The sequence below is a fragment of the Paramormyrops kingsleyae genome, chromosome 19 (assembly GCF_048594095.1).
Source record: "Paramormyrops kingsleyae isolate MSU_618 chromosome 19, PKINGS_0.4, whole genome shotgun sequence".
Taxonomy (NCBI): Eukaryota; Metazoa; Chordata; class Actinopteri; order Osteoglossiformes; family Mormyridae; genus Paramormyrops; species Paramormyrops kingsleyae.
The window spans coordinates 24,953,600-25,025,688 of record NC_132815.1 but is presented as its reverse complement, the minus strand read 5'-3'; the positions used below and the strand labels follow the sequence as shown (position 1 = coordinate 25,025,688).

Sequence of the window (72,089 nt, the reverse complement as noted above, 5' to 3'; positions counted from 1 at the left end):
TTTATTTATTGTTAGTTACTGTAATGTTGCGCTGCTTTATTTGGTTAATCGTCCAGTCTGTGAAGAAGGCATTCAAGTAAGAATTGCATTGTAGTATTTCCTGGCATGTACAATTTATATTAGGTCAGCATTCACGGTTCGACTTCTGATGTTCAGATCGAGTTCTAGGTGAAACTGGTTTGTTCGACTTTCAAGAAATTCGAGTTCTAGTGAGTTCGAGAACCGAGGTACCACTGTATTTAGTCTCATACAAAGGATACAGAAATTGCATCTCATGTGCATGACATATCTTCATATCAGTACACAGAACATGAATAAAGGGAACTCAATGGCAGTGAACTTTTCAAAGAAATTAAAAGAATATGCACCTGTTTGTTTCTGTTTATTTTCCGAAACTCACTCCAGTATGAACCTTGCTCTTTTACACCTGCCTCTTGTGAGGTTACCTGTGACACTAACCACTCTTCTGGCAAAGGCTGAGAGACTGGCACAGCCAATAGATCCAATGCAAAAGGCTTAAAAACACAGGCAGTCCCCGGGTTAAGAATGTCGCTTGTGGTTGCTCAGTCCTCTCCCCCTCTGCAGCATCCCCAAGCTGATCCTCTTGGGTATGTGGCATGGCAGATTTCAGCCAATGCTCCTCTGCCTGCTTCAGCCAATGCTCCTCTGCCTGCTTCAGCCAAAGCTCCTCTGCCTGCTTCAGCCAATGATCCTCTGCCTGCTTCAGCCAAAGCTCCTCTGCCTGCTTCAGCCAAAGCTCCTCTGCCTGCTTCAGCCAATGATCCTCTGTCTGCTTCAGCCAAAGCTCCTCTGCCTGCTTCAGCCAAAGCTCCTCTGCCTGCTTCAGCCAATGCTCCTCTGCCTGCTTCAGCCAATGATCCTCTGCCTGCTTCAGCCAGTGCTCCTCTGCCTGCTTCAGCCAAAGCTCCTCTGCCTGCTTTAGCCAAAGCTCCTCTGCCTGCTTCAGCCAATGCTCCTCTGCCTGCTTCAGCCAGCCCCCCTTGTTTTTTTCATCTGCCACTTCAGTCTGATTGTGAAAGAAGACAACTGCTACAACTGGAGATAGTTTCTCATCAGTTGGATCTGAAAGGCATGTGAAGCTTTGGTTAATACTGCCCTTCATTTCTTTTGGAGCGAGATTAGATCTTGGTAGGTAGGCATCTGTTCAAACTCACTTAGGTGGATAAGTAGGTCAAATTGGGTTGGTAGCATGAACATGGTGTCAGACTGCGGGATCTCAGTGTTCGGTGACAGGCAGCAGTAAACCATGCCTGGACTTTAGCTTCTTCCACTCAGTAGCCAGCAAACTGTCCCATCCCATGTCATCTGTGATTTGGCAGAGAGAGTCTCACCTTGAGGAATCCTGCGACCATGTCGAGTGGGACAGTCATTTATAACAACAAGGCTGCACTGGTGTAACATCCTCCGCAAAGCACTGACCTTGCAGTATCAAGGACTCTTTTAACACTTGCCTCTTTCTGCACTGTATCGAGCACAAGTTAAAATGTACGTGCTAAGTACAGCATCCGGGGCGTGTCCATGTCAATATGATCGTACCTAAGGGGAACGCAGAAAAACTGGCATTAAATTTAGTTTCACTTTTCACCCTCAAAATTTTTATAATGTAACTATGTTTACTTCAATGAAAAATCAAGGATGCACAGCAACAGGACTGCATATAATCAGCTAATTGCCTGTCATGTAAAAGGACAAAAAAAATATATATATGGGTCCCTGCTGGGCATCATGTTTCTGAGACGCGAAGTCATTTTCCATCATGGAATCTTCTTCAGTGCAGGCCTCTGCTTTGAGTGCTGTGTGTTTAAACAATATAACCATTTCGCTGCCATTATCAGTTATTACTGCGCAGACCTTCTGTTTCGGTACATCTCACTCTTTCAAACATTTGTCCACACATGCCTTGACTGAGTGTACAGTGCGTGGGTGGGCTGCTTGAAGGGCCAGCCGCATGTCTTCATGCTTACCTTCTTCAGCACAAGACTGTGGTACTTATTGCGAGGAATGTAGCCGTCTGCCTTTCTTTTTCTCCTACCAGTACTCTCCAAATAGCAGCCAGGTTCTTTTGGAAGTTTTGCCTTTCATCTTCACAATACTGATCAATCAGATGATTTATTGGACTTCATTGGAAATGTCAACCGCCACTGTCTCCATCATTTGTACAAAGTCACATCTGTACTTCTTGTGCATAGTTCTACCCAGTAACCCTGTCTGCCCAATCCACCTTGCTGTGGTTTTCTCCTTGGTTTGTTGCTCTTTAGAATCACTTTTGCACTTTTTTTTTATTATTATTCACTGGACCCACCTAGTCAATGGTCGTGTCTGGATCAAAGGTGGGGGGGGGGGGGGGGGTGGAGATCCAGTTTTAGCTCTCCCTCCCTCCCTCTATCTCTCTCTCTCTGTCTCTCTCTCCCTCACACACACACACATACACACACTTTCAAGTTATCTCTACAGTAAATTCCTACTCCTCTCTGCCACGTTATTTCTTGCTAACGTCGACGTGTTGGTGTAGTAGCCTACATTCACCTCAACAGTGGTTGAATTTATTTATTTATTTTTTACATTTAAACTAAGAGTTTAAATCCTACTAAGAGTTAGGCTTTGGTAGTATTACGGTAATACAAAATTTGCTTTTGGGGTGGGGGGTGTTCCTCCACAATAAAATTTGCTGAATTTTATCAACGAGATGTCAACATTACAGAATAACATTGCTTTTTAAAAAGACATCAAAAATATCACATACCACAGTATATTGTTTGGACAATATGACAGCGTCAAAATGAAACACCACCCAAGGCCACTAGGAGCGCCGTCTGCTGTATTTCAGGTTCTACATAACTCACATAACCTGATAAAATAGCGTTACTTTGTAATAAAACAACTTAACGAATGGCAAGAATTTCAGGGAAGCCTGGCACTTCAGATTTGTGGTATTTTTACCTGTTATTGCCGCCCCACACGGTTTGCACTGATTCTTCTCGTCTTCAACCATGCATCCGTATGTCCTTTCCTACCAGAAGTCGATTTTGGCACAGGAATAATGGCACAACAGTCTTGGCTTGGTTTATGCACTTACAGTCGGTCAGATCAACATTATCCAGTGATGTGCTACATTCAGCACTAACTATGATACTAAAATACTTCTTATGATTGGATCAGTTTCAAATTTGTTTCTCCCTGGCATTTTTGTCTTGTTTTTATTCATTGACAAAAGTCATTTTTATTTCATTACCGTCTCGTTTTCGTCAATGAAACATCTTTGTTGGATAATTATTTTTCGTCAATGAAATGAACACTGTAAAACATCACTCTGCCGGGGGGGTTGTGGTAGGAACTCCCAACTGCTACCGATTGAGCCACCATGCAGCTCTCATTAAAAGCTCCTAGAATAAAAATAGATGAATCTGTGATATATTGATCAGTATACAGATCAGTTATCATAATGGCATTACTTTTCAGCAGAATTTTACTGTACTTTCCATATAATTACAGAACCATTGTGAGCACATTGTAATGTGTTGGCAATAGCCCAGTTAAATGAAAGTTAACAGTTGCTGCTGTGGCAGAGTGTCCGTCTTTGGCCGCATTACGATTTCTGCTCTTTTACAGACAGAGGCAGCAGTATTATGTGCAATAGCTAAAATCTGTAATTACCTGTAAGAATAACTAAGAACATTGGCAGTGGGCATTTCAATTACTTCAGCTACTCTCTAAATTATGTTAAAGCTCATTGCCGTTATGCTAGGTTAGTAAATCGTTAAATCTCTTTCAGTATTTCTAAGAACCTTAACCAGGCTGCTGAAAACCCATATTTGGCTGTCAGAAGCGCTTGAGCTATTTGGCAGATTAGACTTTTCTCTTAATAAGTTGGACCTTAAGGGTTAAAACGTACCTTATAATGACTCAAAGGAAGAAAACTACGTAAGTTCTGCGTTTTTGAGAGGTGAATCGGCAGCCCTGGGGAGAGGCCTGCAACTAAAATGCTTATGTTCATACCATGAAGGTTATGTAACTCTGGGGCCTTCATTTGTGGCTGAGGAGGGCTTCTATTCCACAATGTCCACTAGGGCGGCGCTGTGAAACGGGCAAAAAAAAGGAGGCTCCCTGGTCTCTGGTAACAGTGTATTCAGGCCTGCATCCCCCCCAGAGCATGTTTGGAGGTGGGGGCCGGATTTGTGGGTCCAGAGCGCTTAGATCGAGAGAAGCACTCCCTGTTTTTCAGACAGATAAATGCATATGACTCATGAGATGGTACCAGTGCTATCAGAGATAAGGACTTAAAGCAGATGTGGGTAATTTGGCTCAATTGACACTTATGAGCTGGAGATTTACTGGAAGCTCTGTTCATTTGTCCCTTCCATGAAGTGCTCAGTCACAGAAGAAGGTCCAGGAAGTGATGTCAGGGGTAATTTACCATTATTTTTATTAATGCTATTCTTGAAATAATTGTTCCCTAAAATCAAAAAATTTCTTTGACATCTAAATAAACTGAATATATGTGTGTGCGTGCGTGTGTGTATGTGTGTGTTATATCCATTCATCCATTTTCCATAACCGCTTGTCCCATTCAGGGTCGCAGGGAGTCCGGAGCCTATCCCCCAGGCTACACATACAATTATGATATTGTGGTTAACTTCATATATGAACTCAATGTTTCTTTGTAATCTGGAAAAATGATTCTGACAAAATATGTTACTGAATATAGTCGGTTAGAGGGTCACACCCTACACCCTATACGTAAGGAGTGTGATCTTCAAAAAGACTAGGAGGAAGGGGGATTGTAATAGCAGACTGCATTTTTACATTATTCTTCAAAGTGAACTTATTTTATAGGTAGTTATAGACAGCACAGTATTAGGTAATCCAGCATAGTACCAGCAATGGCCCTCTTTAGTCAGTTATAAACAGCACTGCATTAGGTAACCCAGCATAGTACCAGCTATAGTCCTCTTTGGTCAGTTATATACAGCACTGTATTAGGTAACCCAGCATAATTCCAACTATATAGTCCTCTTTGGTCAGTTACTGTATATACAGCACTGTATTAGGTAACCAAGCATAATTCCAACTATATAGTCCTCTTTGGTCAGTTATATACAGCACTGTATTAGGTAACCCAGCATAATTCCAACTATATAGTCCTCTTTGGTCAGTTATATACAGCACTGTATTAGGTAACCCAGCATAATTCCAACTATATAGTCCTCTTTGGTCAGTTATATACAGCACTGTATTAGGTAACCCAGCATAGTACCAGCTATAGTCCTCTTTGGTCAGTTATATACAGCACTGTATTAGGTAACCCAACACAGTACCAGCTATAGTCCTCTTTGGTCAGTTATATACAGCACTGTATTAGGTAACCCAACACAGTACCAGCTATAGTCCTCTTTGGTCAGTTATATACAGCACTGTATTAGGTAACCCAACACAGTGCCAGCTATAGTCCTCTTTGGTCAGTTATATACAGCACTGTATTAGGTAACCCAACACAGTGCCAGCTATAGTCCTCTTTGGTCAGTTATATACAGCACTGTATTAGGTAACCCAACACAGTACCAGCTATGGCCTTCTTTAGTCAGTTATAAGCAGCACTGTATTAGGTAACTCAGCATAATTCCAACTATATAGTTCTCTTTGGTCAGGTATATACAGCACTGTATTAGGTAACCCAGCATAATTCCAACTATATAGTCCTCTTTGGTCAGTTATATACAGCACTGTATTAGGTAACCCAGCATAGTTCCAACTATAGTCCTCTTTGGTCAGTTATATACAGCACTGCATTAGGTAACCCAGCATAGTTCCAACTATATAGTCCTCTTTGGTCAGTTATATACAGCACTGTATTAGGTAACCCAACACAGTACCAGCTATAGTCCTCTTTGGTCAGTTATATACAGCACTGTATTAGGTAACCCAACACAGTACCGGCTATGGTCCTCTTTAGTCAGTTATATACAGCACTGTATTAGGTAACCCAACACAGTACCAGCTATGGCCTTCTTTAGTCAGTTATAAGCAGCACTGTATTAGGTAACTCAGCATAATTCCAACTATATAGTTCTCTTTGGTCAGGTATATACAGCACTGTATTAGGTAACCCAGCATAATTCCAACTATATAGTCCTCTTTGGTCAGTTATATACAGCACTGTATTAGGTAACTCAGCATAGTACCAGCTATAGTCCTCTTTAGTCAGTTATACACTGCACTATATTAGGTAATCCTACATAGTACCTGATAAGGTCCTCTTTGGTCAGTACCTGACCTAGTACCTGATAAGGTCCTCTTTGGTCAGTACCTGACCTAGTACCTGATAAGGTCCTCTTTGGTCAGTCCCTGACATAGTACCTAATAAGGTCCTCTTTGGTCAGTACCTGACATAGTACCTGATAAGGTCCTCTTTGGTCAGTACCTGACATAGTACCTGATAAGGTCCTCTTTGGTCAGTACCTGACATAGTACCTGATAAGGTCCTCTTTGGTCAGTACCTGACCTAGTACCTGATAAGGTCCTCTTTGGTCAGTACCTGACATAGTACCTGATAAGGTCCTCTTTGGTCAGTACCTGACCTAGTACCTGATAAGGTCCTCTTTGGTCAGTACCTGACATAGTACCTAATAAGGTCCTCTTTGTTCTCTAGCTAAGGGAAAGTTTCAAGGGAAGCTGAGCTGTGCATTCAGAGGAACCTTTCTGCACACCGCTGTTGCACTGTAAGTTTTGTACTTGTGGCCTTCCTCATATCTTTAATAAGTCTGGCCAATTTCAACTAACCTCTCTCATTAGCAAGGTGTTTTATGCAACCAAACATCCGCTGACTGAATGTTTTTTGTTTATTGCATCATTTTCTCAAAACTCTTGACACTGTAGTGTGTGAAGATCCCAGGAGGGAGGCTGTTTCTGAGATGCAGGAATCACCACGTCTGGCACCAACATTCACACCACATTCAAAATGACTCAAATCACACATATTAACCCTTTTGCTACTTCACCACACAATCACTAAACCACTTCACCCTGTCTGTATGCTTTAAGTATTCAGTTGCAGTCACATGATGGGCTACTTAGAGCATCAGGCTGTTTGTGTTAGTGACCAGGTACCTAATAAAGTGACTGCCAAGTTTTTTTTATTTTTATTTTTTTATTCTAGTGCAAAATGTTCATTTTTGCATTTGTCAAATTCAGTATTTTCACTGTTTTGCACCTCTCTGATAGAATAACTAAAAAACAAAAATTATGACCGGCCATATATTAATAACCTAATGTCATGCAGTTCAGTAGATGGACAGGGAGGTTAAATTTACAGGCTCCCTGAGGGCAAATTATTTTTCTAGATCTGGTCTGGGTGGACACAGCAGGTTTAACAAAGACACAACAGTCGCGCTGTAGAAACAACATTCCACAAATACATACATTCGGCTGTGTTACAAGCCTGGGGCATTTGGGCTGCACTCCAAATGAATTGTTTAGCTCAGATGTTTTAACAACCATGCTCCCAGTTTGAGAATTCACAACAATCCCAGTGCAGGGCTGCATTCCCCAGAACCCTTTTAGTGTATCTTCAGAGAGAGAGAATTCAATTTGATGACCCTTGGACAGATCAGGTCTCTGGGCAAGCCCCTGATGTCTTATCCTAGTAAGATCCTTGTAATGACCCTGAAGACAGAGAAATGCAAGACAAATGATATACTATACCAAACAAACATAAGCAAAAACATTCAGCAAACATAAACAAAAAAAGCTATTAAACTGAAGCAAATATGGAGCCATTTCTGGGCCAGATCGCTGAATCTGGCCACATGGATCCTCAGAAAGGCTTTTTGGTGGCCCATGGTGGGAGTTTCTGGCCAGGGGTGTTCCAGGAAAGCACATCACTGAGAGGATGAGTGTCATTGCTTTTAATGGTTGTGACCTCACTTTTGCCAACTTTTGATCTCAAGTCTTCCTATGTCACCACCTCCAGTGTGTGTAAGGGCTCACTGATTCGGCCTTTTTAACAAGCTTACTCACATGGCAAACATCAGCACAACAGACATCTCCTCAGCCCAGCACGGCAAGGGAGATAGCACTGGAGCCCACAGAGCACTGAATCTCCGCCAAAACACACAAGGAAGATTCAAAGAAGCAGGGCCTCCTGCCATACATCTTTGGAGTTTCATATTAAATGACCCACCTCCAGCAGTTGTGAGGGGCATTAAATCCATCTGAGTAATATCTGCAGCAACTGCTTACAGTTGCATTTCTATTCATGAAATGACTTATTTCCCCTTTAACGAGGGCTTGTAGCAGCAGGGACTATGTGCCAGAGGCTGGTGCACAAATGACTCCTTCTCACTCGTTCTCCTGCCTCTGCTGGTGGCATTTGTAAGAGAACAAAAACATAATACATTTTATTTGTATAGTGCTTCTCACAGACCCAAAGGCCCTTACATCGGAGAATAAGGGATAAATAGTGAACATGGAGCACAACTAGGTAATAATATGCAACACAAAGTCAACACATAGAGGCTGTTTCTTAAAATGAAGTATTATTATTATTATTACTACTACTACTACTACTACTACTACTAATAATAATAATAATAATAATAATCATCATCATCATCAACACTGTATAGATCTTCATTAATTTCATTCATTCATTCACTGCCGCATATCCAGGGTCTAGGTCACCGGGACAGCAGTCTAAGCAGGGATGCCCAGACCTCCCTCTCACCAGCCACCTCCTCCAGCACCTCCAGGGGAACACCAAGGTGTTCCTTAGCCAGCAGAGAGATATATTCTCTCCAATATGTCTTGGGCCTGCCCCAGGGTCTCTTTCTTGTTGGACATGCCTGAAACACCTCCCCAGAGAGGCATCCAGGAGGCATCCTGAATAGATGACCGAACCACCTCAAATGGTTCCTTTCGATGCAGAGGAGCAGTGGCTCTCCTCTCAAATGATCATTTTCCTCACCATAAGGCCGAGGGCAAACACCCTGCAGAGGAAACTCATTTCTGCCAATCCGCAATCTCATTCTTTCGGTCACTACCCAAAGCACATAGGTGAGGGTAAGAAAGTTGATCAACCAGTAAATCAATAGCTTTGCCTTCCGGCTCAGCTCTCTCTTCACCACAATGGAATGGTACAGCGTCCACATTACTGCCGATGCTGCATCGATCCGCCTGTCGCTCTCTCGCTCCCTTCTTCACTCACTCATGATATTTAAACTCCTTTGCTTAAGGCAGTAACTAATCCCCCACCAGGAGAAGGCAATCCACCCTTTTCTCGTTGAGAACCATGACCTCAGATTTGGAGGTGCTGATCCTCATCCTGGTCACTTCACACTCAGCTGCAGTGCATGCTGCAGGTCACTGCACAACGAAGCCAACAGGACCAATCATCTACAAAAAGCAAAGATGCAGCTTTACAGGAACCTTATAGCCCATAACAATGGACTCTCTACCTCATACTTCCAAAGCACCCCCCACAGGACTCCCCATGCCTTTTCCAAGTCCACAAAACACTTGTAAACTGGTTTGGCAAACTCCCGTGAACCAGGATGAAATCCATATTGTTCCTCCTGGATCCAAGGTTGGACCAATGGACGGACCGGACCCTCTTTAGTAAACTGGCACAGACCTTCTCAGGAAGTTTGAGGAGTGTTATCCCCCAGAAGCTAGAACAGATCCTCCAGTCCGTTTTCATAAAGGAAAAACTACCCCAGTTTGCTAATCCAAAGGCTCTGTCCCCATCCTCCATGCAATGTTGAAGAGGCGTGTTAGCCAAGACAACCCAACAACATCAAGAGCTTTCAGGAACTCAGGGTGAATCTCATCCTCTGCCAGAGCTTTATCACCAAAGAGTTTTTGACTCCTTTAGTGACCTCAGCCCCCAAGATGGGTAAGACCTCCTCTGAGACATCCAGCTCTACTTCCTCCAAGGAAGGCATGTTAGTGGGATTCATGAAAATATTCCTTCCACCTCTTGACTGTATCCCCTTTTGAGGTCAGCAGTGCTCCATCCCCACCATCAACAACATGGGTAAAGACCTGCTTACCCCTCCTGGTAGTTTTCCAAAACCTTTCTGAAGCCTACAGAGAGTCATTTTTCATGGCCTTGCCCGATACTCTGAAGTGGTGTTCAGTGCATTAGCACAGTCAAAAGTCAGAGCACGTCCCCCGACTCAAAGTTGAAGGGAATCGACCCTCTCATTCACCGGGGTGAAATTTAACGTACTGGTGCTGAACCAGGGAGCAAAGAGTAGACTCAGACCTGCCTGGAGCCTCTCCATAGGCAACTCCAGAGTGTGGACAAATTTGTTGGCACCCTTCTACAAAAAACAAAAAAAAGCACAATTATCTCTGAAATAAGTTGAAAATGACAAAAGTTCAATGGCTTCCCTTATAGTTTACTCCATATTTAACACAAATCAGATTTTGCTTTTGATTGTTGATTCAGCTGAATATCTTATATAATTAAAGAATTGAAAATGGTTTGAAGGATGGCATCTCCACACTGCAATTTTCAGATCTTTCCATAGATGTTCAATAGCATTAAGATCTGGGCAGATGGAGGGCCATTTAAGAATAGTCCAGTGTTTTTTCTCAGCCATTCCTGAGTGCTTTTAGCTGTAGGTTTTGGGCCATTATCCTGTTAGAGGACCCATGACCAGCAACTGAGGCTGAGCCTTCTGAAACTTGGCAGTGTGTTTCGCTCCAGGATGCCTTGGTTTTCTTCAGACTTCATTGTGTCCTGCACAGATTCAAGGTTCCCTGTGCCAGATGCAGCAAAGCTGCCCCAAAACTATACCGAGCCCCCTCCATGTTTCACAGTAGGTATGATGTTCTTTTCTTTTAAAGCTTCATTTTTCCTTCTGTAAACATAGAGCTGATGTGACTGGCCAAAAACCTCTAGTTTTGTCTGATCAGTACAAAGGACATTCTCCCAAAAACGTCGGGGCTTGTCAACATGCATTTTTTTAAATGTTTTTCCATCAATAGTGAAGCCCTCCTGGGTCTTCTTCCATGGAGCCCATTATCTTTCAAAATGTGATGGATGGTGTGATCAGAAAGTGAGGTACCTTGACCTTGGACTTCAGCTTGAATGGTTTTGGATGGTTTCATTGGCTCTTTTTCTACCATCCACACTATCCTTCTGATCAACCTGGGGTTGCATTTCTTCTTGCATCCACATCCTGGGAGGTGGCTACAGTCCCATGAACCTTTTACTTTTTAACAATATTGGCAACTGTGGTCACGGGAACATGAAGCTGCTTGGAGATGCTCTTATAGCCTTTACCCTTCACATGGTTATCTATAATCTTCTTTCTGAGCTCCTCCTTTGCTTTCTCTGGTCCATGTTCAGTGTGATGCACACAATGATACCAAACAACACAGTAGCATGTTCTTTCCTTTAATAGGCTGAATAGCTGATGAAAAGCTTGAAGGCGCTTGTGATACCAATTAAGGTTAAACACTTAGTTTGAAACATTATTATTTGAGCTAAATCTGTTCAGCCTCAAGCAAAGGAGACTGAGGGGGGACATGATCCAGGTCTATAAGATTCTAACAGGTTTGGATGCTGTTCAACCGAATAGTTACTTCAGCATTAGTTCAAATACAAGAACTCGTGGCCATAGGTGGAAATTAGCGGGAGAACATTTCAAACTGGATTTAAGGAAGCACTTCTTTACACAGCGTGTAGTCAGAGTATGGAATAGTCTTCCTGATAACGTAGTGCAAGCTGAATCCTTGGGTTCCTTTAAATCAGAGCTAGATAAGATTTTAACAACTCTGAGCTATTAGTTAAGTTCTCCCCAAGCGAGCTCGATGGGCCGAATGGCCTCCTCTCGTTTGTATAGTTCTTATGTTCTTATGACTATAATGCAAGGATAAATAGTCTCTTTAGGGGCACCAACAAATCTGTCCATAATATTTTAGCATATATTTCTAAAATAAACAACAAATCATTACTTTTCACAATTTTACTGGTTTACTCTGTCACATACTAAGGGTATGCAGATGTACATTAGTTGGTTGCTTTTAAGTGAATCACTTTTCAGGAGAAATGAAGCATTGTTTCAATGAGCTGTAAGGGTACCAACAAATTTGGCCACGTCTGAATATGTAGTGAGTATCTCTCTTCTTCCTGCTCAAACTCAGGCTCCTTTCCCACCAGAGAGGTTACATTCCATGTTTCTAGAGCCAGACTTGGTAGCCGACGATCAGTCTGCCAAGGCCCGTGCCATCGACTGACTCCCACGGCTCCCCCTGCAGGTGGTGGGCTCACAGGAGGATGGACCCATGTAATTATTTCAGGCTATGCCTGGTTGGGCCTGCTGGGTAGAGGCCTGGCCACCAGGCATTTACCTACGAGCCCCCACAGGTGTGACTCAAGGCCAGGGCCCCAGTCTCCCCAGTCTAAGTGGCATCACACAGTCCAAATTCTTACTTTCCATATGGGGTCTTTGTGAATTGCACTTTGTCTGGCTGCTCACCTAGGACCAATTTGCCTTGGGAGACCCTACCATGGGCAATAGCCCCTGACAGCATAGCTCATAGGCACACAGACCTCTCCACTACAATAAGGTGGTGATTCATGGAAAGGCTATATAGTAATTTACAATGCAAATATACAATGAAATGCATATATGCATTACTACATGGCATGTAATCATGTAGTAATATCCATTCATCCATCCATTTTCTGCAACCTGTTATCCTATTCAGGGTCGTGGGGGATCAGAAGCCTATACCAGAGGTGCAGTGGGTACAAAGCAGGGAACAAGCCAGTCCATCACAGAGCAGACTAACACTGGTCTCAGAGGTGTGTGCCAACCACTGCACCACCATGCTGCCCCATGTAGTAACAATGTAGCAATAATAATAATAATAATGAGAAGTAATAGGAGTAATATAGTGAGATACAGAATTGTGGTAGTATATATATTATTGAATAGGTTATACATTACAAATAGAAATAATGGATGATGCAATGCAGCACAAACTGGGCAGGTGGAAAAAGATGAAGTGAGCAGACGGTGCTTAAAAAGCGTAGAGGGTGCAGATAGTTAGAGCGGGAGGGGTAGAGGCAGGGGGGTTTGGGGATGAGATTGTCTTTGCTTGTCTGCCAAGGTAAAATAATGCAGTAATTATCTATCAATAACACAAACAAGCAGACATTCACACTCGCACACCATAAAAATTGACCTAATTTTCATTATTTTCCTTTTACGTGATTGAAATGCTGTCAAACTGAATCGGGTCATTAGAGTGGGGGAGGGGGGCATTTTGAACCAGCATGCAAGCCTTCCTTAACCACAGTGTGGGTTTTCTTTGATGGGCCCATTATCACAAACGTGACACACTCATGTGGCACCGTGGTTAATCCTCACACTGGACATACGGCAGCTTTCGTTGCCATGCAGAAACATCGACATTGGTATTGTAACAATAACTTGCTTGTGAATTTACACCTAAAATTACTACGATTCTAACAACAATTAGCACTCGGTAGTGTTGCATGTCAGTTTCCTTCATTCCTCATTCCTCCGCCCCCAGAATTAACATCTGGTATTGAAAGCTGTACAAACATCTGTAATGTAGTGTCAGAATACATTTATAGTCATCTGTAACACAATGCTTCTTTCTGTATGTGATTGAAAACCAACCAAATAAACCCTTTTTTTTTAATTGCTTTTGATTTGAATTGTGAGCTAATTGCATATGTGGTGTGACCTGTAACCCCCACTGTGAAGGGCTCTATGCTAAGTAATGCTTGATAGAATGATAGCCTCGAACAATGATAGATAGCCTCGAACAATGGCTGCGCACAGTTCATAAGCTCACTTGGCTCCCACTATGCCCTCAGCCCATAAAGGTAGATTGAAAGTCCCAGACTTAATAGGGAAAAGTATACACAGTACAGTGACATTTAGTGCACTTTCCATCTTCATCCAGTCACGAGGCTACGATCCATCAGGAGCCCCTGCTAATGAGATTGCCGGGTTGGGTGAACTTCGCTCCTGTCCAGGAAGCATAAAACATAATCATGGAGACAATTTTGGAATAATGAAAATAAATATTGGTTTTCATAAGATGAAAAAGGCCCTCTTATCGTGGAATGATAATCCACTTAGGTGGCCATCAAGAGACGCAGTGCGTCCGGAAGACACGTCAGAAGGAAAGCAGGGCAGAGGAAACAACCATGTGCCGAGTACTACATAACACAAAGCTCACTCAATTAACATCGCTTCACCATGATCATATAGGCAGGCCCCAGCGCATTAGCCTCAAACCGAAGAAATTCATTCGCGGTAAATCAGCATCCCTTCATCGAGCTAAACTTTGTTGAATGTTATTCACCCGACATTGGAACTTGGAAGAGGAATTAACAGAGGAAAGCTGAATACTAACTAGCTTGTAGGCCTTGTAAACTGTCACCTAAGGAAGTGTTATGAAACAATGTGAAGTCGTCATCTTCATTGTGACTTTTGCTAAGTACTGACAAACCCATCCTCTCGATGCTCACTCTAACTATGTGTGAGCTTTTTTCCCATGATAGAATGTGCATCGATTAATGAATCATAAGTAAATACAGTGCTGTGAATTACACAAACATGGTATAGCAATTCCCTCCTCAGCTGACCCCGCCCACAATGGCACATGATACATGAGAAAGAACTCTCACCCCACCGATTTATATTCCAATATTTTTCATTAAGCTTTCCCATATACAGTAAAATCCTTATCTAAATGCTTATCGTATTGCTTATCTTCAGAGATGGAGATTTCAGGTCCAGAGAGTACAAATTCACACCATTTTGTTTCAACCAACCAGTTGAGTATAAAGAGTCACAGTCAGAGAGTACTAAACTGGTTGGCTGAAACAAAATCTTGGTTTGGATTTGTACTCTCTGGACCTGAAATCTCCACCTCTGCTTATCTTAATACACCACAGTGTCACATGTATGATGTGACTGTCGTTCTCCATCAGGATAGCTTATTAAACCTGTAATGCATCATCACATACGCTTGCCTGAAAGTGATATATTCTGTATTTTTGTTGTCGCACCAGGCGTGGAGGTGGCCCACACTGCTCAGGCCTTCATGTCACCTCCTGTTCACTCTCTTGCTTGAACCCTCCTTCTCTCAAAGTCACAGGCATGAAAAGGGAAGGTGTCCTTTACTATGGAAATAAATCATGATATCATCAGGGTAGAGGGTGAGTGTACAGAAAGATAGCAAATGGAAGGTTATTGGAGAACCGAAATGGACTGCAAAGTGGGGAGAGAGAAAAGGAGGGGGTTCTACAGAGATTTCCGGTAATTAAAAGAGTCCACTGCAACGACTGAGGGTGACAATGACAACCTAAGAAGGTGGAAAGGTTAATAAATGAAAACTAGTCAACTACTGTATATGCCATCATCAACAGAGAAAACATCTATAGCACAAGCAACATCAACACAATATCAGGGGTTCCACACATCTGCCTTTAAAAAACATAAGTTTGACACTGGTTGACCCGTTTGATCTGATTGAGTTTGGAATGCACTGTGCATAGATTTTCACCACCCTGACCATTTTGGGATCATTTCCAGAAGGGGACTTGCATTTTCTTTTCACCCCAAATGAATGTATTCCACCACGCAACATGAAATATGCAACACGTGCATTCAGGAAACCTTGAAGCACTGGGTGTAAATAATTTGTTCCCTCTGAGATTCCCAATGCGACTGCACTCACACGTTTTGCACAGATAGCGATCGTAGGAGAATTGCAGCGAAATACTGGAACAGCCGCTCTCTTTACACGGAGCCAGTCAATGGTTATGCGTTGAGCAATAAACTAAGTTAATCATTCTTATCACAGAACAACTATTTTGTGATGTTATGATCATCTTGAGAATAGTTATTCAGACATTGAGAAAGAAAAGTAAAATTCTGCGTAACACTTTACTTAAGGCCATGTTTTTATTACTTTAAGAATACATTCATAATGCATTATAATGGATTCATAAAGCATTATGAGCATGCCTGTAAATATTTCTAAAAGATGTAGCACATTATCTCCCTGTTTATTATGCATTAAGACTGTAATATGAAGCTCTCATCTATAATGCCCCATAGATACCTTTATAATACAGTACAAAGCATCCTTAATGCTTATAACATCATTATAATGCATTACGAAGGTATCTACAGTATATTACAGATGAGAGCTTCATAAAATATTCATAATGCATAATACGCATGGCTAAAATGTATTATGCCTTTTGATAAATATTTATAGCCATATTTATAATGCTTTATGAATGCATTTTTATTTGTTATGAATGTGTTTATAAATGATTAAAAACATGGCTTTAAGTAAAGTGCTACCAAATTCTGTATTATCATAGGGAATAAATAATAATAAAATGGTTATAAAAATGAACTCATTCATATCTCTGGGTTGGTGGTGAGAAACTCTTGTAGCCATTTATTGAAGGGGGCAGCATGATGGCTCAGTGTTGCCTTGTGCCCCAGGCTGCCTTGGACAGCTGCGGGCCACCCTGTCCAGGATAAGCGGCTATAAGATGGATGGATTTATTAGCCTTCGACTTCAAGTGGTTTATATTGGGGAATAAAAGATAGACAGCATATCAGCAAACAATGAGGGAGGGCAGGTCCCATGAAAGAGCCAGGGATGCGTGGGGGTGGGGCTGTTCCTGGAAGGCAGGGGCTTCACTGGAATGTGCAGGAAGGTCTTTCTGAAGCAGATGGTCTGTAAAAAGCTACACACACACACATAACAGCTGCTCTCTGCAGAGGGAAGACACTCTGCTGCTTGTTAAATTAAAGTACGAGCAACACAATCTCACTACCTGCGGTCTGGACCCGAAAGGCCGGCTCACACCACTTGACGGTTTGGCTCCAGGTGAGGATTTATGATCCAGGCACAGATCTGATGAGAAGCACAGTGCTCACTTACTGGACACGTGTAACTTCATGGACTAACTCCCTGTTGGAGTTGCCATGAATTGCCTGATGATCTTGCTTAGCCCAGATTCTAATGCTACAAGCTAACATACTCCTTTTTTAAGCACCCAAAGTAGCATGGCTTCCCCAAAGACACAACAACAGCATAATACTTCAGATCTTAACTCATTTGGAGCCTTTCTTCTTATTACAGATGCTCCCTAGGTTACGATGGCCCATGTCACGAAATCTGGTCTTTTTAATTGGTGAATGTTTTTCACTTTTAGTATATTACTCAATAAATTACATGAGATATTCATTATAAAATCGGCTTTGTATAAATGATTTCTCACAACTGTAGGTTAATGTAAATGTTACAAACGTTTTAAGGTAGGCTAGGCTGGATGTTTGTTAGGTTAGGTGTACTTTATTAAAATGCATTTTCATCCTATCATTTATTTGCCTTATGATAGGTTTATCGAGACATAATCCCATCGCAACCCGGCGAGAGGCTTTATCCTTATAAAAAACTACCTACCATTTCTACTATGAATCTTTTCTGATAGCACCTTAAAGTAAATGCACCAGCGTTTCTGTTTTTACCTGCTTTAGAAATATAACCGTATATATTCTGGCCTTTAAGTTTTTTGATACTGTGTCTGATAAGACAAAGATAAAGAGATACAGTAGTTACATAGTGAGAGACTGAAAAGAAAGCAGCTTTGAATTATAAAAATACATATATATATATATTTTCAAAAATAGCAAGGCACACATTGTCAGAATTGCGGAAAGCCTCCACTGCGCCCTTCTCCGCGGCCCACGCTGCGCTTTCACACCCTCCAGAGCTTGTGCTCGTTAACCTGACGACACCCAGGTGCGGCTACCTGCTGCCAGCAGACTGGCAAGCCAGCGTGGCCTCCTGCAGGCAAATGGCGGCTCCTATCCTGTTGTTTGCATCTATACTGTTTACAAGGGGGAAAAAAATCTTCAAAGCTGGTAGAAAATGGAATGTTTTAGAGACCAGGTGAGGATGGCTAAAGCACAGCTACCAAATATAACAAGGTGCACTCCGTTCCAAATGGCCACAAGGAGAATAACTCAAGAAGCAGTCATTTCCAGCCCGCTAAGGGTGCCATCGTGTTTTTCTTCCCATAAAGGCGACCAAGCCACAAAGAGACCATGAACAAGGAAGACCTAAACCTGAAATGTGACGTCCATCGAGAGGCATTTGTAGATCTTACATACATATTACACATATTATACACATACATCGGCAATGAAGAAATCTGTACAAGCATGAAAGATAATATTTAGACAGTGCAGGCATAATAACATTTACCCATATATGAAAAGGGAGTCACTTGACAGAATGGAGAAGATAGTGTCTCGGTAGTGACAATCATTTTCACAGTGATTTGCATTCACATGACAGAAGAGCTCTACAGCGACTCGGCTCCTGTTTTGATCACCGCCTCACCCATCATTTGCTGAATTGTGAGCAAAAATTCTTCTTGAATACTTATATGAAATGTATGTACCGTATGTCTGGACTGTGTCCCTGTCAACAAGCGAATGAGGACAAACCTTCAGGAGGGAATAAAAGGGGGGGGGGGCATGAAATATGAATCATGAATCACTTTTGCAGGGGACTGCATTTGGGAGATATGATCTACAAATGTGTCCTGTTTGTGGGTGAGTGCCTGTAAGGTTATTTCATTCATTCAGCTGAAACCGTCCGCAGGAACTTGGACGATACTTTTACATTTCCCCCATTACTGTAGGCGCATCCTGTTCAGGAACGAGTCACAGTGGAGACGTTCTCCTTATAGAACAGCATCCTTGTGCTGCTGATTGTGTATAACATCCCTCTAGGTATAGATCTCAAAGGGATATCCTGTCCTTTTAATCACTCAGTAACTGATTCACTCTCCTGAGTTCATTAGGAAAACTAATACAATATTAGCCCTTCAGTAGGAAGGTTTCTCGGAAGAATGCCTAACCTCTCCAAACATTTCCATCTTTTTGTTAGTGATAATCTCACCTACACAATTTCTATAATAGATTTTCTAGTTTGCTTTTTTGTAGCTGAATAATAATAATAATAATAATTATTATTATTATAATGTTTCATCATGCCTTTCTCACAATCAAGGATGCTTTACAATACAGACAATACAACACAGTAAAATACAAAAAGCAGTGGACACACAGCAACAACAGCAACAGTGAAAACAAGGAGAATGTTATGTCCTGATAGATACATTATAGCATTCCTGAGTTTTCAATTCGAGCTTGAAGATGTTAACAGACTGAACCTCTTGCAGACTGTGAGAAAGTGCATTCCAGAGTGTAGGTGCTGTCACACAGAACGTCCTGCCACCCGTAGAGCAGAATCTGAATTTAGGTATAGTAAGAAGGTTGGAGCCCGATGATCTTAATGTGCAAGCTGAAGTGTAAGGAAGAAGAAGGTTAGACAGATATTGAGGGGTAAATCCATAAAGAGCTGTCAGTAAAAGTTTATATTTCATTCTCTAAGGCTTGTTTCACAGTTCTTTTGGCTAAATTAGTAGCTTTAGTTATAATTAATATTCATGTATCCATCTTCCAACTGCTGATCTAGTTCTAGCATCACGGTGACCCTGGATCCTGTCCCAGGCAGCATAGGGTCACGGCAGGGAACAGCCCATACAGGAGGCTGAGCCTTCTTAGAGCACATCTTAGAGCCTATTTGCATAACTACACGCTTTTGGACTGCGGGAGGGAATCTGCGTACCAGGAGGAAATGCAGAGAGAACATGCAGACAGAGCGGATGCAGAAGCTGAAGCCCCATCTGTGGAAGTATCAGGCAGCGATGCCACCTGCTGAGCCCCCAATAATCATCATCGTCATCATACTTTATCACGATCGAAATTAACAATGAGAATCCTGCAAAGCAAGCTGGATCCTAACGGCATCTTATAGCACATTTGTGCGATTCCTCAGGTAGCAACAAAGGCCCTTAGCAATGACTTCATCCAGCATCCTGCCATCCGTTTGAGATGCTGGCAGTTACGCACCGTTTCCCTGGTAATGTTTAAGGTGCAAATAATTTACATTTATATTGCATTACATGTATTCATTTGGCAAATCCACTTAAAAACAAACCGCAGTGTAGAGGGCAGTAGCAGACAGTTCATTTAGAAGCCGACAGAATCATTAACGCGAGCGTGTTAAGTACGATACGTTTGTGTGATGTAGCTTTTTGGAACAGATTAGTACCACACAGCATAAACGAATCACAGCCTGCTGGTTTAAAGCAAAACACGCTATTAATAACCCTTTAATGCTACTCAGAGTCGCAGTTAAAGATATACCCAGTTAAACAATTCAGGAAGTACAAAGGTAATTAAGTAAAATTACATTTGATATACTGAAATGGTTCACAAATGTTCAGGCAACTTCCCATTGGTGGGAGGGGATCTTCTCATTCTTTTCCAAAAAGCTAGGAATGAGAGAAAGCTTGTTTAACAACACAGCAGCTGAGGGCAAAGGCTCTGGTTTCCAGCCTCTCCGACTTAGGATAGACAGACTTCCTGTTTTTGTGGATTGTAACGAGCTTAATGAGGTTTGAAGCCTCTGCTTTCTTTAGGAAACTGTTGTTTTGTAATCTTCAAGACCGTAATCTCGATAGTGAACTGAAAACATGCATTAGTGAGTAGCCTGGGCAGTAAGACTTGATTGTTGTAGGATGTTATTCATGGTAGCATAGTGGCTGAATGGTTAGGCCTGGTACCACTGTGGCTGTGGATTGATGTCTGCATGTGTTTGTGAAGGTTTACTTTACCTCCTGTAGTCCAAACACATGTAGATAAGCATATAAGTGTTACGGAGAGTGGATGAATGGATACTGATCAGTTGCTTAATGGTCCAGCCTACGGTTTATTTTTTATTATAGAAACTACCCAAACATTATTAAGCAAAAAAAATGTCTAATGACAAACCACGTATGATGCATTAACTGTGTTTTGCATGCCCGAAGGACAGAGGGAGACGTGTCGGAAGGCATGAAACATTCCCGACGGAATTCCGAGGCAAGGACGTGGAGGTGGCGTTTCCGACTTCCGAGGAATCGTGCCGGGCGGAGTCGCCTCTGATGCGGCATGCAGCCACGCAGCACTGGATTGAACCTGCTGGTGATTTATTTTAATTGTCACTCGGGGACTGACTGTTACAGTCTGCCAGAATGGGTCACTGCATTCAGAAATGAAGGAGGGTGTCAAGCATTCATTTTTGTACTCCATGGTCCCCCCCCCCCCGCTACCAATCCTGCTCTCAGCCAGTGAGTACTCTGGGCAGACAGGCATGTCAATGGCCTTACAGCCGCCTTGTTACTGGAGAAAAAAGGAGACGAGAACTCAAGAACCGGCCCTGTGTTTCAGTTTATATGAGATTTCTGATTTATTATCACTCATATTGACTTACTTTACTTGCGTGTGTGTGCAGGCGCTGGGCCATTTTTACTGCCCCCAGGGGACTGCCCCGGAGACCACTGTTCAGCCATTGGCTTGCTTCAGCCCCTTCAGTTGTCCACTTTGACCAATCCCCTGTCCACCCCTTTTTACGGGCAATTAACTTGGTCTGTGGTCTCTAGCTGGAGCTCTTAAGCAGGCAGTGAGCTACACATCTGTGGCCTTGTAGAGGCCCAGCAAAGCGACATTCCCGTGCTTCCCTGCAGGGGCACACTGGTATCTCTCCTCCACCCCCTCGTCTTAATAAAAATGCATTTGATGACTCTTCTATCAAAATGTAGCTAAATTTTATTGCCATTTTTGTCACTTTTGTTGATAGATGATGCTTAAGCCCAAAGTACCATTTCTTGAACCCTGGTCCTGATGCTATACTCCATATATCCCTCTTGGTCCAGCTGAGCTCTTAATTAATTAGGCGTGCCTGAGCAGCTGATTGAACGAATTGCCTAAATTTGAATTTTTTCAAAGATTTTAATTAAAATCTCGTTATATCAAAGGCATTAGCCGAAGACCCAGTTTAATTTTCCAGTTGTGTTAAACTGAATTGTTGTTAGGGATAATTTTAATGGTAGAAAAATGATCTTTTTCTTCGGTTCCTTAAATTAATAAAACAGCGTTCGTTATTTAAATAATGCGGTGATCACTTGCTTGTAGCCCTTGAACGATTCACAAAAGTGCCGGATAATCTAAATAATTTAGCAAATATATTCCGCTTTGTTAAAGTTTCATAAAGGTTCGTACAAAGGAAACATATTTAATGAGCAGAAATGTGTGTAGCACATTTTGATTGTGTATAAAATTTATAGCTATTCCTCCAGTAGCCAGGCCTCCATGAAGTTTTAATCACAGCGTATTCAACTAAAATCGTAACCAAGACTAATTGTGTGCTTTGAGACCCACGCTGGAAATCACCAATCAGAAGTGACCTACTTTGGTTACTGTTCACCACTAAGCCACTCTTTTTAAACCAAACATTAAGTAAGAATGAATATTAAAATGCATGGGATATCTGCATTGTCACTATACTCAGTGTTGTGGCTAATCGCATTTCTGATGAAACTACTATGGATTGGCCCGGTAACTTCACCAAATGCGTACAGTCTGGAGTTTTCTTTCTTGTTTTAATGTTTGTATCAAAAATAAACTTTTCATAGCTTGTATGTGTGGTTTGCCAACTGTCATGTATCTGGCATGATACGCTTTCAGACTCTGACGCAAGAAGTCTCACAGCATTTCTCTATTATTCCATTATAAACCTAAAATGCAACCCTACAGACTATTTTCAAGGTAATAAAAGTGTTACATATATGTAAATGCATGTGAATGTGTGTGTTGAATTGAAAATCTCATGCCAGCCAGCTGGGTTTGCAAACCATTTGCTGTCCAGATCTAATTACCTGGCGTAGTGTCTGACATCATCATATTTAAGCAGGGTGTGAAAGTGACACCATTTCATTCACAATAAACAAATAAATAAATGACAGAGAATTAACACAGTACAACATACTGTACATTTCATAGAATTTATACGCACAAAATGGCTTCTAGATTTCATTCTTACATGTTAACCTTTGTCTTGTTCTTTGAAACAGCTCTGTTACTCTGTAAATCTGGTCCACCTCTCCCAGATAGTCATGGAATGAAGACTGTACTCTGAAGCTGAAGAATGGCTTTAGTCAAGGGAGGTGTGGAGACCTCTGAGGGCTGTGGGTAACTGGGGAGGCACAGGCGAAGACTCGGGGGGGGGGGGGGGCAGAGGTTGGGAGTGACACTGAGGATGAGCTTTGGTGGTACGTTGGAGCTCTGTGATGTGTCACTTCTGAGCTGATGCTCACACTGTTCCTAGATCCCGGCTCTCTGCTCTGTGCATCTGCTAGTGATGATGATGATTATTATTATTTAACAGCTACAAATTTGTATTGTTAGTCATATTATATATATCTCTCTGCTTCCTTTGGATTTTTTTTCCTTTTTTGACCAATAATTTAAGATGAGAAGCTTTAGGAGTAGCCAAAATGACATGCTAATATGTATAATTACAGTACTGAATCTTCATGGACATTGGCCCTCTTCTGAAATAGCACATTGGAGCTGGAAAATGGAGAATGTGGTATCACGAGAGCTTCCATCAGCTCATCCATTACAGGAGATAATCAGGTCACATTAGAGATGTGCAATAAAAGCAGAGGGAGGAGCTCTGTAAAACAATGTGGAGTGGTCACCAGCTGCTCTCTCTGTTGAATGTATGGCTTGGGGTCCTAATAAAAAAAGCACCTAAATGATCCATTTTAGCACTGCTTGTTCCAAAAAAATGTGCCAGGACACATGACCTGACCATCTGCTTTCTATCAAATATGACAGAATTCCAATATTACAAGGGAAATTATGTATATTAACAAAGTATTCTTTACCAGATCAAATGAAATTCCCAGTACCAAACTGTCATTCTTTGTCTAAATATCCATCTGTATAAACATAGTTCATCTTAGACAGGTGGAGGTTTGCATCACTGAATATGAATAGAAAATACCACTAAATAAACTGCAGAATATCTCTGTAAGTGTGCTGGTCAGAAGTATAGACTCTACATCCAGTTATGCCCGCTGATGTCCTACCACATACTTTGAAAATCACTCTTTAGCTCGTAAAAATAAAGGTATCGTTAGAGCAAATACATTAAATGAGGAAACTGTGACATTATTTCCCGGAGGCAGAGAGGTAGTCTCCCCATTCACAGCTGGATCTCCAAATGAGTTATTTCAGACCCTGAAATATAGGGATGTGACAGAGCGTACATGTGTTGCACCACAGGTGTGATAATATCTATTTATTTTGGTCGCTCTGAAGTCAGCCGTGACCCTGGCTGACCCAGCCGAAATTGATTCTTTTGTTGAACTCCTTTGCCGGCAAATGGATGTAAGCAAGAGATCACAGAGACCAGACAAGGACCACAAAGACTTTGGGTCTGCTTCCATGGTGTCTCTTGAGGTCGCTGCAGAGGGGGACAGGGGGGCAGGGGGATAGGGGGATGGGGGGGGGCTAATTGACTAGAGCATCTCCAGCTTGCAATCACTGAAGGCATGGGGGGTGGGGAGTCAGGTTCAGTGGGGGCCGGGTGTGACTCCTAGGAGCAACTCACACACCGCTTTGTCAGGTGCTCAGCAGCATGGAGACAAATAGCGGCCATGATTCGTCCAGATAGGGCGGCCACAGAGGCGGGAGGGAGCGCCGGCACGGCTGCCGGAAGGCTGTAACTCAATAGCCCAATTATCTACCCTCAGTGCCAGCAAAATTCCCGCCTGCCATTGCAGACAGCCGATGACACGGCTACAGCATCTCTGATTGGCTCCCCAGCGGGGCTACAAGTTGTGACATATCCTTCCCATGGGCCTTAGGGGCAAGCCATAGTGACAGACTGGGCTTGACTGATGCACCTGCCCCTGATAATTATTCTCCAAATGTTCTCCTGATGAAAGTATCATTAAAATCACTATATGTTTTTTTTTTTTTGGGAGGGGGTTAGGTCCATAAACCCTTAATATTATTTACCATTTAATCTACTTTACCCATCCATCCATCCATCCATCCATGCATGTATTCTCTCAGCAGTTCGGTATGTTTTTATCCCATTATAATTTAAGTCCTCTTGTGGTGCATTTGCATCATGAATGGCAAAGTTGTGGTGTGCTGACTGAGAAGTGTTATACATTTTGCTCTCCTACTTTTCACGGCTGTTTTTCACTGTCATTTTGCTTCACCTTTCCAAACACCAAGTCCTGGCTGTACAAGAGGAGTTCCAGGTAAAGAGGAAATGTCTGACAGCATCATAAAAACAGGTGTAATAAGATGACAGTCTGAGCACAGGGGCAGTGAGCTGAAAAAGATGATGAAACGGGACTGAGAAAGTAAGCATGGGATGCACAGAGTGTCATTGGTAGATAACTACAGCTGAGAAAAAGTTTGTGAACCTGTCCGACTGGCATGAATGATCTTTACTTATACTTTTTCCATCCATGACCTTAATTGTTTACACTATTTATTTCATAGATAGAACAACGTTTAAAAGTGCGCATGCGCTTTCTTAAGTAAGTCTGTCTTTATTTTACTATGATTTACATCAGAGGTTGTCAACTGGCTTAGGCTCGGGTCCCACATTATTCCTTTGTGACACACGTCATGACCCAAAGACAATTAAAGCTTTCTAGAGGCACTGAAAATGCTCCTGCGACCCACCAGTACAGAAACAGTGATTTAGATGAATATTAAATTACATTATAAGAGCCAATTAATTAATCTTTTCTTTGGCTTTGGCTGTGTAAAGTTGGCATGTTCATAGTGAATAACATAATCGTGATCATATGGAAGGTTGGCATGTTCATAGTCTACAACCTCAACATGATCGTTTGGAATGTCGGCATGTTCGTAGTTTACATCCTCAATGTGATCATATGGAAGGTTGGCATGTTCGTAGTCTACCTCCTAAATGTGATCATGTAGAAGGTTGGCATGTCCGTAGTCTACCTCCTCAATGTGATCATATGGAAAGTTGGCATGTTCGTAGTCTCCTAAATGTGATCGTGTAGAATGTCGGCATGTTCGTAGTCTACCTCCTAAATGTGATCGTGTAGAATGTCGGCATGTCCGTAGTCTACCTCCTCAATGTGATCATATGGAAGGTTGGCATGTTCGTAGTCTCCTAAATGTGATCGTGTAGAATGTCGGCATGTTCGTAGTCTACCTCCTAAATGTGATCGTGTAGAATGTCGGCATGTTCGTAGTCTACCTCCTAAATGTGATCGTGTAGAATGTCGGCATGTTCGTAGTCTACCTCCTAAATGTGATCATGTACTGTAGAAGGTTGGCATGTTCGTAGTCTACATCCTCAATGTGATCGTATAGAAGGTTGGCATGTTAATTTCCTACAACCTCCTCATAACATGGAGGTTATTCAGGATGAAATGGGTAGAAGAATCAAAGCTACACAGCCAGCTGGTGGAGATCATTTTTGGGCTCCTCTCCTTTGTAGTTTGTAGTTAATAAAGCTGATTCTGAGTTGTAGGCTGTTTTTCCTAAATGACGTGGCTGGTGTTTGTAAATTGTTTTTTTTTTAAATTTGACTGGCAGTGTGGTATCAGTCTGGTGCCACGGTTAGGGGCATGGATGTTGGGATGCCACTGTGCCCTCAAGAAATGGACCTCATGTGACCATAAAATATATGCACTTTTACTCTGAATAACTTACTTTTACTCAGATCACAGTTCAAAGCATATATCAGACCATCCATGACATATTTTTTCCTGCCTCAAAGATTTCTAATGGAGCTTGGGGTTAGAATAGCTTTAGAAATGACCCAGCCATAAACAGAGCAATTATTACGACCCTCAACTATTGATTACATGTAGGTCATGGTCATTACAATTTTCCATCATTACACAAATGCATCCTAATAAATACGTGTAGTATAGACACACACATGCATGCATTTTTCAGGCTACCCACAGCGGACGGTTGGTATGAGGATCAACAATAACAATAAGGATCATTTCACGCGACCATTTTTAAAAACAAAACCATTTTCCTACCATTCATCTGGTGCAGGGTCATGGGGAACCTGGAGCCAATCCCTTGCAGGATGAAAGGCAAAGGTACATGAAGCCAGTCCCTCACAGGGCACATATTGTACATACACACACTATGGGCAATTTTAGATGCCATTTAGCCTAATGGTATGTCTTTTGAATGTGGAAGAAAACAAGAGCTTCTAGCACAAACCGCACGGCACAAGGAGACCATGAAAACGGAATGATTGAATGTTCCATTTATATGGAGCTTTTTCAGGAGACCCAAAGTGCTTTACAGAACCAAAGGGGAGCTACTTCAACCACCACCACTGTGTATCACCCACCTGAATGATGCGACAGCAGCCGTTCTGGGCCAATACGCTCACCACACAGCTAAGGTGGTGAAGGGGCAGGAGAGAATTCACCGGTTACATACAGGGGATGATTAGGAGGCCAGATTTAAAAGGACTGCGGTGGGAAATTTTAGACAGGACATCAGGGTACCACTCCTGCTCTTTCGAAAGATGCCAAGGAATCTTTTATGACCTCAGAGATTCAGGACATCAGATTTACGTCTCACGCAAAGGATGGCGCCATTTTTACAGCACAGTGTCCCCATCACTTCACTGGGATCCACAACAACCACAGGACAGGCTTCCCATTGGCCAAACCAACAACGCTTCCAGCTAGTAAGTATCCCATCCAACTACAGTCCAGACACATGTGTGTTTAGTTTCAGATGGATTAGTTAGCCTGATCTCCAGGTGGTAAAGGATGGATTCAGATGCTCACCCCTAAACGTGCAAGGCTACAGTATTACCCATTGAGCCACCTATCAATCGTAACATTAATGCGATTAATCCCACAGATAGCATTCCATGGCTTAGATCTTCCCTTTCTCCTGTCCATAGACCTGAGTTTCATATTTATCAGTCTCAGATGGCTTGAAAGGTGACTTATTGTTTATTTTTTCCCCCCTGGGCCCACCCACATTGTATGGTGTTGGTATGGGATAATGCAGCAACAGCGTACGGCTGAGATCGGCGCACTGTTCCTGTGGAGCAAACTGCAGCCAACTGTGTGTCAGCTGACAGCGGAGGGGAAGTCAGGTGAGGCTACTGTGATTCAATTAATTTTAATGATTAATAATTCATTTGACTGTGGGAGTCACATTCATTAGAATGACAGAATACTGCAGTTGCACACCACACCCTGGGAGAGCAAAATGTGCCTCATTCATTTACTCATGTTTTTTTGTCCCAGGCAAGTAATTACGAGAATTGTAAACTACTCTTCTGATGCAGCCAGTTACGTTACGTATGTGTTAAAGAGCACCCTGATCCCCCCCTCACCCCCCCCTCACCTCACTGCAACACCAGAGGTTAATTGAAAGTAAATACTGTGCTTTCAGCATTAAGTGTGATATGGTATCTAAACAGCACTGTGCAACAATCCAATTGCTGTTCAGCCACTTAGATAATTGGTATTGCCATTAGTGACATGCAAAGGAGGCCACCGATAGCCAATATGGGCATCGAAGAGGTTTCTGTAACCCAACACTTCGCCATCCAGCAATATAAGGCATGTTTGTCAGGACATGTTTACTTTGACACCTATGCAAAAAAATCAGCCTTCACATATTACTTAATGACATGTTTTGCTGTTAGGTTTGGATAATATAACCAGAAGGATCCATGAAACAAATACAGTGGATTACAAACTATATTCACTGTTTTATTAAGGCACAAAGGTAACAACGAGTAAAAGAAAGACTCTAACAAGCATTGTTACAGTTTACATTTCTCCAGTCAAAGGCTTGCTTATAAAAAGAAATGTTTGACTCAGTGTTACTCCTGCTTTCAGAAAGATGGATAGCATGACCTTTGACCCTTGACCTCGACGTACATCTGCAGGGCCGTATTTGTTTATCTTGCTTTCACAGGTGCAGTGTCCAGGTTTCGAAAGTAATTACCCTTCCCACTCCTGTTACTTCTCAGTGAGATGGAAAACTTCTCCAATGGTCCATGGCCCAATTCTCGTTGGATGATCTTATGATCTATTAGCATTTTTAAGGAGGGATATCTGATAAAGGTATGTGGCCTCATTATCTCAATATTCATTTTAATAAAAACTGAAAAGGGATTCACCTTCTTCTGTTATTTCTTTGTTTCTCCATTTCATTATGTATTTTCGTTATGTCCTATATAGCCTCAAGGTGAGCGCGATAATCACTAGTCATGGAGCAATCACTCAAATGAGACATTTTAACACAGTTTGAATTTGTCATCCAATTACTTTTAGGAACATAATTAGCAGGACAAAAACTGAAAGCATTAGGTAGTTAGAGAGTGTTTTCCAGGCAGGTTAACGTGCCTGTGTTTCTGTATCTATTTGCTCTGTGTGCTGCATTGAGAGATAAAGCAGGTTGAGGTTAATCCATAATAAAACCCCCTTAGCCCCATGTTACTGATATCATATGCTCATTAATCAGTAGAATAACACCATATTCTCTAGATTGCTTATTAATCTAATAATTCAAATTATATTTGTTGCTTGACCCTGTTGATGTTACCTTTAAATAAATGTTTAATATTCCTGGACTAAGAACAAATCAAAATAAAACCCACCTTGTAATGCCCAATGTGAAATGGCAGCATGCTCAGCAGCCACCTCCAGCAGCACCCTCCTCCAGCACCCATCCCCCAACCCCCAGCCCCTTGGAAGCACCGTCACCTGCCCAGCTGCCTGGGACTCACTCCTCCTCTGTGCACAAGACCCATGCGACGCTGGGAGACCCGCTGGGGCTTCACCACCTAGCCAAGGGCCTCTGTGACTCTGACGCTCTGAGCTGTCGTCTGCAAACACACATCATTTCCCTCGGAATTAACGAGGGTTGGTGAAAAGCCACTTAATCCGGAAATAAAATTTAAACTGCAGGGTTTATTTTGGCTAACAGGCAGTTGCGAATACTAATGCACTGTGATCAGGGAGCTGAAGTGTATCATTCAGCTGGAGGATCAGCTGGGAGCAAAGACAGGGCTGCTGCTCAATGAAAGAGACAGCAGGGACAAGAAGGGCAGGGAAAGAGAGACATCAGGAACAGGAGCAGTAACAGCAGGGAGAGAGACAGCAGAGACAGGAACAGTAACAGCAGGGAGAGAGACAGCAGAGACAGGAACAGTAACAGCAGGGAGAGAGACAGCAGGGACAGGAGCAGTAACAGCAGGGAGAGAGACAGCAGAGACAGGAACAGTAGGGAGAGAGACAGCAGGGACAGGAACAGTAACAGCAGGGAGAGAGACAGCAGGGACAGGAACAGTAACAGCAGGGAGAGAGACAGCAGGGACAGGAACAGTAACAGCAGGGAGAGAGACAGCAGGAACAGGAGCAGTAACAGCAGGTAGAGAGACAGCAGGGACAGGAGCAGTAACAGCAGGGAGAGAGAGACAAATGAGAAAGGAACAGCAGGGAAAGAGAGACAACAGGGACAGGAACAACCACAGCAAGGAGACAGAGAGGTTTTAATCACATTGTGGAAATATTTGGTCCCCGGAATGTAATATACACATAACCCACACACACACACACGCGCACACACCAGCAGCGGTGCTGAGATTAGAACCCTCGCCCCTGCTGCTATGAGGAAGGAGCCCTACCCACTGAGCCAGCACACTGCCTGCCCAAGGTTATATCTGAATGGAAATTCACAACATTAGAAAAAGCCAACAGTGTCAGTTTGCTGTTAAACTCCATTTTGATGAGGTACTAAAATTATGCAACCATGATAAATGACATCGTATATAACATTTCGGCGAGTAAAGTTATTAATTATAATTAATCATTTTGAATAAATCCAATAGTCCTGTCCATGTGATGCATTGCCTTTCTGAAGACCATTGCTTCTCCAATCTCTGTCCACAACGTAAGGACTGGATGGAGTCAAGGTGCTCATTCTCCATATGCAATGTGACAACAGAGGGACAAAAAAACATCAATGTAAACTGTATCCATCTATGTGTACATTACTAAATGTGCTTTACCCTGCATTACTATGCTGTGCTGATTCCTGAATGCTCTGTCTCCTCTGTATCATGGTCAAAAGGAATAGTCTAATGTCCCTGTCACTGGAAGAGAGTTTCTATACCACATGGATAAAAGGAAATAGCCATTCCGTAATTCTGTATAATGCTAAGTCTACCAGCAGCAAGGGTGTAGATTTAGGCATAGAAGGCAGTGACATGTGCCTACCAATAGTGCTGTGCGTTTAAGGAAGCGGGGGGTTCGGCACTGATTTGACCCCTGCCAGTGTTGAAACTACACCCTTGGCCAGCAGTCACTTAGAAGATATCAAAGCCTTGCAGTGCTGTTTTTGGTTAGCTGGTTTAAGATATTATTGGGAATAATATTCATAATTTATTGTTATGCTATGAAATGACAAAACGAGCAGAATTTGCTATGGATATGCTTGTAAATGCATATACTGTAATGAAAGAGTAGTATCATTTGTACCATTTATCTATCATATATTAAAGTATTTGAACAAATATTTTGAATGATTTTGAATCATCTCATTAATATTTGGGGTTTTCGGATTTTAATGTCAGTGAGGTGCTCCAAACGGACAGTGTTGCCGCGCTTACCGATCGTCCGTGCCCGTCAGAGCTCGGAGTTAATTCTGCGATGAGCTTTTCCCTCATTGCCGCTTCCATTATGAGTCCGCGGCCCGGCCTGCGTGGAGCGGATCTTTAGCATACTCAGGGAATTTGTTGCCTCAGCTCCCCGCAATTCTGGCTCCTTCCCCCGGCCTGTCGTTTACCGATGTGTTTACTGCTTGATTGGGGAGATACACAATGACCCCGCTGAACTTCATCTCGCCCATCCTGCACAGCGGAAAGGTTTCGTCTTCTCGTAGCATGTATGGATGTCTACCAGGGGACTTGCTTGCTGGGAAAGTATGCTAAAGATAAGCATGTATCGTCAAGCGGTGGCAGCTACATGCACCGGCCGGAATGTGGAGGGAAATGCTGCAAAGTTCATGAACTGTGCATTTGTCCAGGGAGAGTGAGATTGATTTCGGGCTAAGGGTGTAGAGTAAGCAATCTCACTCTGTAGGCTTTTACTGACTGGAGAGAAACAACAGATGTTAAAACACCGTGCTTTCCTGGTTAAGCTATCTAGTGGTTAAGCTATGTAATGGAAGCTTTTTTTGTGTGTGTTTTTTATAGCAACCCTTCAGATAACTGTGCCCTGGTCCATCTGCTCTGAGCTCTGCAGACATGCGTTCACTGACACCCAATGAGTCCCAGATAGGCTGATAGGCAAGACACTGTGTTCCTCATTCCCTACCCGTCATGGGAGGAAAACGGTTCTTCCTGCCAATGATGTTTACATCTAGACACGGTACCCTCAGTATATGCAGCCATGAACCAAAAAACAAGGCTCTTGGGAGCCATAAAAAACTAAAACTCCTTGCGAGATCTGAAAACAGGATTTTTTGAACATCCTGACATCAACAGGAAAAAACAGAGGCTAATTACACTATATAAACACAGGATGCTCAAACCAGGCAACAACACTGGATACTTTGACCATCTAAGCACAGATTCCTTACTGAAGAGGTGCAACAGATCTGGGGAAGTGACTTCTGTGTGTGTGTGACTGGGGGGGACGGACCTCTATTATAATCGGAATAGCAAATGAACTGAATGATGAAGAAAAGCAGAAAAAGTGTAAGACAAATGATTCAGTCACTAAGAAAGTCAGGCATTCATGATAAATCAAGCTAGAAAGTAAGTCTGATTTGTTGACTACCTCTACCATGTAGGATAAATGATTCAGTCACCAAGAAAATCAGGCATTCATAATAAAACAAATTGAAAGTAAGTTGATTTGTTGAGTACCACTAACATAAATTTATCATTTGATCACAAATCTGCAAGCATTCTCTGCATCAGTGGATTAACCCAAGCATGAATCTCTCCCAGCACTCAGATTAGAAACATAATTCCCAGTAGCCAGCTTGTGGTAAACAGGTGATGATGTAATGTCAAGCACTGCAGTGACATAATTACATTTTTGCGAAGATTACTGGCTGTCATCGTCTGCCACAGCAGCTTCCCGGAGATACACAGGGGAGAAAACTGGCCAAATATCCTGAAAAATGCTTAACCACAGCGTTTTACTCCTCAGGCTAACAATCTATTATTAAAACATAGTGTATAATGTCAAAACACATTTTTTCATTGGATTTTTTCCCATTGGATATTTTGATTTCTTCTTTACTTTCCCTGCTGTCTCCTTGGTTACAATCAGGAGTTTGCTTGAGAAGCTAATCTACTTGAAACAAGTAACTAATTTGTTCTCCTTCCTGTTCTGGAGCACCTTTAAGGAGGACATTGCACAGTAAGCTTGGATATCGGCCCTGTGAAGTAGCATTACCGAGTAGCATCCTTGCGGGAAATCTTTTGGGTGATGTCATCTCTGTTTTCAGCATGTCTGTGGTGATTCAGTCCTTGCTGCCACTGCATAAAAACTTGGCTTTCGATAACTTCTACTAGTCCAGACAGCTATTGGAGTCTGAGAGCTGCCTTCAGGCTTCAAACCATTCTAGCCAACAATTACTGAAAAGCCCGAAAAGTGAACCCAAGAATATGGAACACGTTCTTCAGCAAGATGTGTGAGATGTGTATCTGGTGGGAGTGGTTAGCAATCGGAGCGCTTATCTCCACCAGATGAAACTTATGGGGGATGATAACAGACAGTGGTGAGTCAGTTAAAGCATGCTTCTCTCAGGAAAGGGAATTGACTCAGTATGACATCTTCAATAGCTGACAAACTGTGAGTCACTCGAGGTGTGAGACTTCACAGAGACACAGCGGTAATGTCTTCTGTCAGCCATAGTCCTGGCTCTCATTGGGTAGGAACCTGCTCCTTTGCTATGTCAAATTTCATCTTGAGGAGAAGTGAACTGTTAATTGATATGTTATGAAATAGAATTCAAACTGAACTTTGACAATTACAGACTGATTTAGTGGTATGCTGATCTTCTTCATAAAGTATCCTCTAGCATTGAAATGTGCTCTTCAACGTCTACTCTCCATTTATATGAAGAAAACTCACCAGTTAATAAAACTAAATAAAACTTTATACTAAAGGGAATCAATTTTTTTTATATATATATAAAAACTATATATATAACTATATATATATATATATATATATAGTTTTCTGTATGTATTGTTAATCTGAGCTGTTTATTCATCTTTGTACAGCGCTTGATTGTGCATCATAAATAAATTTTACTTACTTACTTAGAGTGCCCTCACTTTATCTCCAATGTAAAGCTTATGCTGTCACTCTTATTTTATAGTGACTGGGTTTCAGCTGCCATTGGCCACATCAGTCCCCCGTGGCAGCCCTGACATTGACAACGGCTCTGGATACAGAAGACTCGATGTTGTGGATTCTCCATGCTGTCACCAGTCACAGGTGTGCATAGAGAGTGATTTCAGTGCTTCAGGCCAGAGGGAAGTGGGGGTCTTAAATTGCTTGGTTTCCATATAGATGCAACACAGAGTAAACATATATATATGTATTTATTTATTTTTTTTAACAGAGCTTCATGTTTAGAGGACTGGGGAAATGCGAGACCTTTAGTTTTAAGAAAAGCATGTTACCAACCGAGAACCTAATAATGAGGAAGAAGCAGCTGAGGTTTGTCCATCTGAAATAAGATTCACTGGAAGCTAATATTCACCCTATTTTTATAATGGTAACTTTTTAATTGAAAGCACAATTTTCAACACCCAGGCATTTTTTATCTATTTCGTGTTCCTGAAAAAGGAGGAGAGCGTACATATTGAGAGAGATTTTTTTTGAAGTGTGGGTCAACAATCAAAAAAAGAAAAAAAAATCTGTTTCCATTAAGACCCAACAAATGAATGGAGTATTTTAAAATGTGCATACACAGCTAAGATGGTTATGTAATCAACATTCCTAGTTGTTTTTCATACATACTTTCATTTTTTTTTTGTTTTTTCTTGACTTTTAATTTTTCATTTTTAATTGTGTCTGTTGGGGAATGTGTTTTGCAGAAGTGGTTTATGATGATATATTTTTCGCTTTCGTTTTTTTTATACCCATTGTTTTGCTGCAAGTCGGTGAAAGAAAAAAAAAAACTATGAACTATAAATCTAACGTCTCTGACCCACATGGCTTACAATAGTCATTCCCATAGAATATCTATAATTTAATCTCACCTACAATCAATACCTGTTATTTGGTAAGATGGATGAGTTAGAGTAGGTAAGACTATCAACCAGACGCAATGTCTACTCTACATCAATTCACAAATTATGAAAATGAGACATGCTCTCGATATTAACCTGTGAATTACTTCAGTGCTGATTAGCATTACTTAGGCTAAATGGGAGCACATGCTAAAAGCAGGCAGAAGGATACCATTGTTAGAATCCAGAGGCCAGCTGTTTGAAGTCCTTGTATTAAAAGAGATCAAGGTTGCAGACATACCTTTAAAAGCCCACTTGCCATTTGAAGCAGATCATTTTCATGTATTATTACTGATATTAATTGACTGCTTACAGATGAATGCTGACTTGTCAGAAATGTTGGCCTCAAGCTAATCATGGCAATGAAATTGATAGCTTTGCCATGTTATAAGTACTGGATCCTCCAATGGTCCTCGGCCCAGCTGATGAAGAGGAGCCACCTTGGATTAACAGCACAGCTAACGCTAACCATGCACTCTCCATCAGCCCAATGCATAACAGATCCTGGTAAGTTCTTCTTGATCTTCTTTGGACCAAAAGATGGGCCTCATGAAATGCTGTCATCTGTTCTTCCTCTGTGAGTTTCTGCCAGTGTCACACAGGAGGAAAAGGTAACGTTGTCTGACAAGCATCACCTTTGCTCTGGCGTCCTATGACCAGATGGGTAGAAACCTGCGTGACATCTCCCATTTGTGAAGTGCCTCTGCTGGAAAACTGTCCCCTGCCTGCACAGCCCCACCTGGTGTTAGCCTTTGGTACTGCATGCTGTATTTCCCATGGCTCACCTTCCTGGCTCGTTGACTGGCAGATGGTGACCCACAGAAAGACTTGCTGAAATCCATTTCACACATGCGTGCTAAAATCGGAGCATTATTCTGTTTTTTTTTCTGATCATTGCCTGCCTGAAACAGTAATTCCTCCTGGTCGGTGTCCCTCACCGCTGCAACCTCCCCCATGTGGTCTAACTTTACAGTTATTATGAGTGTCACCTGTTCTTTCCTGAACTTCGCGCGGTCTCCCACAAGCCGACGACACAGCGGGACGGTATTTTCAGCTTTCGCTGTCCTTCTCGCTGTCTCTCTGCGTTTTCCACATCTTCATGCTGTCAGTGACTCATAATTTGATATTGTTTAGTCATTCTTCCACCATTTTTATTCCTTATTCAGTTTTAATATTATTTTCTTAATGCTTTTTGTTCATTTGATAGTTTGTCGTAATTCTTTTGTTCTTTTGCAGTGCTATTGTTATTGTTGTTGTAATTATTACACACTGAACATATCTACACACATGCCCACACTCTCCTACACACACACCGATTCACACAAACTCGTACACATACGTAGATGTGTATTTACTCCTGTCAAATAAATTAATAGCTAATGATACATTTGTTATTTTTTTGTGTGCTAGAGGGCCACGTGATAATGTTGTCTGAAGGTGATAAAACCAAACTACTACCCAGCTTGGGAACATTTTTCTGATGCTTGCATTTTGCTAACAAACTAACTGTAATAATTTCCTAAAAATGTCTTTGCACTCTGTGAACACTGGTGGCCTGCGGCTTCGTGGGAATGACACAGGGGAGAGGAGAGTCAGTCTACGGTGCGGTTTTAATATTTACTACCCTTGCCTAGGGAAGGTACCACGGCTTTGAAAATTCCGATAAGGTAATCTGATAATACTGTGTCGAGGCGTTATTAAACTGTTAACCTTTTGCATGTCGTGAGACACTGTCATGCTGGACAACATAAAGCATTGGATGCAGAGCTTAAGATCGATGGAAACAGAGCTTGGAAGAAAATCTGCATATTCCGATGAGTTAAGTCGATGGTAAAAGTGATGGACAGCAGTATGTTAGCCCCTTTTTGTGGTTGTACAGAAGCACCTTCATTCAACATACCTCTCCCAGACAGAATTTTGAGCCTTTAAATCCAAGACCACACACTTACCCCTTCTGGCTTGCCTTTTATCTCCTGTGCCAGACAAGAATCAAGTTCAATGCCCCGGTGTATGGAAAATCACACTTTGCTTTTGGGTCTTAGTCCCATGGTGTTCAAATGACAGTAACTGCAGAGCCAAGCTCATAGAGAACAGCCTGAATCCGCTCCATTGCCTCGTAGCTGACAAACACATCTGTAGAACATGACATCATTGTATTGGCCAAGTGAAAAATTACACTCTTTCAAAGCCACATGAATTGTCTGTGAATTTTATATTCTCCCTCGCTTGACCGGTAAGTAGATGTTTTATTGAATCTCTACAGGCCTATAGACCTTTTAAAATCAGTAGCAGAAAAGTTACTCGCTTCAAGCACCTCGCAGTCTCCCCGTCAGACTGCTGTCGCCATGACACCCCCAAGGTCGGGGGATGGGTGCCTCCGTGGTTTGAGTCATTTGGCTCAGCAAGGTAAAAAAAAAAATACCTCAGTATGTCAGCTCATTCACCAGATCAGCAGATTCTATAGAGCTTCCACAGTGCCTGTGCTTTTCTCTGAATGCATAAAAAGACAGGAAGTATGTTATTGTGTAAATAATCAGAGCACTTATCTATGCACAGCATCTGTGGTTAAAGACACTGTAAAATACACTTTGCAAAATTAAATAAAAGGCGTTTCATTTGAAAAAATAAAACATTATCACATATGATCCAACTCAAGAAATGACATTAAACTACTTTCAAATGTTGTATAATTACAGATAAAATACAAGCAAACAGATATCGAGCATTATACTTAATATGAGGCACCCTGAAAACAAAAGATCATAGGTGACCAAAGGTGACCAATGCCTTTAAATGATAGATAAAATATACATTTATTTTCTGTGTGACTTTGTACATTACATGGATATTTGGACACCTGGCCATTAATTACACCTACAAGGACTTGTATGACATCCCATTCCAAATCCATAGGCATCACTATGGAGTTGGTCCCCCCTTTGCAGCTATAACAGCTGCCACTCTTCTGGGAAGGAATTCCACAAGATTATGGAGTGTGTCTGTGGGAATTTTTGCCCATTCATCCAGAAGAGCATTTGTGAGGTCAGGCACTGAAGTTGGATGTGAAGGTCTGGCTCAGGATTTCTGTTCTAGTTCATCCCAAAAGTGTTTGATCAGGTTGAGATCAGGGCTCTTTGTGGGCCAATCAAGTTCATCCACACCAAACTCACCCAACCATGTCTTTATGGACCTTACTTTGTGCACTAGGGCACAGTCATGCTGGAACAGGAAAGGGCCTCTCCCAAATTGTTCCCAAAAAATTGGAAGTGTAGAATTGTCCAAAATGTCTTGGTATGCTGAAGCATTATGAGTTCCCTTCACTGGAACTAAGGGGCCCAGCCCAACCTCTGAAAAACACCCCCATACCATTATCCCTCCTCCACCAACCTTTACAGTTGGCACAATGCAATCAGGCAGGTAATGTTCTCCTGGCATCTGCCAAACCCAGACTTATCTACCAGACTGCCAGACAAAGTAGAGTGATTTGTCATTCCACAGAACACATTTCCACTGCTCCAGAGTCCAGTGACAGTGTGCTTTACACCACTCCATCCGACGCTTGGCATTGTGCTTGGTGATGTGAGGCTTGCATGCAGCTGCTCGGCCATGGAAGCCCATTTCATGAAGCTCCTGGTGCACAGTTTCTGATATCTGTACTAAATGTTTACCATCTATTGGAATTTCTTTGGACTTTGGAATTGAATTGCACTACACAATCATATATTAAATTAGTTTTGTTTTTTCTTAATAATATACCAGGCTAAGTGTATTAATTAGTATTAGTAAAGCGTTATTCATACATTGCCGAATCCATTCTATTTCTCTTCTGGTCCATCTGTCAATTGTGGCACAATTAACAAAAATACAAAATACATAAAATACATTAAAAAATAACAAGAGTAACAAAACAGTACTCGGACATTTTTACAAAAAAAAAAAGTGTTATATGAATCCTTTTTGTTACCAGCGGAGCTGTTAAAATGCTCTATTGATTTCATTATAGTGTGGTGCTAATCTCATGTTAGCCTAAAGCAAACTTTAATGCCAGCAACCTCACAGTGGTAACAATGAAAAAAAAGTTATTTTTCAGAAAAAGGAGATTTGCTAAAAACAGACCAATAAACTTAAAAACAAAACCAGGCCATTATGCAGAATGGAACAGTTAGTTATGGTCGCAGGAACAGGACCAGGAACATGAACAGGAGAAGGAGCACATGACACAAGAGACTGTATGTTAAAATCATTCAGAAAGCAGGATGTTTCTTAATTGAGCATTTAGATTATCAGGAGTCCGGTAGATACTGTTTCGGGCAGAGCACCCCAATTTGCACCTCCAGTATGCGAAGCTTACTGAGTTTGCTTCAGTGTTAACATTACACTGTCAGCCAGATGTCATCGAGAGACAAACGGACAGAACAGTTGGAACCAGCTTCTCTCTTGGGCTAAGTACCATCCACACCTTGTTACACTTAACACCTTCTCATTGTGTCCTAGTTTACCGCTCTATTCCCATGGAAGATGGAGGTCAGAGACATCCCAGCTGTTGACAAGTAGTTTAGAAGGAGAGGCCAAGCGTGGAGGAAGGCTCACGTCCAACTCCAGCAGGCTGTTGGAACCCAAAAATGTTCTGACAACCACAACTGGCCCATCCCCTTATTCCATCCCAGACCAGAAGTCTGGCTTTCTACTCATCTGGCTCCATCTCCCTTCTAAGAAACTCCATCCCAGGTTGGTCCCCTTAAATCAGCAGACTCATTAATTCTGTCCCCTAGAGCTCACTCTTCTTCTACCTTTCTGTGGTAAAGCCACTTTATTGCAGTCCCAGGATAAGTGGTTAGCACAGGGGTGGAAGATACTGACAAACCTACGTATTCCATCCACGCTCGATTGGACCTATAGGTGCCATTTGGTACCTGCTGTACTCAGATAGCTGTGGTCTGGATAAGCTTACCCAGACTGTCCCACTAGAGCTGCGTGGGGGAGGGTAGGTTTACAGTAAATTTCTACTTAGCAGATCTTGTGACATACAGCCAGCATTCATCCATGATTTCGACCCATTACCTCCTGGACCCAGGCACACATTTCGAGCCTCACTGAGCTACCTGCCACTTCAATGCCGCCCCTGTGTCCAGCCAGACCCCGATCAGTAATGCCCAGCCTGGCCACACTCCGCCTTAGCAGTGTTTTAGTGCACCTGTGCCGCACTGACTTGTTTACTGCTGAGGTATTTTAGGACCATTTTGTTAGCTGCCTTTTTCCGGGCTCAGTGAGTGCAAATTTCTTGACTAACCTGATAGTATTTTACTGTTACTCAATTTCTGAGTCTGTTGTCTTGGAGTTTTTAGCTTTCTCTGTATTGCACTGACCTGACCCTATGATCTACTACTGTTATTTTGCTTTTGGAGTTATGATTTGGACTTAGATTTGGTTTTTCTTTGTATTGCCTTTTGCCTGGTCTACAGCATTGTACCTTTGTTTGGGTCATGATTTTGGTCTCAAATTTTGGAAATGCAATCTTTTTGCTTCTAAAATTGGCCCTCTCCATAAATAACCTTCTGTCTTTGGTCTATAAAACCTTCCTCAGGGTAAAGAGGCCGGATCTCCAAAGAGGAAAGGTCATGATAACATTCAGGACCTGGTTAGCCTGCTTCTCATTCCACATCCTTTGGTTTATGTAATTCTTAATTAGGATAATGAATATAGAATCCTGGGATCATGTAATGTCCAGTTCCAGTGCGGTCAAGAAATATCTGAATATACAAGGCTTAGTCTTTGAAGTTTCCAGTATTTGCAGGTGGCAAAAAGCACAGACAGCTGTTTAATAGGCATTATTGTAGCGGTACAGTAGGAGATGTTTTTTATTGCTCAAAAACAGAAAGTACTGGACTTCAGGAATAATGGGTGACGAAGTAAGATACCGGAGTGAAACCTGTTTCAGTCCACCAATAATCAGGAGCAAAAACGCACAGGACAAAAAGCAAAGATACAGTGGAGTGGCTGAAAAATAAGAAGATGAATATCTCAAATTGAATAATATCTTCATCCTAAGGAAATACACTATATGGACAAAAGTACTGGGACACCTGGCCAGTATTACTAGAGGAACTTTAATAACATCTCATTCTAAATCCATAGGCATCACTATGGAGTTGGTCCCCCTTTGCAGCTATAACAGCTGCCACTCTTCTGGGAAGACTTTCCACAAGATTATGGAGTGTGTCTGTGGGAATTTTTCCCAATTCATCCAGAAAGCACGTCTTTATGCACCTTAGTATGCATATCAAGACATTTTGGACAATTGTATGTTTCCAGCTTCGTGGGTACAGTTTAGGGAAGGCCCTTTTCTGTTCCAGCATGACTGCACCAGTGTACAGGGCAAAGCCCATAAAGAGTTTGATGTGGAGGAACTTGACTTGCCCACACAGAGCCCTGACCTCAACCGCATCTAATACCTTTGGGATGAATTAGAATGGAGATTGTGAGCTAGACCTTCATGTCCAACATCAGTGCCTGACCTTACTAATGCTCTTCCATATGAATGGAGAAAAAATCCCACAGACACACTCCAGTTATAGCTGCAAAGGGGGAAGCAACCCCATATTGATGCCTATGGATTTATAATAGGATGTCAGATGTCATGGGATGTCACAAATTTCCTATAGGTGTAATGGCTTGGTGTCCCAGTACAGTCCCAGTGTCCATATAGTGTATAGGGTGCCAAGTGTCTAGCGCTCATTTTCGTTCAAAAACATTATTTAATGACAAAATCATGTAATGTCTTGCTGTCTTTTGTCCACTTTTTTTGTCTCTTTTGTGCACAGAAATCAAAAAACAAAATATCATTTGTGCGCAGAATTGATATCAGCACCTTTTGTCAACTGAAGGAAGTCATTTTGTGGACAAAATCCATTTCGTGAATGATACATAGTCATTTCGTGGACAAAATGCATTTCGTGAATTAAAGAAAGTCATTTTGTGGACAAAAATTCTGGTTCCCCCCCTGAACACTTGGTGGACAGGGGCGAGTAACTATACCTTTATCAGCAGTTTGCCACACCAGCGATTCTACGAGGACAGTCGAGACTCCTTGAGCTAATCCATTCATATTAATATTCACCATTTTATTGTTGCCTTTTACACGCAGGATACCCAGTGTGTCTTATCTGAACTATTTAGGACAGTGTTATTCAGGGTAAACTGACTTTGTAACATAGCCTACAATTAACGGGAATCAGCACCAAGATCTTTCATTGGTTTTGCTTAAGAATATAAATAATGTAATGAAAAAATACTGACACTAATGAGTACAGTATATAAATCAGTAAAAGTATGAGCCCAGGAGTTTTTTATATTTTTATTACATTTAAATGCAAGTGTAATTACACGTGTCTGCAAAATCAAAGCCGCTGCCCCTTCTGGTCATTAGAAGGTACTACTCCCTCCACAGGCGTGCGCCTACCTAAGCAAAAGACGAAAGGCATTTTGTGATTCAGAAAAAGACAAAATACATTTCATGGTGCCTTTTGTGACCCAGCAAAAGACGAAATGCATTTCTTGGTGTCTTTCGTGATTTTTGCAAAAGACAAAATCCATTTCGTGATTCCACAGAATCAATTTTCCACAAAATGATTGTGTATCATTCATGAAATGAATTTCGTCCATGAAATGACTTTCTTTAATTCACAAAATGCTGATATCAAATCCGTGAACAAAATGAAACGTTCCTTTTGATTTCGCACGTAAGAAAGTGAAATCTTTATGCTTTCTTGGACAAAATTCAGCAAGGCGTTACTTGATTTCATCATTAAATAATGCTTTTTGTGGCACAGAATGTATTTTGTGCGCAAAAAAAGAACGTTTGACACTTGGCGCCCCATACTTTCTGTTATTGCTGTTAAATATTGTATCAAGGTGTTCAGCAAAGATTGTACAGGCTCCCCTCTCTGTTATTCTGTTAAATATTGTATCCAGGTGTTCAGTATTATATCTAGGAGTTCAACAACTTTCTGCCAGTGTTGTTAAATATTGAGTTTTTAAATTCCAGTAAATGCCAGGGAGAAATGTTCTTGAGCAATTTTAATAAAATCCATCCATCTCTCAACTGTTTATGCTGTACAGGGTTGGAGGCAACCATAGGGCACAATGCTGGGGGACACCCTGGGCAGGAGGTCAGTCCCTTACAAGGCACGCCCCCCCCGGGGAATCATACCTTATTAGTAACTCAGCGATGCCAGTTAGCCTAACTGCATGTCCTTGGACTGTGGCAGGAAGCTGCTGCACCCAAACCGAACCTGAGGAACATGCAGATCCTGCAAAAACTACAAACTGAGGAAATGTGGAATTCAAACCCCTATCCCTGGCAGTTTGAGGTGTTAGTGCTGAAAACTGTGCCAGCTACAGTTTAAGTAAAAAATGTACATGTATTATTTTGTAACTCTGCTAGCCTAAGAAGGTGTTCTCTCAGTCTACTAGAGCTTTGAAACTACAGTAATATTTTTCACTAAATCTTAAATGCCAAAATCTGCATCAGTCAAAATACCAAGACATGGATACAAAGGAAATGTTTGGGATTTGAAATAAATGAAGAAGACCATGAGGGAAATTGACTAAGAATGAATGCAGACATTATCCGAATGTGTAGTAACACAAAGTCCCTGCGTTTCCAAATCAGCATCATGGCTTTGCATCCCTATTGCGCTCTCAAACAGGATTAGGGGTGTTCATACAAGCCATTACTATGGTGAAGTAGAGGCTTGCGGTAAACAGTAACCACAGATGACGTGTAATTAGTGCAGAGGGACCATATAATGATGGGTCATGGATTCGGGTTAGGGTTAATGTCACCATGTGCATTTATGGATGTCATCAGTCAAGTCATATTGGGATTACTGCACTCAAACGTGACCATGGAAACAGAACTTTTAAAAAATGCGGAGATTGTCCGCATTTTACACTACAGAATGGTGTAAATCTGACTGACAGCATTCATGGGCAGATCTATGAATCGTATTTTACTTAACGCCAACTATAGGCCTAAAATGGTAATAAAATACAAATACTGCAATCTTCACAGTAAATGGCATTAGCAAAGATCACTGAATCGAAAACCTCACAACAAGCTTCATTGCCTGCATTGAACAAACTTGAAACAAACGGGAGTTTTTAAAATGCAGTGCCGATTATGCTGCCCGGTCCATGTGATTAGGACTGGTCTCATGAACAATCTTTTTATTAGACGGTGAACATGAGAGAGACACATACCATACAAACAAACGCCGGAATTCTTAGTCTGTTTCCGTGATTTACATTTACGTTTTCTGATGTCAGTGGTTCTGCTAAAGGTTGAGAGGATCCCCTCCTATCTACAGACAAACTTCACTTCCAACCCCTATGGATGTCATATTCCATGGGGTATTACAGTTGTATTTTTATATTTTTAAAGGATCTTATTATCATACCAAGTTTAAATTCATGCTTCATCTCTAACCAGAAAACAAATCCTGTACTGTCTTTTTTTCTTCTTTTCTCCATGGGTTACTGACTCAACTTTGGCTGTAACAAAATTTTGTATTCAGTGTATCTGGGAAGCTTAACAGGAAGACTGTTGGGATTCGTGGGAAATGTGGGCCAAATGAATACATGAACATGAGAGTAAATGCAATACGATGCACAGAATTACAGATAGAGTGCGGTCCATGGTTAAAAAAGCTTTGACCCTGTGCTCCACCTTCAGTTGACGTGGGCTATGAAAAACAGTGCGAATAATTGATTGTGGCCATTAGCATAGCATTAGCTTGTCAGCGATCACCTATTTCCCATGGATGATGATGTGACACATGTCCATATAAGCCATTCAAGATGGTAAGTATACCTACACTGAAATCACACATTCAGACAATCAAAACCATATTACCTGAAGTAATGTGCCAGCACTTATGTCAATGCCCTATGGCTTTAGCAGTGACGTGAAAAAGAGGAAGGTGGAATGTGAAAATAAAGAATATTCGGTAACACGTTTCTTAAACCTGTCATCTATAATGCATTATAGATACTGTAGTGCTGGGAGTACCGTGGAGCAACGCGGCATATTGGACCTTGTGCATAGTTCTTAGTAATTACCATGTATCATAATGTCTTGTGCTGTACCATAGTGTCACATGTAATGTTCAGTGTTAATAGTGGTATATTGTGTGTGTATGTGTGTGTGTGTGTGTGTGAATGCCCACCTTGCAGGTTAGGAGTAAGCGGGGCGACGGGCACGGTGGGCAGTGTCGGTGCTTTGTGAGTGTGAAATAAATGCCACCTAGCAGACAAATCCCATCATTTCCTTTCACTTTTTACGCTTTCCACGCCATGGCTAGATGGTATGCTACAATACTGTTGTGAACTTCATTGATATTTTCTGATTTTGTTGTTGTGATTATTCTCTTTCTTCTCCATTACTGGTGGGTTTTCCGTCAGTTCGATATGGTGTGCAAGTGGGGGGGAAAAGTGCTCTAATTTGTGCATTACGACTGATTTTAAATAAAGCTGAGTAAAGAAGAACTTCATCTTTTGGAGATGCCTTCATAATGCATTGAATGGTGGGTATTAGAACTAATAAAGCATTACAGAATTTCTATTGAGAGTCATAAGGCATTATAGTGATGATTATAATTCTTCATATGTTCCAATGAAGCTCTCATCTATAATGCACTATAGGAAGATGGTAGCGCAGGAGGTAGTGCTATTGTTCGGCAACCAAAGGGTTGCCGGTTTGAGCCCTGGTTACTTCTGACCCCATCAAAGTGTCCTTGAGCAAGACACTGAACCCCGAATTGCTCCTGGGGAGCAGGTTGGCGCTTTGCATGGCAGCCTCCACCATGGGTGAGTGGATGGGTGAATGTGAGGCATGTATTGTAAAGCGCTTTAAGTACTCGTAGGAGTAGAAAATCGCTATATAAATGCAGTCCATTGATGATGCATTATAATGTTCAGTATAAGCATTAAGAATGCTTTGTACTGCCTTATAAAGGTATCTATAGTGCATTATAGATGAGAGCTTCATAATCCATAATAAACATGGCTATTGTTACGTCGAAGCAGGCAGGTGAACAGGAAGACAGGCGAGCAGAGCCAAGCGGATGGGTAAGCGGGTTTTATTCGATGGACCGGAAGCACACTGGGTAACACGAGCACTAGACACTACGCAACAATACAATGACTGACCTCCCGAACACTGACTGAGACTCGGACTAAATACACAGGACAAGTCAAAAGGAACAGGAAACAAGTGATGACAATCAGGGATTAACGCGAGGTAACGAGGTGGGTGTGGCACACACGAGGATCGGACGGAGCTGGGCGTGACAGCTATAATGTATTATGCCTTTTTATTAATATTTAAAGCCACGATTATAGTGGTTTATGAATGTATTATAATGTGTCATGCATTTGTTCATATATTCTTTAGACATGGCATTCATAGAAAATGATACTGAAAATTCAGATTGCTTTTGGAAAGTTAAGGTGTTTTACTTCTGTTATTTTTAAATTATCTTTGAAAGCAATGATGCAATGATGCATTCCTGCACAGGAAATGGTGCATCGATCCCATGTACTTATATACAAGTGATGTCAAGTGATTTCACCCTGCAGATACTGTTTAGGGTAAAAGCTCATGACGCTTTTCAGTGGGCTTCTGCTAATATCATTACACCACATAAACCTGTCTGATCCGTAACCTCCTTAGGAATTCTGACATATTTCATAAGTTCACACCACGTCAGTTTCGACTAATTATTTCTAAATATATAGCAGCAGCTCTTCTGAAACATATGCTGTAGTCATTAGGTTTTGATCCTGTGTGTAATCAGCTTATTTAATTGTAACATATTTCTGTTACACTGGGAGATTTAGAAGACCAAAACACTGTTAATAGCAATTAATGACGTTGTCAGTTTATAATTGTCATTAATTTTCCAGTGATGAGTTCTGTGAACAGTGGCATGTTTCCCATTAAGGCATATTCCTGTCGAGGCACACACCTCTTAGCTGTGCCTCTCATGTTCTAGTTATAGTTTCCAGAACTTTCTATATGCTTTGCTTTACATAAGCTAAGCTGCCTATTAACAGCAGTCACACTTTAGGAGAGCTCGTCATCTTCATCCAGAACTCCTGGCATCTGAGGGTAACAGACGAGTGTCTGTCTTCTGTCTTTCCATTACATTTGTTTGCGTTGATCCCATGACAAAGAGGTCTCATGATGATTGGTCACAGAGAAGACCCCAGGCTGCCTCACTCATTTCCCCATTGCCAAGAAAAACGCACCCATGCATGCTATTTTTCTATATATCCACAGATACAAGGGAGACCTGGACTTAATGTATTAGTCAAACAATAACGGAAATTTAAAAATATGACTTTAACAGGTTCAGTAAAAGTCACATTTTTAATATCCTGAAATGCACTCAACTTGAAATGTATTGCTGTAATGTTTATTGTAATGCCTAATTGACTTAGCAATGAATTGCAGTTTCTTCTTATTAACATTTATGTTTCTTTTTCAGATATCTCAGTTCTTCCAGATCCGTGTTGATCTAGGCGTGAGCTGCATGACAATTTAAAAAAGGAGAACTCATGCATACTGTATATACAATAATGAATACTTCAGGGGTAATCTCACCTAGGACATATAATCTTATCATCACCATAGGTGCATAGTTCAGGTCCAGAGAATACAAATCAAGACCAAGATTTTGTTTCAACCAACTAGTTGAGTAGTCTGTGACTGTGACTCTTTATACTCAACTGGTTGGTTCAACCAAAATCTTGGTCTGGATTTTAACTCTCTGGACTTGAACTATCCACCTCTGATCATCACAAATAAACCCTTACAGTATGTAGATTTCATTGATTTTAACTGTCCATTCATGTAGCCTTTAATATTTAGGGGCAAATACTGAAAGTATACATGCTTAATCTGGCCAAATACAGGCCCACAGCTATGTGTGTTGGCTGCATGTTCCACACTCCTGCACATAGGTTTCTGCTAAGTAATTCCGTTTGCTACCATGCTCTGGGCAAATTGGTGCTGCTACCTCGTAATCAGCATGCGTCTTGGTAGGAGAAACGATGGCATGGACTGACTATGGTGTCTTCATGCAGTCTGTTCTGTATCATAAAACCACATCCCAGTGATTCTAGCAGTGTCCTCTTTGGGCCCAATGGAATATCACATGCTCTGTGTTGTATCTGCGTTGGTGCAGGCTAGAAGAGCGACAATGGAAATGAAAGATCGTCTGTTTGCATAGTGATCAACTTCAACAGCATAATTGACATGTGCTGATTACAGATCTGAGAACAATCGGAGACTTAGGAGGTGGGAGTTAGCAAAGCAGACTTAAGCAGAGTATAGTCTTAAGGCAACGGTTTAGTAGATGCTGTGGTTTGGGTCTGATGTCAGCTCATAGTTGCTGTTATTTTGCTCCAGGTCTGTCTCATTATCACAGGTCAATCTGTGTGCACTGCCAGAGGAAGACTATCTTTGGACAGACCATGTTGGCTCCGGGTATATCTGTCTGTTGCTGAGTGTGACAGATTCCCAGCAGGAGGACAGACGTTATTGCACGTATGTTACACAGTCACGTGAAATACATGTCACCAAATGTGGATGCACCTTTTTTTGGTACTATCTTCTATATGTAAATCATACAGATTTTTCAGAAAGGTTGAGCTGAACTAGTTGTTTATTAGTAGCTTTGTGCAAGGAGTGCAAATGCATATAATTCATGTTCAGGTGCATAATTCCCGTGTCATTAATTCATCACGGAGAAACACTCATATTATTCAGCTCATCTTTAAAAGTCTCAGAGAGAGATGAGTTCTGTAGAGCAGGACAAAATGATTTCGGTTTCACATGATAGGACTACTGATCACCTTAATGAGTCATGAGATAGTTAAGAACTGATTTCAAATGGGAAGTTTAACAAATATCCACAGACATCCAAGCTACTACAATTCAGATTCTTCGCTTCTCTAGTAAAGGTTGCTTTACATTTATACTTTATTCAGGAAAAAAATGTTTGGATGTTAAGTCCAGATGGATTTCATCTCTGTTTGTAGATAGACTGGGAAAAAATTGCTCTAATAATAGATTCTAAGCAAGATATTTTTGCAAGGATAGGTTATGATAACTGGACAGTTCTCGAAGGCAGTATCTTTGGCCTTCTGAATAATCATGTCACCGGGAAAATTATTATTTCATCTCCGACCATCCGTTCCACCCAAGTGTGCTGGAGATTTATTGATGCCTGCCTGCCCACATGAGCGCTGCTTTGGGTTTCCCGGCGCTGGCTGCGTTACTCATTGTTGTACCTTAAATAACCCAGGGGCCGGGGGTTTAGTCTGCTTTAAAAACCTCCTTGGCATGGCACTGATTTACCGCACTGACTGCCTCTGTCCCCATGGGCTGCAGAGACTGAGGGCTGTCCATTTTGCGTGCTCGAGTTTTATTGATTAAGGTCCCCCTGTCCCCTTCTGGCACCTTATCCGCCACTGTACCAATTTTGCAGAAAGCAGATTAATGTCTTAGACTAGCACTTCGATTTATAGTTGCATGCAGTACATCTGACGGTGGATAACACTCTGCAGGTGATGCTGTTGCCCTTGGAAAGTTCTAGTATCCCTCAGCAAATGTGTGAGGAAGTGATTTGAGTGAGATTGACTTCCCTTTAACGGGCATCATTATTCCAATAACCTGCATGGCTCCCCAGATTGACAGCTGGGGTGCCGGGGATATGATCCTCACCTTCTTTAACAAGCCAGAGCCGGGACATGTATGTGGCCAGACATCTGCTGACTACCATGTGTAAACACAGTGGGAAGAGTACTGCGGTGCGCGAAAGCCACTGCTAGGGGGGTAATACACCCCCAGCCACCTTGAGGAGAGTCTTGGGTTAGACAGCCAGAAAAAGGAGACCCCCTGATTGATCATCTCCATCTGAACTTCTATCTTAATCTTAAAAGACACACTTTAGACGATGCTGATACATTGAGGAAAAGGGACCCTATTATGCTAATTTTCACTGTTCATAATTGTATTTTTGGGGTCTACTGGAGTAGATGTACATGTTCCTAAAACACATTCTTTTTCTCATTCTGTACATCTCTATTCACTCTGTCTGAAACTCTCTGTTAGAGCTTTAAGCCCCACCCCTGATGACCCCAGTGGGCTCTGATTGGTTAGCTTGCCCAATTGGTCAGCATGCCTGATTGGGCAGCTTGCCCTACACGTTCCACCCTTGCCTTGTCCTCAGACAGATCCTTGCAGCAGGTAGCCAATAAGGATTGTGTTTTACGAGGTGACCTCACCATGGCACGGAAGTAAGGGCTGGAATTCCAATGAGGCGTTTCTGGAAGATTAGGGAAGACTGGGTTCTGTGGTGAGAGTTATTCCCTTTGATGTGAACTTTGGGCCAAAAGACCTTGCAGAACGTTTACATGCACGTAAAGCTGTATAACACACTAAAGGAAAGGGAAATACCGGAAATACATAATAGGGCCTTAAATAACATGTCTGGGCTGGCGTGTGGCTTTGATGGTTAGGACTCTGTGCCTATGATCAGAAGGTTGCTGATTCAGATCTCATATCTGGCATAGTGATTTCACCACTGGGCCCTTGAGCAAGGCCATCAACTCCCAGGACTGACCAGCCCGCTTTCTCAATCGTACATTGTGTTTGATAAAAACTTCTGCCAAATAAATGCATGTAAATATCTTTAAAATCCATTGTGCAGCGCGGCGGTTATCAGGTGTTGCTGCCTTAGCTGACACACCTGTGGTCCTTGTCATGGTTACCGGCTTGCAGCCCCAGTTCGGGATCCCGCCGGTTGGTTATTTACATGAGCGCCGCTAGCACTCCGTCCCCCCGGCGGCCCCCAGCATTACTGCTGCTCTCCAGCCACATACACGCAGTTATCCTGCTCCCAGGGAGGCAGCTTCCCGTCCCCACCGGCCGGTGCCTCCCTCATTACCAGGCTAATTCAGACCCCAGGACACCTGGTGTGCCCTGGATATACACGTCGCTTGCAAAAGCATGACCTTGATCACGGCGGCTCCCCGCCATGCCGCTATACCTACATGAGTTCGGTATCCTGGACCACAAAGATGGGCCTTCTTCCAATCCCTCATATCAGCCACTGGCCTGTATGACAAATAGTGGATGGGTGACAATTTACACTGTATTCTTTGCCCTTATGCTGAAGGCTCCTTGCTTTGTATTATTTCTACTGGAGGCCTTATATGGATAATGTGTGAGAGATCAGCTCCAGTATGACCAGCAGTCTCTGAGGAAATGCATCTCTTTGGCACTGGATGTCACCTCCTATGCATCGATGCATAACGAGCCCTGACTGGACTATGTCACAACCTGTGTATGATATGTCACAACCTGTCAAAAAAGCTGCCATCACAGCCCATGTAGGACATGCTGCATGGTGTGAAAGACACAATGCACTCTGTCTAGGGTACATCACACCTATGGCAGTCGATTTAATAGCATGCATACGGGTCACTCCGAACTATTCAAGCATTCCTTGACCGGTTGAGACAATGTGAAAATGCATTAACCTTCTAGGACTTAAAACAAGTTTGAATCCTGAGGCCAGGCCCTCATTACATGTCTCAGTGCTCGTGGAGCTTAGTGCATACAGGCCAGCCTGTCAGTCTATGCAGACCCGGTGACCTGGAAGACTGTACATTTAATGTACATTTAACGCTTCAGGGAAGGGCCAACTTAATATAACTGCATCTCAAATAATGTGGATGTTCAGTACTTGTATTCCTCGCAGGGAAGGTTACACGGTGTAGGGCAACCTTACAAAAGTAACAGCATTGACACTCCGCTGCATCAACCGTGATCCATTTGTCTGTTTTTAACAGAAATAAAATTGGATATTGTCCCATTGTGTCAGCTGGGATATGTGCTGGTCAACAATGAGCTCACACACGCACACACACACACACGCACATGTAGGGTAAACATATCCTTATGGGGACCGCTCATTCATTTCAATGGGAAAAATGCTAACGTTAACTATGACAACCTTAACCTTTACCCTGCCCTAACCATAACCATAAGTAACCTAACAAAATACAAGAGTTTTTGCATTTTTAGTTTTTTCATAGCAGTCACCGATTTTTATAAAATAGAGTTTTCCCTAATGGGGACCAGGAAACCGGTCCCCATTAGGGAAAAAAAACGGATATTTATTACGTTATGGGGACATTATGTCCCCATAAGGATAGGTAAACCCGCTCGCACACACACACACACACACACACACACACACACACACACACACCAATACATAAAGATACACACACAGAAACACACACCCAGACAGACACACACACGACAGGCTAAACACAGCACACACACCCCCCAGGCAGTGTCTGAGAGGGACAGTGTGGGATGTTGTGGCCAGCTTCTGTCACATCACCTGGACTGTAAGCATGGACACATTCCCTCTGGAGTCTGGACTGGCTGATAGAGGAGTGTGATTCCGTTAGCTTGCCTTGGCAGGGCCTGCTCAGGTCTGCTGCTCCTTCTGCATGCTACTTCCATGGCACATGAGCCTGGGGCTGCCCTCTGGGGCCATTATAAGCCAGAGAACTCAGACAGCCTTATGGCCGTGCGACATCATGCCTTTTAGAGCGTGTGCTTTCTATTTTGTTTCCGTTGGGGTGAGCTGAAGTTCAGGTTCTTCGTTACTGTCTGCCTGACTCTCATCATGCATGAAATGAGATGGTCATAGCCAAAGCAAAAGGCTCCTTTTGTGGATTTCACTAGAGGAACTGGATCGATGTCATTTGTAGCTTTGCAGCTAACTATTACCTACTTACAGCTCCTTCGATTACTCCAACACCTTTGATTACATTTTGCTGTGTATTCATTGATGTATCTCCGTATCCATTGATGCTGGTTATTCAGATGGATGATTCTACCAGACTTTCCAGACAGTGTCCCCAGCACTGTGCTCTTCATTCTCTGAGGTTGTCTGCAGCCTCCCCATGACCCCGACCAAGACACGCAGCTGGAAGATGCATGTATGAATTACAGTGGCCACTTCACCTACCCCCTCTCAACTCCCACTTGCATTAAAGGACACAGTCACAGCCATAATCAAAGATCAGGGTCTCCCTAGTGGTGTTTCCAAAAGGAATGACCTTGATGCCTATTACTGCCTGGTTCCTGTCTGAACTTGTCATTCTGCAACAATGACCCATCATGCTTGGGTTTGAAACTAAAGGTCTCCATCCTTTGTTCTGCATGTTATTATTCTTAGTAACCTCTAGTGCTGGAAGTGTAGAGAAGTGGAAACTTTCTCCATTGTGAGGTAAACAAAAATCAAGCTAGTCTGTACTATCATTCCTCAGAGAAACCCATAATTCCCTCTGGCTTCATGTCCTGAGACAAACAGTCTCCTAACTAGGTACACTGGGAAACTGGGACTGTCTATCACTCAATGGGAATTTAAAAATAGTACTAGACTGGAGTGCAGGCTCCTTTGAAGTGATTCAGTTGTTTTTTTAAGCTATGCTTCATTTTTTTTCTCAAATAATGCAACATGTTCATTAATGGTTAAGGTAATTAAGTTTGTATGCTGATCCAACATGAGAGCTGTTTACAAGACAGACTAATTCTGGTGTACGGCATATTAACAACGAAAGAAAATGACAATGATCCGACCGAAATGAGGCCAAATATGAGAAGCAATCATAGTTGGTGCTGAGCGGGGGGGGGGGTTCCACCCCCCCATTCTTTTCTCTCAGGCTCCCTTAAAATGTTAAGTTATTCTTACCCCAATCCATAGAACCCCCCTTGGGTCTGTGAACTCTCCTGTGTAAGACCTGACTGCCAGGCAAAGGTGCCACAGTAAACAATCAGTCAAGTCTCCTCTAACTCCTCCCCTTCATTTCACAATCGCTTGATCTCAGGCAAAGCAGCTTCCTGGAATCTTTGCTCTGGTGCACCCAGGAGGAATTGGTGATACCGTATCTACATGGAATTATCACATGTCACTAGCTATAAGTCACGTAAAATATCCATGTTGTTCTTTCTGCATTACACCTGTTGTATAACACATGTGTAATACAACCTAGAACAAGGATTGGTGGATCTTAATTGTTCGTTCATCATTTATAAACATTCTTAGCGGCTGAGAGAACCCTAAGGGTCAAATCCAAGCATCACCCCTGGTAGAGATGCAGAAAGACCAGACAAGTTGTAGAAAATATCTATGGTTGCAGAACAATATATTTTCCTCCATAACCTCTTCATGAATCCCTTTCTAAACATTGGATATTTTCAGAGAGCAGTTCCTCTGCACCCATTGAAACCTCTTTTGTGCCCTGATGCTGAACATCCCTCTGTTAACCCTTCTAGGCATTTAGCCAGCTATAAATTAAGCAAAAGTGACAAGTCTAACATTGAGGACGCGGCTGGTACACTCTGTGTCAATGGAGGCGGCTCTCAGGAGAAGAAAAACAACAGCTGTAAATGAGGAACGCGCTAACTGGCCATTCCTTTTGTTTTCATTTATTATACAATGAATTTTTTCATATCCTCTTTGCCATGTTTTATTTGCATCCAGAAGGACTTCTCCGCCACCGTTTAACCAATGCAATTCAAAATGCCAAAGTTGTTATTATTATACAGTAATAGATATCTCTGCATTTGCATTCAGTCTCGTCCATGTTGATCTTTTATAGATGTTGCTGCTTTCATAGTTTCTAGTTACTCATGCATCTCTCAGATGTCGATGTGCTGCCAACAGTCTTGGTTCTTTCCAGTTACCATGAAATCTGGGTTATTTTGACCCTCTGTTCTGTTTGTGATGTTTTTGTTCCTTGAGAACTAGCAGTATGACCACCAACAAGCCAGAAGAACAGGAAGGCTTCTTGCACGGCGTGTCTGTCTGATCCATTTTTTTCCAGTGGATGTCATAAAAATGAATCTCTAACTTTTGAAACCAGGTGTAGGTCATTTCTTCTGACAAACAACATCCCTGTGGGGGCATTGCCATCGTTAAATTTTGAGTACATTTCTGACAGTAATTGAGCACCTGAAATGTGTGTGATGAGTCAGCACTGATAACCGACACTGACGAATTATCCCAGGCTCTTACCTGAATGCTTTTAACAGCAAGAAGTACCTCGTCATACAATATTAATCACTAACTGCTCTGATGACAGCATGACAGTTATTACATCATCTGGCATAACACTAGGGGCCCGGCACTCTTTTATTTCCGGAACTTGATGTCGCTTGAAAAAGAACTGAAACATTGAAGCCCTGAGCGTGAAAGAGCATAATAAGGAAATGAGCTTAAGATGGAGATACAGGCGTAAACACTGGATCACAAACAATGGCCTTGATTTATTGACCACACTATTGCAAAATGAACAGAAAAAACTTCTCAATCATAAAGTGTTTGATGCTTTTTCTAACATATTAATGAGGTAAACAGGTATAAATTCTGCACTGAGGCAAAAGCTTGATACAGATAAATAAACTGCAGCTCATATCACAAATTTCTATTTTCAGAAAATCCAATTATCCAAGCCTGCCTCCATCCAGAACATTCTCAAACGCTGGTCCATAGAATGAGACACCACCCTTTACCCAACTCTTAGCAACAAAGCTCATAGCATTGCTGCTTTACATTCATTTTCTAATGCTCATTACATCACCAGTCCTGTTTGCGGTCACGTAACCATTTAACCAGCCAATTGTTGTGTCTGCATGTGAGCTGTGTGTCCCCTCCTGTTTGCAACCACTTGTGTCTTGTGTCCTGGATAAAAAATTAATAGCACTTTTTTCAGGGAACACTTGAGGGTTTAAAGAGAATCAGGGTAATTAGCTGAATTAGCCATTGCTCCCAGGCAGTGATATTATTAAGATCGGGGGGCGATTGATAGTATTCACAGGCAAGCGTTACATTGTAAAGAAAATATCCGCACTTGCAGAAATAGCTCAACTTTTTGGAGCTCTTCCCCTCCCTTGGCTTTCAGTGGTGGCATTAATCCAGCTACCTTCCTCTCAGTTGCCTGTACGTCTCTCTCGCTCCCTCTCTCTTCGCTTCAGCGGTGACTTCCTGAATGGCTGACGGAGCCCGTCTGTCACGCTGGAGGTACAGCCTGTAGGTTACACTGAGCAGGAGGGTAATTACAGAAGAAAAACAGAAACTTTCTACTTGCTAGAAGATTCGCAACCTTAAAGACACAGAGTACCAAGCAATCTGCCAAAGGCCGAACTCCATTTTAGACGATTCAAAAATTAATAATGAAGTTTGAAACCTGCAGTAAGTCATGGTTTATCCCACCAGTCCAGTCCCACAGTTAACACGGAGAATAGCTGTCAAGGTACCTACAACCTAAAATATTGACACAAATATTTTTTGTGACACTACTCAAGGAAACAAAGCTTCTTGTTTATGAATCTGAGGTGTCTGCCACTAGCTGACATACGCAGAAACATTACAGGTATGACAATAATTTATACATAGCCATAGAGGAGAGGTATAGGAAGACAATTTTGGGGCTCCCCGTCACTCTAATTGGGCCAGCTTTTATCTCGCGTGACGGGACGGGATCGGAGAGGAAGGGAGCCCCGCGGGAGATATCCCGTCTCATTTTCCTTCCCCAGACACGAGCGTGAGGCCTGCCTGCTGCTGGTGCTGATCAAAGATCTGGGAGCAGGCCTGCCCAGCACACCTGGCTGCGTGCCTTGCAGGCTACTGCTCTGACAGGAGAAAATGCTGACAGACACTGAGGCAGGCAGGGGAAAAACACACACACACACACACACACGCACACACACACACACAAATATTGTCAGTGGCAGTGGAGATACCTAACACAGTACAGCCACCTTGATTAAATCCATAATGGTTTATGAATTCCGCGCCTAGCAACATACAGAAAATTCTTGCAAAGTTATTTGAACATCAAAGCTGGTCTTTCTGAAAAGAAAGGAAGCGTTTTGAGATGCTTTGAGATGTACAGGGTGTTACAGTCAATGGGTCTTATATTCAGAGCCTTGCCATACTTCAGCTTTCACCTTTTAATTTCCCTACCAGAATATCAATGACAGGTACGTTCTGTTTGGGTTCATCGATTACACGTGTCAGACAAACTATTTGTCATAAATATTTGTTCATTGACTTCCTCTATGTCTGCCAGACTCCTGATCTCCAGATGTGTAGATGCTGAGCACCCCATTGCAATTCTTTTCCCATAGCGCCTTATTCTGCTTTAGCTTACCGGTTTGACTTTATAAACAATGACTGCTAAAGAATTAAAAAATTATTTCATATGGCCTACAAATGAATAGGGCCATGTTTTAGCAAAGCAACTTAAATATGTACCTATTCACACAGCTGGGAGTTGAACTGGTGTAATCTAGGTTAAATACTCTGCTCAAAGGTAATATAGGAGGACACTCCAGGGACTCAGACCAGTGCAGTTTAAGTAATGAGTCTACAGACTCTGGCTACATGCTCTCTCCCATACAGATGTTTGCCCACGTTTAAATAATGGAGAGGTGAGACGACGTTGTGAAAGGCCGCTTACAGTTGTGAGAGGCGCCTCTCCCTCTCATGACACTCCTTTCTGCTGTGAGAGCCCCCTCTCCCTGTCGTGACACTCCTTTCTGCTGTGAGAGCCCCCTCTCCCTGTCGTGACACTCCTTTCTGCTGTGAGAGGCCCCTCTCTCTGTCGTGACACTCCTTTCTGCTGTGAGAGGCCCCTCTCTCTGTCGTGACACTCCTTTCTGCTGTGAGAGGCCCCTCTCTCTGTCGTGACACTCCTTTCTGCTGTGAGAGCCCCCTCTCCCTGTCGTGACACTCCTTTCTGCTGTGAGAGGCCCCGCTCCCTGTCGTGACACTCCTTTCTGCTGTGAGAGCCCCCTCTCCCTGTCGTGACACTCCTTTCTGCTGTGAGAGGCCCCGCTCCCTGTCGTGACACTCCTTTCTGCTGTGAGAGGCGCCTCTCCCTCTCATGACACTCCTTTCTGCTGTGAGAGGCCCCTCTCCCTGTCGTGACACTCCTTTCTGCTGCGAGAGGCCCCTCTCCCTGTCGTGACACTCCTTTCTGCTGTGAGAGGCCCCTCTCCCTGTCGTGACACTCCTTTCTGCTGTGAGAGGTGCCTCTCCCTCTCATGACACTCCTTTCTGCTGTGAGAGGCCCCTCTCCCTGTCGTGACACTCCTTTCTGCTGTGAGAGGCCCCTCTCCCTGTCGTGACACTGCTTTCTGCTGTGAGAGGCCCCGCTCCCTGTCGTGACACTCCTTTCTGCTGTGAGAGGCCCCTCTCTCTGTCGTGATGCTCCTTTCTGCTGTTCTCAGACAGACACAGAGTGCAGAGCTGATTTCTGGGAGATTTAGTGACAGTTTCGGCGAGGGAGATGCGCCGCCGTATTTTTAAGTGGGCGGCAGGAGGGAGCATGTTTTTGGAATTATGGGCTGTTGGGATTTAGGACGAGGTGCCGCAATCATCTCCAGCCAACAGCGCATTAATCACTCACCTTCAATGGAGCGTTATGCTTGTGAGATTCTGAGATTTCCAAACACTAAGCCCTAATGTCTCAGATTCCCTGGGATTCTGGGAGGTATTCACTTGTTTCCAAGATGTCCAAGAGCCAGATTCTACTTCTGGCATTTTCCGGGCCATTCCAGGGAACTTGGACCATCTGACTGCAGTCACTGAGCTTGGGGTATGGAACACCGCCTCCAGTCTACAACACTCCCAAGCTGCCCTCGTGAAGAACGAGCCATAGTCAAACACAATTGCAGTTTTGACAGCCTTTCTAATGACGACGTCATTCGAAGGGGCTGTCATGCTGCCTTTTATCCGCTTATCACGCTGGCCTGCCTGATTCTAACACCATGACCTCAGCCATATTTTCCAAGCTCAGAATGCGGCCTCAGCATCATAATTGGTAGACCAAACGTCAAGGCTGACAGCAGAGAGCCACATCTGAACGAGGATACCCCCAATGAATCATGATATTACCTATCAGGAGGCATTAAATTTAGGAGAGGCCTATCCACAGCAGAGCAGGATGCATAAACACATAAGCATTCTTTAACAAGCTCCTGACTCAATCCCTTGATGTGACAACCCGCAGAGAACTGAAACAACATTCTGAGATGACTCAAAGATTCCCCGTAGCATTTTTTTCCCCACCTGTACCTGCTTTTCAAACGCCAGCATAAAACTCAATTTGAAAGGAGAAGCCTTGTTTTATTTTTTCTTCTCCATCTTCTGTTCCAGACTTTATCATGTTTGACATTCTGGAGACTTAACTGCAAAGCTCAGAGTCCCTCTGAGATTTCAATCAAGGTTAATTTATTTCTGGAAATGTATACAGAATGTGTAGAATATGCAAGTAGGTAGATGGGCTCGTGTATAAGTAATCCTCTGTCAACAGAGAGCCTATTTTGCGCATGTGCTATCAAAACAAATACCTAGCTATGAAAGCATTTCAGTTTGAATACAGTTCATCTGTTCCTAATGTAACGTTAAAGCTGAAATGCTGGATATGTGGAGACTTTAAAAATCAAGGGAAACCATCTCAAAAACTGAGGTTGCCACATTTCCGAGAAGCAAATCCACTTGTTAAGAAATGAGACGTCTGATTGTCACAAGTGGAGCAGCTGAACATCATAACCCCTTTATGTGTTTTTTTTTTTTGTTTTTTTTAATGTCAGCATGTCATGAAAAGAGATTTCTTCATGGTATTGTGTGTGTCTCAGACAGCACATTTAAATGTAATCATAATTTGTTCCCTCCAAGCCCCATAGCCTCATAGATCCGATTTGGTTTGGGTACAGATCGGCTTACACATTCATAGTAGTGCTTTGAGTGTGACATTCTAACAAGGAAGTGACATCAACACAGAGAGAAAGACTGTGACATCACTCCATTTTATATGAAAGTAAATCAAAACATATGGCAAGTAACGGCAGTGCTAATGTTACTGCTCCATAGCAACAATGTAGTGTTTGGTCACAATTTTTAAATTTACAAATAGCAACCATGTCCTGTGGTACTGGGATTTGTTCAGTCAAAGAAAATATACTTTTTAAACAAAATATTGGAAGCTACATCGATCGTTAAATTTTGCACATGAAAAAAATTAAATTCCACATACTTTAAATAAAACACAGCAGTTTATTTTAAATTTTGTGTCAATCCTAATCTTAAAAATGAATAGCCTTATGGCCATAACCTTAACTGAGAAGAAGCAAATTAGTGCAGAGACCCATGTTTGATCAGTCAGTCTGAGATTGTGTGTAAGACACTACATGAGTCTGTTACACGTCGCAGCCATTTAATAAATGAAATGAGGCATCAGAGTGCAGCTTCAGTCTCAGAGAAGGTCATGGCTGAGCCGCTCCTGCAGCCCCCCCCCCACACCCGACTCCACCCTTAGCAGCCACTCTTCATGAATAAAGCACAGCTTTGCCCGCCTTATTGCTTAAATAATGCACAGCATAATGTATTTATTATATTTTCTGATACATAAAATGCATTTTTCATATGCATTTTGATATATTTATGGCCATGCTTTATCCTTCGTGAGATTTATTATCTTAAATAATCCATTCTAAATAAGCACTAAAATCCATCCATCTTCTAGCCTCTCGGTCAGGGTCACGGAGGGGTGGGGGGAGGCGGCACAGGGCACAAGACAAGGGACACCCTGGATGGGCTGTCAGTCCATCACAGGAGACACACACACACACACATGCTCTGTGGGCTGTTTAGATCCCAATTAGCCTGACCGCAGACTTTAGGCCCACATGACAGTGGAAGAACATGCAGACACCACACTTGCGGATCAGAGGTGACAAATACACAAACAAATAAACAGAAAGCTCCAAAATAAATCCCCAGATCTGAAATAGCCATTCTGTACCTCGGTCAGCTTGAGTCTGGCCTCTCGGGCTGATCTTTGACAGAGCAGCAATGCTGAGAGCTTACCTAAGTTATTTTGGAGTTCCATCATGGCTGAAGCATCCCGCCGTTTGCCTGCATCGACAGCAAGGCGGCTGTCACACTCCACGATGCGTCGGCATGTGAGATCTTGGAATACTGTTTGGAAAGCATAGTTTATTCGATATTGTGCTTAGGGGGTACCGTACCCGGAGCTGGGTGCGCCCGACTCGCTCTCACTCCCAAAAACAATATATAAACGTATAGGAGGCATAGGTGTAGGTGGCATACATGACAATACGTAACCGAACATGGTGGAAAAACTTCATGAACTGCACCCCACAACACAAGCTGAAGTTGAGCAGACACAAAAACTGGCTTTCAGAGGACCCATCCGCACCACTTGCCACGCAATGTTTAATAAGCACCTCCAGGCTTGGCAGGACATGAATAATTTATGCGCCACCCCCCCCCCTTTCCAATTCATACGAGAAGCATCTGTCTCGGCGATGGACAGCGCTCGCATGACGGACGCGCTTGGCGGGCTTTGTTTTGTCGGAAATGAGGATTTGATGGGAAGGAGCGACTGAGCCATGAAGAGCCATCATGCACGGAGAGTGGAAATCCGAGTCGGCCAGGTCCTGCGGAAGATTGTGCCCCCTCCGCCCAGGCCTGTCCTGCCGGGAATTGTCACTCACAGACGTGTTTTGGATGCTGTGCCTTCGGACAATGATGAAAAGAAAATAACAGGGAAAAATAATTATATATGTACGGCATATACTGGGGGATGTTGGGCGAGTCATGTGATGATGGATACTTTTCTTGATTGGTTCCACCTGCCTCTCATTCCCAACAGGAAACACACTCCCACCAATCCAGACTGCAGTTGGTGTCAGTCCTGACCTGCAGACCCCTCCCATGTGATTGCCGTGCCTGGGATGGTCTCTAATGTGTTTGTTTCTAAAGCCAGCTCCCTTATTTGGTTCTTCCATTTGTGCTTGTTTCCACCCTGTCTGATCCCAAAAAGGCAAACACCATCCATGAAGCTGGTCCCCCGTGTGACATGGCTATGCCTCCCATCCCAAATGGGACAGTGCCCCCCTACAATAGGCTTCCCAAAGTCATAATTGTCAGATGTAGACCCCAGTACTTGCAATGGCCTGGTGCTCTCCAGTACATGGTACCAGCACCTCTTTGCTTTTCTCTTCAGTGCACCTCTCATAACCTCCCGTTTCTGAATAACAAGGGCAGTACTAGCACCTGTTTGTTCACACTTCGAGCCCTGGGGGACTCCATGATGTCTTATAACATTCACAGTTATGTATACAGGGATCTGTCATTTGTGTTAAATAACTTTACTAGTCCTACAAAGAATCATTCCCACCTTTATTTGTGCCTTGTTTTAGTGCCAGTGTGAAGATCTCTATGGCCACACCCCCTCCTGTCACACAGTGTCCCCAGCAGATGAGAGAGCCCCCCCGACACCCTCCTTTGCTCCCCATGAGCTGTCCTTCTTGTATAAGCAGCACAGTAAGAGAGATGCATTTTCTACAGGTGATATCTATATATAAATATACACATTCCCAGTCACACATGTGTGCAGTACATCTGCAGCCGGCACACCATGCACACAGACGCACACACACTTCACACCAAACTTATGTAAACTCTCAGGCAGACGCAGACTCTGAAACAGCAAGCAGCTCTGCCGGTGTGGCGCAGCCTGGTGATGGATGTGTTTTTAGGGGGCTTGTTATCTTAGCAAAACAGGCATGTGACCAGCACCCCCAAACTTCACCCCTTCCCCTCCTTCTCTTCCTCTACTTCATTCATTACACAGAAAGGGTAACTCTGAACCCACCCCCTCCCCCCCCCACCGGGCCCAACTAAAACAGCCTTAGGCTCCAAAAATCAGGACCCAGGCCCTGTCTGCCCCCCCCCCCCCCAACTCAAGGGACTGGGTGACCAAGGTCAAGGATGGGGTGACCCCGGCATCGAGCAGTGAGAGGCGGGCCTCTTTGTCTGCCAAAACGCCCCGAGTCTCGCCTGGTGAAGAACCCAAAGGCCACTGCAGATAAGAGACAGCCAATTCTTTTTTAACCAAAAGCCATTGCCTTTGGTGTTGGGCGAGACACTGATCCATGCTGTTTATTAAAGCAGAGAGATGGCTGACATTTTGAAATCAGAAAGGTACTGCATTGCTATTATGTATTACACTTATATCCTGTAAAGATGATATTTGGTGAAATTAAAGGCGAAATATTGTAATGGCTGCTAGGAGTCACTAGAAGGCACTCAGGAATTCTAGGTGCACTCTGACCTTAAAAACACTGAGTGCTCTTTGACTGGGAATGAGAGGAATTCTTTGGTGCTTGACCCTTATGAATGGAAGTCTCAGTGTCAACATGCTATTGTAAAATTTGCTTGTGATGATTATGTTTAGAATTTGTGGAGACTAAGGTGACTGCAGATTGCTATACCAGATGCAGTGGTAGTGTTTACCACCATTCAAACCACGTTTTTCCTTGGGGCCCCCTGTCGGTCAAAAACTGTCACTACATAAGGGCGGCGAGAGGCCCCAAAATGACTTTTTGAATAAGGCCCCCTGAAGCAACAAACCAACCAATAAGCAGATGGTAACTATTCTGAGAGAAGACGGAAATATTCTGTTACTGGACCATCCCATCCAAAAAAGTATAGTCAGTGTGTTTCTCATTTAAAATGAAATCACATACAAATATTTCTGCACTGAGTACAAATGTTAAATTGTCTGGGGCTTATATGTATAAATTCATTTTTAAAATGATTTTTAAAGTTTTCATCCATTAAATATTGCAGTCTTGTGTTTAATCCCAGCCTGAACAGTTTTATATTGTTATTTTGACCTTAACATCAATGAGTCCATATTACAGTTCTCATGCATACATAATTTACATCAGACAAATAAGGCCCAGAGTGTTAAAAGGTATTGTCTGGCCTTTAATACATGAAAATGCCATTGCACTTATGAGAATATCTAGATAAGCAAATACATTAACTGTCCTCAGACATTCTGCCGGACTTATGGATGGATATCGCCAGAATATATTCACAAGAGGCACAATTATAACATGTATGGAATTCACAGAATTAACCACAATCAATCAATCAATACTTCCCTTCAGCAAAAGGCTACATTTGGTCTAAGGTGTACTGAAATGGCATAGAACAAAGGGATCTATATATCTTCCCCAGTGCTAGATGATAGGAAGCCTACCTTATTGACGAGCTTCATGGTCCTGGTGACCCTAGTTAGTGTCCGTATCAGCGCTGGCGTAGCCCTGCTTATTAGGGGATAGTCAGGGACTCAGCCTTCAGCATTTCCTGCAAGGGGTTCGACTTCAACTGGAAACCTTTGTAATATTCACATTTCTATGTCTGCGTGAAAGACAGCTTGACCTATAGGTGACTGGCTTTGAAATACTGGCGATCGTCTGTCACAAGGTTGTTTACTAACACACAATTCCCTGTTATGATGAGTAGCTGGGAATGGGTCACCCATTGTGGCCAAACCGGTTCAAACAATCCCAGATTAGGAGACAGGAAGTCAGCATGTTAGAAGTAGATCCTTGTAGAGTATATTGGTACTTTGGTCTATTTAAACTGGACCTGAAGACTCGATAGAGAGCAGCAGAGCGCCTCAGTGTGCAGAGACCCACAACTCTAATTAAAAACTCATTCCAGCTGCCCCTTGCAATCTCACGTCGCGCCGCCACAACCTCACAGTTAATACTCCTGTCTGGCGGCCCTTCTGGAAGCCAGACTCTGACAGAATCGATTGGACATCTATGCACTGATGCTGGTAGACAACAATCTTTACAGAAGCCATTAGAATTAAGGGCCACATGACCAATTTTCTGTGACTAATAACACAAATATCATGCCCACCAAGATTGGGAAATGGTGCATTGTGTTTAAATATTCCCTGGATTTAAGATTTTGAAAATGCACTGTAAACTTGCAGTAAAAAAAAAACACATTTGGCGCGATGCAACCAGGGTCCTTTGGGAATTTGGAGAGGCAGCCACTCTCAGCCGACCTAATAATGAAACGCAGGCAGCCTTTTGTGGGACCCATCTCCTTCATTCCCCCTCTTTGTCTCCAGAGAAGTCGAATGGAAATCAGCCTAGTAAGCCACTTTCACACCCCTGCTCAAATCACGTGAAATACAGACCAGTGACTATAAAGCTGGCAGCTGAGCCTCTAATTAAAGATTTACAAAAGACTTACGACTGAAGATGTCCACCGAAAGGTGCTTGCTGACAGAGAGTTCAAGTAATTGGTAGTTTTAGAGAAAAAGCTGAATCAGTCAGCATGCAATTCAGCTCATGAGGGCTGGGGGGTGGCTTGTTCACCCATCGACAGACGTGTGGATATCTGTACCCAGTACTGTAAGCTCCTCTGAGTCCCTCTTTGCCATGGAAATATCGCATGTCATTGAATGATGGAACAGGGGAAACTGCACAAGAGGAGGAAAACGATAATGATCAAGGAGATGATGTGCTTTGAAAAGTTTGGAAATGGTAAAATATGAGCGTTTGCCATATAAAGGCCCTTCTGTCATCTTCGGCAGCTACGTGAGGTTATTAGTTTGCATTTTCACTGACAGGCTCCATTCTGTGGTCTGGGGTTGACGTAGAAGAGGATGATTTATAGGTTAGGCACACAGCTGGAGATGCCCCCAACTGTTCAGCTGTCATTCATTAATACAGTCTGTTGCTGGTAGAACATTGTCCTTGACTTTGCTGTTGTTTGCCTCTTACTTAATCTTGATTAAACACAGACACCTCGGGGTATGTAATAAAATCCTTCTAACAAACCTTGCATAGCAAACACCTCTGTGGTACTCTTCTCTCAGATGTAATTATTATTTCAAATATATAAACGTGCACAGCTGCCCTGAGACACACTCACACTGTCACACACACTGACACACACACGCACGCACACACACTGTGTCCTGGGTGTTTTTTTTTTCTTTTCTTTTTCTTTTTGTATCTGAAGCCTGCAAAGTAAACACTGAGTTCATGCCTGGATTTAAATAGCGAGCCTAAGTATGTAAATGCTCTTTGACCTTTGTCACGAGGCTTGACTGAGTAGCTGAAGAAAGGAGTCTGTGAAAGGTTTCTTGGATGGAAAAAGACATGAATATACAGTGGGGTCTGCCCTCGCTCACCTCTGCGATACAGCATGTCAGCTATTGAGGGGGTCAGTCCCAAAAACCGAAAGGACACGGTGTCCCCTTGCAGGGCACGGTGTGTGACTTTGTCAACGTCGAGCTTGGCTTGTAAACCTGGAAAGCCTTTGGCTGTGAGAGAGACCAGGAACCTCCCCGAGCTTCAGGGAGAGGACCGCCAGCTTCTCCCTATCACATGCTGGATGATAAGGTGAATGTTTCAGAGGTAAGCTCAGCGTGGGAACTCATGGTGGGCCAACCCAGAAAAGGTAAAGGCTATCTAGTCAAAATAATGGTCATTTGCAGAAAGCAGGCCAGGTCAGTGAGATAACATCAGACTTAGACTAAAGAAGACCCGTGGGTCATGGCTCTGTCAAGCAAAGGTAAAGAAAGCCGCTCCAAAATCGGTCAGATATGGTGGCTGTTCACAGCTCGTTTCTCACACTCTTAAGCTTACAGCCTCGACTGAAACGACAGTAATGCAGGGAATAAGAATATTCAACATTCAGAGGCATTCAAAGCACAGCTGGCCTTGGTCGCAGGACCGTACAGCAAGCATTCACCTAAATCCCTGTGAATTTCTTTACTGTTCGTAACATTGAGTGGAAAGTGTAGCATAACATTTCTTAAAATGACCCTGATATTATAATTAATCAAATATGATCTATGATCTAGCTTGCTGGGCTTGAAGTCCCGGGCTGCATTTATGGTGCCTAACAGCCCCTCCTCAGAACCTTGTTAGAAGCCCCAATGGCCAGACTGGGCGATATCGTCATGCAGCTGAACGTGCGCTAACTCCTGTCCGCCACATGTCATTCCCCCGCTAAGATTTATGGCTAGGCTTAGGGTACACTGATGCAGATAAATTGCCATTAAAACCATTGGCTGTGAATTCGGCCCCGGTCACATTTCGCCTGTAAGTTCTGCACAGCTGAAACATGATGTCTGCCTATAGGTCAGACCAGACACTGACATAAACCAATAATGTTCCTCGCTCCAGAACTGCACACATTTGAATTAGTTGAATATGTTTTTTTTTTTTGTTTTGGTTTTATTTAGCCTACTCCCCCTCCCTACTTCCCCTAAGTAAAGCCCTCAGGCTCAATGTGATGAAACCCGAGCAAATGTTTGCTGACAGCAATCAGATACCACCAATCAGAGGCCACAAATCGGAATCCACCAATCAAAGTCAACCAACTGCAGTGCACCAATCAGGGTTCACCTCACTCGCTGTTGGTGTCTCACCGTTCATTCACCTTCAGTGACAGCTAATGTGTTGACACAGATTTTTAACGTGGAGACTTTCACAGGGTCTGGCAACTCACTCTCATTTTAATCCTCACTGCATTTTTTATGGCTGTGATGTTAGCTGCCCTACCAGACACAGATGTGCAGCTCACGTGACCGGTGAAACCCAGCTAATTGTACCACCGCCGAGGTGACACAGACCCAAATGCGACACATGAGCATTGAAGGTTGAGCAAAGAATGGAATGCACACATTGTGATTAGGGGTCTTGGGAGTGGTTTAGGCACCGGCTCTCTGGGTTATTAGAGGTGAAGCAAAGAAGAACACACCAATATATACAAGTTTCAGGGAACAGCGGAGGGTGGAACTAATCAATAGAGATAAACCCAGCCACCTGACTCTCTCTGCAATCTGTACAGAGGTCATGCCCTCTCCATTTGTATACCTTTGTCACCCATTGTTTTTACAGCATTGTAACATTTGAATATAACTGTTTAATATGGCAATATAACAATATGGCAAAACTTTAAAATATATACAGATGCTCCTCCACTTACGAATGGGTCACGTTCTGAACGGCCGTTTGTAACTTGAAATGTTCGTAAGTTGTTATTCAACATCATTTTAAGGGTATATGCAAGTACAAAGAACTAGGATGCTGGGAGTACACACGCTACGCTGCTGCACGGTGGGAGTATGGCCAGAAGTCGTACTAGGCGGAACTAGAGTGCAGAAAAAAAAATTAGATGTTGCGGACAGGAAACGGGAGCCAAATGAACACAATTTGGACTTACAGTCCTCTTCGTTCGTATGTCTGAAAGTTCGTAAGTAGAGGAGTGTCTGTATTACTAATAATAGGGTCATCAGGTATAGAATCACACAGTTGTTGTCCAGATGTGTCCTCTGCCACAAGGGTGTTCAGATGACTGCACTACACACATGGGCAGCAGGAAGCGAGCCCCCAACCAGCTGGTGACATCGCTAGCCAGCCTCAGGCATATGGTGTCATCTAGAGTCACAGGCGCTGCTGCTGCTGCTTAGCAGAGAGTCATTTAATTCCACACAGAAGCTCCATAAGAGGTCCAATGTTGCTTACAGAGCAAGACAGGTACTAGGGCCAGGTTTATAAAAGCAATCTCTGTCAAATTAACAACAAAAACCATAACAGCAACCACAACAACACCCATAACAACAATAACCACAACTACAACCACAACTACAGCCATAACAACCACAACACTCATGACAACAACCACAACAACTACACCGATAATAACCACAACAACACCCATAACAACAGCAACCACAAAAACAACTACACCCATAACAGCGACCACAACAACTACACCCATATCAACAGCAACCACAACAACACCAACAACCACAACTACAACCATAAAAACCGCAACCACAACAACTACACCCATAACAACAACCACAAGAACTACACCCATATCAACAGCAACCACAACATCCATAAAAACAACCACAACTACACCCATAACAACCAAAACAACACCAATAACATCCGCAACAAAACATCTACACCCATAACAACAGCAACCACAACACCCATAACAACAACAACCAAAAAAACTACACCAATAACAACAGCAACCACAACTACACCCATAAAACCGCAACCAAAACAACTACACCCATAACAACAGCAAACACAACTACACCCATAACAACAACCAGAACAACTACACCCATAACAACTAAAACAACAACACCGATAACAACCACAACCAAAACACATACACCCCGTAACAAGAGCAACCACAACAACTCCCATAACAACAGCAACCAGAATAACTACGCCCATAACAACCACAACAACACCCATAACAACAATAACCACAACTACAACCACAACTACAGCCATAACAACCACAACACTCATGACAACAACCACAACAACTACACCGATAATAACCACAACAACACCCATAACAACAGCAACCACAAAAACAACTACACCCATAACAGCGACCACAACAACTACACCCATATCAACAGCAACCACAACAACACCAACAACCACAACTACAACCATAAAAACCGCAACCACAACAACTACACCCATAACAACCACAAGAACTACACCCATATCAACAGCAACCACAACATGCATAAAAACAACCACAACTACACCCATAACAACCAAAACAACACCAATAACATCTGCAACAAAACATCTACACCCATAACAACAGCAACCACAACACCCATAACAACAACAACCAAAAAAACTACACCAATAACAACAGCAACCACAACTACACCCATAAAACCGCAACCAAAACAACTACACCCATAACAACAGCAAACACAACTACACCCATAACAACAACCAGAACAACTACACCCATAACAACTAAAACAACAACACCGATAACAACCACAACCAAAACACATACACCCCGTAACAAGAGCAACCACAACAACTCCCATAACAACAGCAACCAGAATAACTACGCCCATAACAACCACAACAACACCCATAACAACAACAACCACAACTACACCCATAACAACAGCAACCACAAAAACAACTACACCCATAACAACAACCACAACTACACCCATATCAACAGCAACCACAAGAACACCGATAACAACAACCACAACTACACCCATAAAAACCGCAACCAAAACAACTACACCCATAACAACAGGAACCACAACAACTACACCCATAACAACAACCACAAGAACTACACCCATATCAACAGCAACCACAACAACACCCATAACAACAACCACAACTACACCCATAGCAACCAAAACAACACCCATAACAACCACAACCAAAACATCTACACCCATAACAACAGCAACCACAGTAACAAAAGCAACCACAACAACACCAATAACAACAACAACTACACCCACAACAGCAACCACAACACCCATAACAACAACTACACCCATAAAACCGCAACCAAGACAACTACACCCATAACAACAGCAACCACAACAACAACTACACCCATAACAACAACCACAGCAACTACACCCATATCCACAGCAACCACAACAACTACACCCATAACAACAACCACAACAACTACACCTATATCAACAGCAACCACAACAACACCCATAACAACCACAACAACTACACCCATAACAACTAAAACAACAACACCAATAACAACCAAAACATCTACACCCATAACAACAGCAACCACATCAACTACACCCATAACAACAGCAACCACAGGAACATCCATAACAACAACCACAACAACAACTACACCCATAACAACAGCAACCACAACTACACCCATAACAACCAAAACAACTACACCGATAACAACAGCAACCACAACTACACCCATAACAACCACAACTACACCCGTAATAACAGCAACCACAAAAACTACATCCATAACAACAGCAACCAAAACAACAACTACACCAATAACAACAGCAACTACAACAACAACACCCATAACAACCACAACAACTACACCCATAACAACCAAAACAACTACACCCATAACAACAGCAACCATAACAACTACACCCATAACAACAACTACACCCATAACAACCAAAACAACAACACCTAAAACAACCGCAACCAAAATAACTACACCCATAACAACAGCAACCACAACAACACCCATAACAACCACAACAACTACACTCATAATAACAGCAACCACAACAACACCCATAATAACAACAACCACAACAACTACACCAATAAAAACCAAAACTACAGCCATAACAATAACAACAACAACTACACCCATAACAACAGCAACCACAACAACTACACCAATAAAAACCAAAACTACACCCATAACAACAACTACACCCATAACAACCACAACAACATCTACACCCCCCCCCCCCCGCTACCCTGACCATGACTGGAAGATGGATGAATGGATGGATGCATGCATGGAGAACATTTACAAATTTAGCAAACACTTTTGTCCAAAGCAATGTACAAATGAGGCAAATAGCATTATTATTATTGTTGTTTTGTTCATGCTGTTAAGTGCAGCTAGGATGCCCAGCAGGAGCTACAGAACAATTACACTAAGTAAGACCTAATAAGACTGTTCAAGGGCCAGAAGTGCAGCATAAGACTATTTGAAGAACATAAAGAGGTATCAGGTCAGTAAAGGAATCCATGAAGGAGAGGTGTGGTGTGATCTGCGTGTATGAAGTTTGCATGCTGTCACCGAGTTTGTCATAAAGGCACCACAAAATCCAAACACACGCCCAGATTCATCCATTTTCACTTGTTTAGTTATTTGAGACGACAGGCTCATGATCTCAGTTTGCCAGTTTTACTGTTT

The 72,089-nt window shown here is 42.6% G+C and overlaps 1 pseudogene; it reads left to right on the top strand.

Moving 5' to 3' along the window:
• The first annotated feature begins 43,467 nt into the window (after positions 1 to 43,467).
• LOC140581221 (uncharacterized) lies at positions 43,468 to 71,648 on the top strand (annotated as a pseudogene).
• The last annotated feature ends 441 nt before the right edge of the window (positions 71,649 to 72,089 follow it).